At 42.4% G+C, this 72,089-nt stretch overlaps 1 protein-coding gene across 1 annotated transcript; it reads left to right on the forward strand.

Annotated features, from left to right (window-relative positions):
* Positions 1–10,612: 10,612 nt before the first annotated feature.
* On the forward strand, positions 10,613–29,256 carry RWDD3 (RWD domain containing 3). Its single transcript, XM_066625610.1, has 4 exons — positions 10,613–10,740; positions 25,158–25,645; positions 28,560–28,675; positions 28,778–29,256. Exons 1-4 carry the CDS (start codon positions 10,656–10,658, stop codon positions 28,890–28,892), a joined length of 804 nt encoding a protein of 267 aa, XP_066481707.1. The 5' UTR covers positions 10,613–10,655; the 3' UTR covers positions 28,893–29,256.
* Positions 29,257–72,089: the final 42,833 nt, after the last annotated feature.

Consider the following 72,089-nt stretch of genomic DNA (forward strand, 5'->3'; position numbering starts at 1 on the left):
CCACTTAATTTGCCTAATGAGACCCTGCATTGACTCACATCATTACAGCTCCTGTTTTTACCATAGTTGCTTAAAATGAATCAAAATTATCAAGACTTCCTCTTTCTTTAAGCGAGTGGCGCATGGCTTAGGACCTTTTGGCATGTTTGACAGAAACAGCAGCACAGAGACTTGTGCTGAAAGTCTGTTTCTCTACATGAATGCTTTGTTGGCATCCTTCAGTCTCGGAAGACTATGGTGTCGCACTCTGAATGGTGGTTCTGGAACAGAGTGTCCTCTCCAGTGCGCGAAGCCTGGGTAAAGTAGGTATGGAGGATAGGCTGTTACCCATGCAGCAAATCCCCCCTCTCCACGTCGCTGGAATGGTCCAATGGAAAGGCAGAGGCCAATACGGTTGGTTCCAGCGGCGTCGCAGGAGTTGCCAGAACGTGACTGTGTTCAGCCATGAACTGCCTCAGGGACTCCGGCTCCTGATTTTGCCTCGAGGTTGACCCCTGAAGCCTTTTCCTTAACTGGATGTAGCCACAAGGCAGTGGAGGTTTGGGGTCAGAGTTTTCCTTCTCTCAGATGAGCTGCCTTCCCAGGCTGACGAGTCCCATCGACCCGGTGGCTGTTTAGTCGCCTCTTACGACAAGTACAGCCAAACTGAGGGCCTATTCTTATCCCCAGCCCCCAGGGGAAGACATGAATGCTTAATAGTTCCTTAACATTACAACTGTTCTCTGAATAACGTATGCAGAAAAATCATTCAGGTGCTGGTCTGTGCCCTTACACTGTGGTATGTGTTTCCTTAAGACAGTGGTTCCCAAACTTACTGGGGTCACAGTGCCTCTGCAGCCTCTTTCTCCCAACTCAGCTGGGTGCTGCCATCTTGCAGCACACAAAATCTCATGTGATCCAAGATGGCGGTGCCCGGGAGAGCCGATAGGTGGGGCCACCAGGGATATCCTGCAGCACCCCTGTTGCATGTGCCATGGCACTCAATGTCCCACAATATACACTTTGATAATCCCTTCCTTAAGAGGAAAGTTATTTTAACGGATAGCCATATCAAAGCTACTCATGCAATTCAGCTATCTTCAGCGTATTTTTATTTCAGTTTTTAGAGCTGTGTTTGTGGGCAACCATTTTCTTTTCCAGAGATGATAACCTTGTACATAAATCAGCCTTTTAATTTCTGTTTGTCTGGTACAGGTAATTGTTCCCAGGTGAACACCTGAGTGGTGAATTACCTGTTCATCTTGCTGCAGTCCTGGCACTTAGCTCACAACCCAACTCTTGCCAGGAGCTATGCTGCTATTTGCATCCAGGGAAGTACAGCAGAATGCTATGGTTACTGCATGCTCACTCTGTCCTCCTTTTCCCCCCATTCCCCACTGACTTTAAAAGGACTGACAACCCAATCCTAACCAACTTTCTAGCACTGATGCAGCCTCAAGGCAAGGGGAAAAATTTCCCTTACCTGGAGAGGCCTCCATGACTGCCGACCCACTGCAGGATACTGTGCATGGCCCATTGGTATAGCTGCATCAGCTCTGGAAAGTTAATTAGAATTGAGCTCTTGGAGAATGAGCAAGAGCAACAAGAAAGACGAATGAAGAGGCCAGCGGAGGAGCACCTCTGAATTGCTGTGTATGTTGGTGAATGTGGACTATTGCCTTTCCCTCCCTTCATGATACAGTATCTTTTGGTTGGGGGTTGAGATGTGATTCTGAAGTAAAGAAGACTCAAATATCTAATATTAAAATTTGGAGAAAAACTAGCATAAGATTATACACCTGCAGATGAAAAGACCACTTGTACAACATTAATGATTAGGATATCAAGTAGATTCTTATGCTTGATGGCTCTCTATTCAATTTTATGGCAGTTGATTTCCAAATTTAAAACCTTGATCTTGAATTGCCTTGAGAACCAGAGAGTGTGGCTATAAAAACACCTCTTTTCATTATTAATACAGTGCAGTTACAATTATTACGCATAATAATAATACATTATTAATACAGATATTAATAATGATATCTGAGACATATTCCTACCTGTGTAAGATGCACCTGCTGCATTAGTTTCTAGTCTTCTAGTATATATTTTTATTGTGTGTAGAGGCATTCAGTTATGTGTTGACAGTGTTTCAGAGGTGTGACTGTTTTTGTGTTAATAAAGTCTTTTTTACCTTATGTCTGATTTAATGTTTTTATGATAATAGATTTGGTGATAGATCATTAATACTACAAAATAGAAGTTTCTTATTTTGGGTTAGGTTTTTTTTTTGCAAAGTAACTTTTCTGTTAGGAATGTTTCAGGGATATTTGCGTGAAAATGGATTGAAGCGGACTGAAGACTTTAACATGCAATCCTGGATGAGTGGGCCCTCTTTAGTGCTTCCCTGTTCATCTGCTACAGTGTACTGCTGTGAGTTGGTGGGCTGTCTTAGTGACAGCCTCTAGAAGCTTGTTTTTCCCTTGGGGATGCAGCAAAAAGGTGCTGGGGAGGAGTTGGAAATAGGATATGGTCAGAAAATGTAGGAGGTTGCAGTTGCAGAACTGGCAGCAGCAGCAGAAGTACAAGTATGAAGTTTTTTTTAATTTAAAAAAGTTTATCCTCCTTTCTCACTGAGCCAAACTTCTGTGTGGGTGGTCTACAATCTTATAGGTAGAGTTGGGATAAAATAGTTTTATTCTTTCATGGATTTGGGTGTTTTCAAAAAGTGGCAATGCAGAAAGCGGTGTTGTGTTTATTCAAAATCCACATTATAATTATAAATTGTAATCATTTTAAAAGTGTATTAGGTGGGTATAGTGTCAGTAGATGAAGCCACAGTCATTGGCCATTATTTATTAAATAATAAATAAAACTCAAAACTTTTGTTTTGCAGATTTTGGTTTTTTGGGTTTTGTTCTTACAAAAGTAAGAAGTGCAGAAAACGGTGTTATGTGTTTGTTTTTTTGTTAGCACTGTTTCCTCCCCCCTCCTACTGGTAGGAATGTCATCAATTGCTGTGGGACCAGCTTCTACGTTTAATGTTCTTGGGCTCTAGTGTTTTCATAAAGAAATCATTTGGCTAAACTGGACATATGGAATATGCATCTTGGTTGCCTGTTGTTCTAATAACCTAGTAGAGAAACATTAACAACTTAATCCTGTGTGTGTTCCCTTGAACGTAACACCCACCGTGCTCAGAGAGATTGATGTCCATGCACAGGATTGCGGCAGAAGAATTATCATCTGTTTAACTACAGTTTTTTGGCCCTGGTCTGTTTCTTGTCTCACACAACTGCTAGAGGCCCCGGCTAAGTTTTGGCACATTGCCATTGCATCACAAGGCTGGTGCAATGGGGCTTGGATAAGGAACATGATGCAGAGTTGTGTCTGTGCTGCTTGCGCATTTGAAAGCATTTTCCTGAGTGTGTCACTTCTTGTTGGATTGGGGAATATCACTTAGAACTGGATGAGTGAAGCCAAATCAGAGGTTGGTGCTATTGGATGGTGATTCTACTGAGTTGGATGAAGGTGCTGAAACCTGTTTTTTTTTGTGGGGGGCACACTTCCCTGAAAGGTAATAGTAATAGTTTTACCCTATTCTGCACTAGTCAGATTCTACTTGACATACTGCAACCAGTTCTGGGCACCGCATTTGAAGATAGCCTGGAGAGAGTTCAAAAGACAACAAATAAGATGGTGAGGGGTCTGGCAATTAAGGCTTATGAGGAAAGGTTTAAATGAGCTTGGTATATTTAGCTTGGAGAAGAGAGAACTAAGGGGAGGTATGGCAGTCTTCAAGTAGCTGAAGGGCTGTCATGTAGAAGAAAGGGAGGGCTTGTCGTCTATGGCTGTTGAGGGCAGGACTAGAACCAATGGGCTGAAACTACAGTGAATTAGATGAAGGCTACACTCTAAGAAGAATTTCCTAACTATAGGCAATAGCAAGCCCTGCAATAGTCTGGCTCATGCAGTTGTGGACTTTCCATCAATAGAAGTTTCTCAAGCAGTGGCTGGATGGCCATCTGTCAAGGATGCTGTAGCAGAGTGTTGGATAGATGATGTTCAAGGTCAGCTTTCCAACTCTAACAAGCTATGAGAATGGCCACACCATTGTGTTTATTTTCATTTTGATATATATGCACAGTGTATAGGACAAAAGCACAATGGCACTGGTGTTAAAAATACTCCATTCATACTAGTGGGCCATTATGTGAAACAATGTAGGACAAAACCTGAAATGCTTCCCCCCCCCCGCCACTTCTGGGCAATAGGCAGCCTCAGCAGCAGCTGCTCATCCTCACTGGCCAGTGTGGGGTTTCTAAGGATGTTCCCAATAATGCCAGGCCTGCAGGGAACAGTCTTGTTTGCAGCTGGGGGAGTACCCGGTACAGCAGTGGCATGAGTCTCATGGCTGATGCGTGTCACTGCTGAAACTAGTACCAGCTAGTGCAGGCTGGTCAGTCTAGCCTGGTGTGAACTCTGATCTGTGTGGGCCTTGGGCAATGTGTAAATGAGTTGATCTGTGTGGGCCTTGGGCAATGTGTAAATGAGTTCATCTCTGTTATAAATTTGGCAAGAAGTGCATAAGCAACAATAGAAGGCTTTTTTGGCACTATCTTTTAGCAACTTTAACATATAGCAGGAAATTGGGCAGAGGCTACTGCAATAAGCAGGGTTTAAATTTGTAAACTCTGTGAATTAAGTCACCTTACTGTTAGTACGTTCTTGTTCCTTCTCAACCTGTCCTACCTCCACCCCTCAGGTGAAACTTTTCAGGGAGCATGGGAGCTGCTGATGGGAGTAGGCGCAAGAAAGTTCCTTTGTTCACAGAACTCTGGATACAACCTAGAGACATTTGGACCTTACTCTGATTGCTTGTGTTGGCAGTAAAGGTGTACAGTTGTTGCATTTGATCTCTGAGTTGGTTTTTACCATTTTAAAGTTTTATCAGGGTTATGTTAGCACCTGTGTGCCATTTCCACAGACCTAAATGATTAACTCTACCTTGCCGAATGGAGGAACTTGTTTAATCTATGAAAATGACAGCTACGCTGCCTTCTGATGAAACAAAATCAGCAGTTAAGACTTTATGAAGATGCAGATGGGCTTGACTTAAATCTGACCTTTCTCATATCGCAGATATGAAGTAATTCCCAGGATTATGCTGTTGTGATTGCACTAACACCCCAAATGTCATGGTAGACTATTGGATACCCGTGATGTTCAGAAGTCATAAGAACAAGATTAGAATTGTATTTACAACCTTTAATCTGCTCTGACCTTTACAGACCGCAGTTTACTGTCCACAGAAATATACTTGTTGGTTGTGTAACAGCAATTAAAAATTTTGAACCCAACTTTGGTGATTGTCTGATATGGTTTTACAAAAATTGTAGTACCGTATTGGTGTTTTTGTTTAGGGTGTGTTCCTTCAAACTCTTTATGAAAGCAAAAAACAACCAAGGAGTTTATAGCTCTTTAAAGGCTAACCAATTTACAGTATTTTAGTATAAACTTTAGTGGACTGCTGACTTCTTGGTTTTGCTGCAACAGACTAACATGGCAAGACCTTTATGAAAAGACCTTCTGCAAGACCTTTATGAAAAGTATCTCAGGTCATAGGATTTCAAGATTCTGTAAAATATGAGCTACCATAATAACGGTGCAGTTCTATACATGTTGACTTGGAAGTAAAGACACTATGTCTTATGGGGCTTATTTCAAGGTAAGCAAGCATAAGATTACAGCCCAGATTTAAAGACAACAGCCTAATAAGCCATTTGCTTATTTTACGTGATGCAAATGTGAAAGTGTATGTGTTCAGAGACCATCACTGGGAACATGTTCTGGGTATACAAGGGAAAAGTACAGCGCCTCTGACAGGCGATTCCATTCTTCATAACTAGGGCCAATTTGTTTCATATAGATTTCCTCTGTTTGTAAAAGCCACCAGCTTCTCTTAAACATTTGATTTTCCAAGAAGTTGGGGTAGTACTAACCCACTTGGATAACTTTGATTTTCAAAATGTTGGCAGCCCCTTTTATGTTGCATCTTAATAGTGCTCATGTCCATCATGCAAGCCATTAGAGCTCAGAAGCTGGAAGCTATGAAAATTTCTGAGTGGAAGGAGACTGTAAGTGATATGCCCTAGGTGGGAAGGGTTACAAAGGTAACAAAGGGCTTCTCCTTTCAGATAAGGCTACCAGCTCTGCATATGTTTACCATGTGTTCTCTGGCATTGTCCCCAGCAGCAAGTGACGGAGTTCTCCATTAATATTTTATATTACATGGTGTCAAAAGGAGCCTTCTGTTAAAATTGTAGTCTAGGTACTACACCCCTCAGTCAGCCTGCCTTCTCCTAGTATGATCCCTGCTAATGCCTCGTAGGATAAAAGTACAATATTTGCCTATGTTCATTTGCAAATTCAGAACCAATCCCTCCCCCACTATGAGACTTTATATAGCGCCTTTCTTAGATCACCCTCAGCCCTTTTCAGCTTGCCAGCGCTACTGGGATACATGCGTACCCAGGAAGTCTGTTGATGATTTGCAGTCTAGAAGGAGGGACTACCACAGCTTTTGCCTTGAAGAAAGTTCTGGATTGCAGTGGATGTGTGGCTGCAAATTCCATGTGAGTTAAAACTCACAGATGTGTCTCATGGATGTGTTTTCCCATGGAACAGTTGCTTGGTTTGGTCTGGGTCAACTCTGCTTTCTCCTGCCCAACTTTTATTTCTTAACTACCAGAGCGCTCCAAGTCCTTCTCTTCCACAATGATTGACAGCTCTTCACATATTATAAAAAGAATAAGTACCGTATTTTTCGCTCTATAAGACACACCTGACCATAAGACGCACCTAGTTTTTAGAGGAGGAAAACAGGAAAAAAAATATTCTGAACCAAATAGTGTAATAAAATATGTCTCTCCGCTGCTCTGTTTCCATGCTCCTTAGCATATTTTACTACCTTTAGTTTAAAAGGAATTTTATATGCTAGCCTTTTCTGCTTTATCATCCTTGCACTGGTAGAATGAGGTACTGTAGTATTTTTCTGCAAGTGCATTGTCACTAAGCGCTGAACATTTGTATTACAATTTGCATTTGCATTACCATTGCATTTGCATTACCATTGAGCGCAGGCAGGACCCTGGTCAGGGGCAGAAGCACCTGCCAAGGAGGCTCTGCTGCCCTGAGAACACCTGCAGCTTTGCAGTATTCGCTCCATAAGATGCACACACTTCCCCCCCCCACTTTTTTGGGGGGGAAAAGTGCGTCTTATGGAGTGAAAAAAACGGTACCTTTTGCTTCCAAGCTAATGTTTTATTCATGTTTAAATGTAATAGCGGAATCGTTTTTTAAAACTTAGGCTTGTATCCCAAGAAAGTCAGTCATGACTAAGCACCATTGACATTGATGAGACAAGTTAGTTCAATTTCAGTGGAGCTTAAAAAGTCTACCTTTCTTCTGATATAACCCTCAAACTACTGACTATGTCTTGAATTAAGTAGTAGTCATATTGATTACTGGAAATCTGTAAAGTCTTACTCTGGTTTCTGGCTTCTGAATCCTGAATCCAGATCCTGCCAATGTGTTTTCAAAGCATAGCTAAACTTACTTAAAAGGGGGAAAAAAATTATTAGCATCCCTGGCCAGGAAAAACATGTATGGGGCAGTTATAGATAAGAACACCATTTCTTCTTTGATTGATTTAGAATGTAAACCACTTTATGAACTACACTTGTTGAAAAGCAGTATATAAATATTCTTAATAACAGTAACAACAACACATACAGCCTTCATCATTGGCCCTCTGTTATGAGTTTACAGATGGGACCTCAGTATCCATGGGGAATCTGTTCTTGGACCCCATGCAGATGTGGAAATCTATGGTTTTTGCTCCTTAAGCCCTCTGAAGGGGACTGGAGCTGTGCTGCCTTTGCAGGCTCCAGGAAAGCCCTCCAGAAAGCACAGCTCTGGTCCCCTTTGAAGGGTTCAGGTGGAGTCAAATCTGGTTCAGGTCCTCCAGACCCACACTGAGCCAGATCTGCAGCTGTAAACTCCATGGATAAACTGGCTCCACCTGTACAGCATTTTCTTATCATTAAACGGTGTGTGGAAAGAACATCATTTCTATTGAGGCTTCCCATTGGTTGCCCCTCCATTTTCTTTATGCTTGTGGACTGGAAACTTGTAAGAGTGAGGCACCAAGCTGGGCCTTGCAGGGCCTGTTCATTGAGATAGTGCTATAAAAACACATCCATATAGAACACATGCCTGAGAACAAAATGTCTTCTGTTAACTATGGCCTGATTTAAAAGCGACAAGTGTTGTAGAAAGCAACAAACAAACAAACACAAAGAAACTACCGGTGTGGTATTCTCTGCACCCAGTATCTCATTTAAGCTGGCTTCAGATTGCCTTAGCTAACAACATTTGCATTCCAGAGATCTGTAGGTCAGGCGGGCGCCACACTGGTATGCTAATAATAGCCGCTAATATTAGTTTTCAAATGCCACAATATTGGAGGAATTACTTTTTTTAAATGGAAAAGAGATCTCGACTTCTAACGTTGTAATAATACAATATGAAGGCCAAGAATAGACGTTCATCTCAAATTTAAATATTTAGCATTTTCACAAGTCTGTGCCTACATGAAAATTTATTACATTTAGATGGGATTTAGATCTTTGACATGAAGCTGATATTTGCATAGGGTGACAAATATCAAACTGACATTATATTGTCTCATTTGATGACTTCCAAATGTCAGAGTGCAGGAACGAACGTGAAGAGACCTCAGTGTCTTAAGATAGTGTCAGTTCAAAAGACATTTTACACCGATTTATTTTTAAAAATTATTTAAATGTATAAAATAAAGTAAAGCGCAGAAAAGAAAAAAATGTAAAAAGGCGAAGGGGGATAAGAATACAACAGAAGGAAGAATTTGTCAGGAGCCAATGAGCCACATTGGATGCTAATTTTCGTAGAGACTTCCCTGATAGTGGCAACCAAGACAATGGTGACTCCTGAGCTACTCTTGCGACAGCCTCTCTGACCATTTTTAGTATCTCATCCAACTCATTCCCAAATCAGCAAGCTGAACTTGCAGGTACAGTTCATGGGCAGGAGGGGGTGGATCTTGGCAGCAGCAGTGCATGATGCTGGAATCCTACTCCCATTTCCTGGCCTGAACCCTCCCCTGTCTATACAGGCAACAGAATGGAGGGGGGGGGGTTGGTTGGTTAAGTTCTGAGGCAATAGAATAGCATAAAATTGTGTAATGCTCCATGCATCTAGGAAGTGTGCTGTTCTAGACCAATGGTCCTTGGTGTGTGTGCACACATGTGCGCGTCCACACGTGCATGTATATTTTAAAAAGTATCATCATGTGCTACCTTCAGTTTCAAGTGGTACAGTCCAGCCTACTGCTTCAGGAGGTCTATCATCTCAGCCTCCTCTAGACCAGGCCAAAGAAAGAAATACAACGTCCTACACAGGAAAGACAGGCAACCCATTCAGCCACACATGCACTTGCACCTTTGTTCCTCTCACAGAATAACTGATAGACACAAGGCTTTAATGTTCAGCTGATGTTCCTTTGTAGTTCTCAGTTCTTCAAAACAGAGGTACAGATTCAAGATATACCAGCATTAGGTTCATTCCAAGGTTTCCATTTTGCACACCTCAAATATGATGCTCCCATGCCAATTATATTATTTCCTTCCAAATATATCTACAAGTAGGTGGTGGGTGGTTTTGCACCCCAAAAATCTTGGAGCCAACCCAGCTTCAACACAGTAACCACCAGAAGTCACAGACTTTCTACATGAAAAACACTGTTATGAAAGAATAAAACAAAATACTGCATGTGAATTTGATTGGCTGTTCAAGAAAAACTTGCTGCCTGCCTGGAGTGATGTAATCAAAGGAGGCCCACCATATCGGGCAAAATGCACAAATCCATGTTCTGGTGCTGTTTCTTGCCAGGTAGGCTGACCATGCAGACTGACAGCATGTCTTAGATTTGCCCTGACACACCTTGTCTAAAAATTGACACGGTGCTGTCCACATCTAAATCATCACAGAAATTTGAGAGCATCATCTTTCCCTCCCACATAATTATTAGTATCTTCAGCAGCAGTCTTGCTCAAGATGCCTCTCCCTTTTTGCATCTATGTGTCTCCACTTCACTGGTAAGTGTGCAGCGGAGAAAGAAGATTGGGTGGGCCGGGTGCAGAATACAGTACTAGAGAAAAAATTATGAATTTTTCCCAATCTGAGCCACATTTCCCAGTGTGAACCACATTTCCAGAAAAATAATGACTTTTTCCCAGTTTGAACTGCATTGATCGATGGGCTTGGACTCCCGATAAAATTAACTGTGCAATGCAGACTCCGTTTTTGTGACTTGTATGGGATGATTTTCATTACATGATGTGCTGCACATGGGATTGGTCCATCTTCTCCTGCACTGTCCAGGAGTTTTGACACCCCAATGAATGAACATCACCCCATCTGCATCTTTTTCTAGCTGTGGATGGCTGTGACAAAAGGAGGCAGAGCGCCCTCTTGTGGACACGAGAGTTCCCTTTCCATTCCCTTCTTGCTTTCAGTGCTGGCGGAAGAGGAAGAGACTCTGCAGGTTACAGTGGGCTGAATGTGATTTCCCTGCCATGTCGGAGTTGGCTTTGGAGGAGCTCTCTGCGATCACTGCTATTTACTGTGAGAAGGACGAATGCGAAGTGCTGCAAGTATCAGGTGATTGTTTTGCAGTGGCTTTAGTGCTGCTGGCTTGCTAAGCTTGCTTACTACCCCATGGAGTTTTACATAGACCTCCCTAATAGTGACAGATGTGCACTGAACAGCACAGCTACTTTGCTGCAAGGGAGAAGCCCATCTGAAAAGCAGGGGGATCCCATGCAGTCTTCATTGTTGGGAGGGGGGGGGGTTTCCTGTGGTTGTCAGATGGAAAAGGAAAAGCTGTGTGTGATTTGCCCAAGGCCACATCAGCAGCGCATCAGGCTTCTTGTTGAAGTCAGATTGGAATCCACAGGGCTGGATTTTATTTTGGCTGATGGCTTTACCCGTTAAATGATTTCTTCGTTTTCCCTTTTGAGTTGTTGCGCAGAGCTTTTATCGAGGGAGTCTGTGCTCTGTTTGTGATCTCTGAAAGCGCAAGGTGCTGTTGGAACTATCAGTGCCAGCTGGAGACTTTGGGTTCATAGGGCTTCAGTTTTCATGCCCCACACCAGAATTTGTACACTGCAGTTATAATGGAGTTCCTTTAACCCATTTCTGCCCAGCCCACAGGTGTACACATTTGATCCCTGTTGTGTATAAGCAACATCAGGCAAAAATGGTTTGAACATGTGCAGAGTATTGGGGTCTCTCCATTGGGTAATTCTGTACACTGTCATGGCTAGGAAGAGTGCCCCCCTCCACATGACAGGGCATAGGTGAATTTAGATAAATACAGGCAGCTACCTTCTGCTGAGTTAGATTATTGGTCCTTCTAGCTCAGTATTGTCTGACAGCAGCCCTCCAGGTTTCAGACTGGTCTTTCCTTGTCCAACCTAGAGGTGTCAGGAATTCTCAGGAACTTTGGCACGCAAAGCAGGAGCTATAGTCCTATCCCCTGAGGATGATCTTAAACATGACTCCCAATGGGCCCTGCCCAGACTCCCCAAGACCAAAATGTCTAGTGCCAGCCTATCCAAAGCACACAAAACACATTTTTTTTACTATCTGCCCCTTGTGGAATCACCCTGCCCATCTTTTCTACAATCTCACTGCTGTCACTCTTCCTTTTCTCCTCCTCTTGCTCTCATGATTCCTACCCCCTGCCATTTCCAAAATCAGGAAAAGGAAGGAACGAAAGGAGGAAATGGGGAGAAGTGTTGAGACTGGCATTGTAGAGTGCCTTCTCTCTCCCTTCCCCCATTCTTTCTACCTTTTGAAATGGCCGGTGGAGCAGGAAGTAGGAGGAAGAGGCTGGGTCCAGTTGACAACGGCTCCTCCTCCATCATTACTATCATGCTGTCCACTGCTGGATAATAGGCAGCCACTGTGAATCCACAGAGTGGGTTGGCCCTGATCACCAGCAAAGTTGAACCCCTTGACCAAGTTATTTATTTATTTATTTGTACCCTGCCTTTCTATCCCATGAGGACACTCAAGGCGGCTCACAATTAAAAACATTAAAAACATAATATACATATAAAAACATTAAAAACAATAAGACACAATAGAAGCCTGGATCCCAAATTAAAATACATTCAAAAAATGCCATGCCCCCTAGTGTCAGCATAAAAAGGCCTCCCTAAATAAAAAAGTCTTAAGCCCCCACCAAAAGGACTCTAAAGAAGGAGCTGTTCTCAATTCCAGGGAGAAAGAGTTCCACAAATGGGGAGCCACCACCGAGAAGGCCCTCTTTCTTACCGCCATCTCCCTCACCTCCGTTAGTGGCGGCACAGTCAAAAAGACCCCCTCTGATGACCTGAGAGGATGGGTCGGATTGTATGGAAGGAGGCCATCCCTCAAATACCGTGGACCCGAGCCGTATAGGGCTTTAAAAGTCAAAACTAGCAATTTGAATTCAGCCCGGAAACTGGCAGCCAGTGTAGCCGCCAAAGCAGTGGTCCGACTGAGTCGAACCGACGAGCCCCAGCAACCATACGGGCTGCCGCGTTCTGCACTAGTTGCAGTTCCCCACGTAGAGTGCGTTGCAGTAATCTAATCTGGATGTCACTAGGGCATGGGTCAGCATGGCCAGGTCTGAGCGACCCAGGTATGGTTGCAGCTGGCAAATCAGCCGAAGCTGAGCAAAGGCTCCCCTGGTCACCGCCGCTACCTGGGAATCCAGGAGCAGCTGCGGATCCAGGATCACCCCCAAGCTGCGGACCTGCTCCTTCAGAGGGAGTGCAACCCCATACAGAGCAAGTTATTGAATCCATGCATTTTTAGAGGAATACACATATGGGGGGGGGGAAGATTCAGGAATGGCAGTGGGCAGGAATGACATTCCTGTAAAATCGTGTGTATTTACATTTCTGTTCCTATATACCCCTTTGCTGGTGCAGAAGTGTCCTTAACAATAACTGTAGCATCATATAATTTGACCTTGATTGCACTGAAAAGCTAGCCAATGCCAAAGACAAAATATGCATCAAAATATGCACCTATTATGTGTACTCCCCTGTCCAAAGCAGTCCTGGATTGTCCCGGATCAATTAGGTAGTTCCGGTGTGTTATTTAAGGAGCAAGCACTTTCCGAGGCCATGAATCCAACCCAGAATGGCTCTGCTTTTATCTGAGGTGAGGCTAAAGTGTTTGAAAGCCTCCCCCCTCCCCACAATCCCTTTTTCCTTTCCCCCTCATCCTGTAGTAGCTTGTTCCTTTTATGTCAAGCAAAGCGAAATACCAGTTTCATACTGGATGATGTGTTTTCTCTCTGGCTTTTTTCTGTATTCCTACAGATAAATTAAACAATGTAAGTGTTCTATATATTTGTTTTCTACCTCCCAGCTCAAATGTCTCTAAACATGCAAAGTCTTCTCACTTAGCTCCCTCTCCTCTTGTAAGTGTTGCCCTTGTACCCTGCCTATCTGTCAACACCTGCTGGCAAGCGGAACCGAACATTCTCCTTTGCTGCCAGTAGCCTCTGAAGGTCCCATGGCTGCTTTGCGAGAGTTTGCCATTGGACTGCTAAACACCACTAATGCACATTAAATATGCATCCAGGATGTTGCCAAAAACACTTTAGCTGCTCCAGATTGCAGTGTGGATTTTTTTTTTTTAATCTGTCAGAACTTACTTTGTGTTGCGCAGTGGTTTTCAATTGCATTCCTGGGAACTCTGGGGTTTCTTAGAAGCCTGTCAGGCGTTCCTCAATGAGAAGATTGGTAAAGGCAGACGAGGTTCACTGAAACACAGTTTACGCATCATTACGGATCTCCCATTGTGATCTGCCGCCACAGGGGAGCGACCAGGGTGTTCTAAGGGCCAAACTAGATGATACATTTAGCCTGTCACGAGCGCTGAGGGGCTTAGCTTTCCTTTTACAAAAGGGGGCCATATCTGATTTTCTCCTCCACAGATTGGGACTGTATTGGGAATGTGGAAAGGGACTTTCACCCTACTCCCCTCAGCACACCCCAGTCTGAATCAGGCTCCTTCATGGCTGCTGTTTGACAAGGAAAAATGCTCCCATTGGTGGCAGTTGGAGCTTTCCCCACTGTTACATAGCAGCAAGGTTGGGAAATTCAGTTTGGGGTCAGGGCAGAAAGGTAGGGCTAAAGCCCCTCCCCCATACCTCTTACCGTGGTCCTGATATGGCTGCTATTTTTAAATGAAAAATCAAGCCCATCAGCATTAATGATAGCATAACTTACAGATGTATTATCTATTTTTGGTGGGCGAGAGTGAAGCCCAGCTGGACTGAGGAGCATCTGCATAAAATGAGGTTTGCTGGAGAGCATGGCCTTGAAACCTCTGCCAGATGCACAGGTTCCTTGTGAGAAAAATCAATGTGGAATGGGCTCCTTAAAATCAGGGTATTTGAAACTCACCTAACTAGATTAGTATGACAGTTTTATCCTGATATGCTTTCCCATACCAAAAAAAAAAGTTACCCTAAGTAACTAATTTCAATCTCTTATCGTTTGTCATTTTTCTCCTGTCAGTTTTCAAAAGTCCTGTATCTTTACTCTTTGCAGCTTTGACACAGAGCAGATTCTAATGGGTGTCACTTTCCTGTCACAAATTTTTTTTTTACCTTCTCTGATTGTAGGCAGCAAATTGTGATAGCTGAATGAATGACACTCATCAGAACCTGCTTGACTTGTGAACGGAAATTGCAAGGAATCTGAGATTTATGTTCTGTTTTTAAAGAATAAGTTTTCTAAGTTAGAAAGAAAAAGTGATAGTATGGTGTTTTTCTCCATGCTTTGGGGTATATGTACTTATTCCAATCAAATAGTTTTGATTTGTTCTGACACTGAATTTGGCCCTATTCTTGCAAATAGTTACATTTAAAAAACTTTTTAAAAATGCCCAGTGCGCTTTCTTTTCATTCCTGATCTGCTGTTCACACTGAAAGAAGAGATAAAGTGCCAAAGGAACAGAAATATGCTCACCTGTATTTGCTAACTTGTCTGCCATAGAAAGCCAAAATTAGAATTCTAGAACTTAACTATGAGCCTTTTGCAAAAAACAGCATTATGTACTCTTCTGTTCATAAAATAAACATGAAAAGTATAAAATCTGCCTCTTCCCAGTACTGAGGGTTGTCATCTTTTTTCTGCCAAGGTGTTTGGGTTTTTAACATGTATGTCTTTCTTAGCAGGGTGGTGCAGTGGATCAAATCAAATGTCTGTTCAGCAGGGTTGGAGCGGCAAGGCCCAATTGGAATCATTTTTTGTGGGGCCCTAACTTCACAGCCAGGGTTTGCAGAATCTTAACAATACAAATAAAATTTATTATATTGGGATTTATTTCCAAGTACATATGCATAGGCTTGAAGTACATAGTAAATATCTTTCATTCAGTGGAAATCAATGGGACTTGAAAGTACTTAATTTTAGCTAGATTGTACCCAAATAATATACCTGAGGTTGACAAGGTGTGCTCCCTAGGGGGAGAGGATGATTGTCCAGTAGCCCCTTGCTAGATAGATCTAGACCCTTGGCTAGATTGTAAATAACATTTATGCATTTTAAAACTAATCAAAACATAAACTGCTTTAATTATTAAAAGAGGAATTTACAAGATACAGTACATATAATTTAAAATTAGATTATTAGATCTAGAATTGTGTGTACAGTATAAATGAAGTTATACTTTAATTAGTAAGGCTTCCATGCACTTGACTGGGATTGCACTTTGAGAGTGCATGTAAGGCATTTTACCTCCAACACCAAGTGGAAATAGAACTGTGCCCCCTCATATTACAAATACAATTCACATTTTGGTCTTTTTCAGACCCTGACTTTGGGAGCATCTTTGTAGCATCTCAATTAGATGTGAATAATTTATGGGAGCACTTTCTGTTAAAATGCAAATGAGTGGAAGCAGTGCTCACCCACGTAGAGGGTGGGAAAAAGCCCAGGTGTCTTATCACCCAGGCACCCAAAACTGCATTTTTGGATTTGTGAAGGAGGTTGCCTGCTTGCTCCACTTCTAAAGAGAGAAACACTTTTTCATTTTAGGTCATTTCTCACTAGGACTTTGTGGCACCCCACAGAGTTGTGGTGTCCCACTGGAGTGAGAAAGCAATGACTTTATTCTGGGCTGGTGATAGCATTGCCAGAGAGCCAGGATGGTGTAGTGGTTTCGGAGGTTGACTCAGATGTGGAAGATCCAGGTTCAAAGCTTTCCTCAGCCACGAAGCTTCCTGGGTGACGTTGGGCCAGTCACTTTCTCTCAGCCTCACCTACCTCACAGGGTTGTTGTGAGGAAAAAAGGAGGGGAGCAGCCGTGTACAGTGCCCTGAGCTCTTTGGACAAAGGGCGGTATAAAAATGTGATAAATAAATAGCATTGCCAAGTGTCCTAGAAGGCAGAGCATGGGAAAGGACCTCAGGCGGCCTCCATATCAGGAGGGAGCTGGGCTTAAGAGAGGAGGAGATTTAAGGGAGAAAAGAGACAGGGAGGCAGAGAAAGAAGGACGTAAAGAGGAATGGGAAAAGGGGACAAGGAAAGTGACAGATGAAGAGCAAGCATGGACAAAAGAAAATCATTAGGGGGCAGCAAAGGAAAACCCAGAAGTGAGAGAAACTGACTGCAGAAGAAGGGCCACAGGATTGGACACTGAAGGAATACAAGAAGGAAAGGAGACAGAGGCAGACCAGGATGTGGGAGAGACAGAAGAAAGGGTGAGAGGCAAGGGAAGGAGAAGGAAACATCTCAGAGTTTGAGGGAAGGACAAAGGGCTCCTGTGCTATGTGGCTATGGATGTTCTTTGGAAAGGGGCTATTGGACAGCCAGCCTCTCGTGCTAGGGAGTTCACCCATTCAACCCTGGGGACCTTATACTTGGGTCCAAAAGATGCTGACCATGGCTAGCCCTACCCTAGGACAAAGAAACGCTCTGTGAAAGTCTCCAGTGAAGGAACTAGGAGAACTGCTAAGAACTGTGGGAAGGAGAATGAACTGTATTCAGTGTCCTAATCTGACTGCCAGCTAATTCCCCAATAAAAGGGATTGAGAACATCACCTTTTCTGCTTCTTAGTCTTTCATACCTCCTTTCCCCTTGAAATTCCAGCCCAACATGTCTTACCTAACACCTTATGAAATGGACTTGCTGTCTGCCCCCACCCCCCACCCCCACCCTGGGATAATGTGGAGCGGGCAGGGGTCTGAATAACTCAAAATGCTTTCTGCAACAGAACATACAATGTGTCTGGGATGTTATTTGTGTGTAAGGTTTGTTTCACCTCTCATTTATGGTTGTTTAGTAGCACTCTCTCCTTCTGTGCGTGTATACTTCTTTTGACATCTTTGGGCACCCGATTCACTGTTTTAGTAACAGTTTAGAGATGCTTAACCCTTGGTTCTCATTCAACAGAGAGCATGTGAAGCAACTGAGGAGGTGCATGTGTAGTTTTTGTAAAAGTTAAAATCCTGCTAATCAATTGCTTTGTACCATTGTCCATGCATTCTGCTACTGAATTAGGCTAGGGAATTCTGTTCACAGCACCTATTTGTACATATGATTCTCCAACCAGCTAAGGAAACCCCCATGGAAGGCTGCTGAGTCACGGATGGCTCTTAGGTAGATCATAGCAAATGAGTCTTGTGACCTGTTTAAACTGTGTGTGCTCTAGGACACATGTGAGATGCACACATGGGGGATTTGAACACATGTGTAGGGACCTAGGTGCATTGGCTCATGGCACATGTCAATGGGTTGGCATGGAATAAGCAAGAAAGAGACAAGGTAAGGGTGAAGAATACCTGATTAGCATAAGGCTCTTGGTTGAAGTTTCAGTGAAGTTGCTGAGGGCTTAAGGCACATTGCTTGTGACCGCAAATTGCCCTTTTTATTACCGAGTCAGGAAGCTTGAAGCATTTGATTAACTAATGTGTGTGTTCCTTATTCAGTAAATCACCACTGCATTGGGCCCTCTGTGGTCAGGACGGCAGTGTACTGGAAGGGGTTTAACTCTCTTCTCCTGCTAGGGTTCTGATCTGTACTGTTGAGCTCCATTGCTGCCATTTGCTCTGGGGGGGAAATAAAAGCTCCTATTGGTTAAATATTGCCTAGTAATTCAACCCTCCTGGAAAAGTAGCTCCTGAGAATAATGCTCAGGAGAGCATTTTCCAAGAGGTTGCTGTGTTGAACAGACTGACCTAAAGGGTCAGAGGAGTGGTCTTTACAGACCGAGGTTAAGAGAAGTGCTTCCATCTTCTGGCATGTAAGAATACAAGTTTTCCAAAGCGGAACAGTGACACGTTTAAAATGCAAAAGCTGTTTTATTGAAAAATGATGTGTGTGTGAATTTAAATAAGCTAATTAATGAAGGTCTGTTTTACTTTACCTGTCTGGTCCCAAAGATTAGTGTTGCCGATAGGATGACATAATTTACTTGTTAATCCACTTTCTCCCTTTCTCGTTTGCTCAGCGGTCTCCCCATAAAATATATATTTGTTCATCAAAACTTGGATTTCTTTCGGTAATTCTCAGAAATGCAGAGTGAGTGTGTGACATAGAACGTTCAGGTGGGAGAGGAGAAGGAGGAGGAGGAGGAGGAGGAGGAGACCTTTTGAGCTGATGTGGATCACAGGAGGCAATCTGAAGTGTGCCAATGCTAAATTTACCAATGAGAAGCTAGGGTGCAGCTGGGAGAAAGGGTGAGAAAGAGCTGGGTTCCAACTTATTAGCACAATAAATGTCAACAGAATGGTAATTGACTACATTCTATTTCAGATGGCACCTTTTGGGATAGTCAGGAAAATAGAAGGCCCCTTTATTGGCAATCAGGGTAGGAAGAGTTCTTGTAAGTCACCACCTTTAGCTGCAAGCACTCCTTCAGCGCTGGCCCATTATCATGTTCAACCAGAATTGTGAATATAACTTTGGAATGTAAAAGAAAAACTAAGATGCTGACGTGGTGTGCCAGTTTTGCATTGCAGATTAAGAAGCTCATGCTGTTATTAAACCCTTGCTGCAGAGATGTGGTGTTCTGCATGTTTGGTACCCTGCTAACTACCCTGCTAACTGGGTAAGAGGCACTTTTTCAAGTGGGTGCTCCTCTTTTATTTAGCAGGGGGAGAGTAACTGGCCCACCTCACCCCAGCACTGTCTGTTCTAGTGGCTGTCTGCTGGTATTCCTTTGCATCTTTTTAGATTGTGAGCCCTTTTGGGACAGGGAGCCATTAGATATTTGATTTTCTCTTTGTAAACCGCTTTGTGAACTTTTTGTTGAAAAGCGGTATATAAATACTGTTGTTGTTGTTGTTGTTGTTGTTGTTGTTTTTGTTTGTTTGTTAATGGTGTGGCCACCGCTTGGCAGGTTGCTTGAAAAGCTTCTGAATTCACACGCAACTCATTCTGCACTCTGCTGCAGCTGTACTGAATGTGGGTGTCGAAGAGAAAGAACAGTTGCGAAGTAATGGATAGATCTTCCTTGGTTTGCGTGCTGGCTGTATTACTGATGTACTTTGTGATCTAAATCTGTATTTATCTGTATTTGTTCCAGGACTTTTGTTTGTTTTTAATTACTACTACTACTACTACAGGTTGGGAGCCTGTGAAGAATCACAGGCAGTATGAACGATGAGGAAAATGTCCCCTCCACAATAAAGCACAATAGGGTTATAATACTCAAGATCAACACTGGAGCCATCATCCTTCAACCCTCCACTTATAGACCAATTAACCCATAATGGCCTTAATCATATGTCTTGCCATTGCAGCATATTGGGTTGGATCAAAAGCTACCTTTCTCTGATGGAAACAATCGTCCTGCATCAGAGAAGCTTTGGATCCGACATACTGCTTTGTGAAGATTGCCAAAGTGCCTTGAACCAGTTCTGATAAAGCTCAGAAGATGCTGGTGGTTTTCCGTATGGAGATCTTATTTGCAGTGCACAATGGGAAGACTGCAATGTTTGGTCTTCCATCCTGCTACTTGGCTCTCTGTTCTTTTCTTTTTGTCATTACCTTGCTTGCCTCTTAAGCTTTAATTTATTATGTCTTTATTTCTCAATATTTATCGGCCATCTTTCTACCACAATAAAGTTGTCAGCAGGGCAGCTTGCTGTTTCATTAAAGACAACTCAACCATTTTGAACAAAACAAACAATATAAAGCATAGCAACCAAACCTGACAAGCACAACCACACACCCAGAGCAACAAAAGTAAATTTAAATCTAAAACACAGCAGAGCAACTCATAGTCCAAGGGAGGCCAAATGAAATAGAAATGTCTTTACTGCTTACTTAAAGATGAATAGTGTAGGAACCAACCGGGCCTTATGGGGGAGCCATGCCGTTCACATAATTGGCACCAAATAAATGTTTTGCAGTCATTGGGCAAGTGGGACAGAGGGCTGCATGCAACAGCAGCTTTCTCTGGATCTGAAGAGGTCAGCCCACCTATTCAGTAACAATGCTGGCCCTATTATATGAATCTCTGGGCAAAAAATGGTCCAAGCAATTTTTCTAGAACAAGAAAAAGGATTGTATGTCATCTTTTCAGCGTAAATAGCCCACTGAATGCTCCATATTCTTTTTCATAAAGAACTCACCGTAGACAGTAATGCTGTAACGCTTTCTTCCAATTAGTCACAGCTTTCTTTTATAGCACAACGAAGAGTGCAGGATTATTGCTGCCTTGGTCATTAAAACTGAAATTCTTACCAGGGGAATAAGATGGTTTTATTCATCATGCTTGTGGCAGTACAAGGCATGGTGACCAGAACTGGTCATTCTGGTTTCCTGTGATTTTTATGAATGAGAAATATCATTCATAAAAATCACAGGAAACCAGAGTGACCAGTTATGGTCACCATGCCTTGTACTGGGCAATTATTCTGCAGTGATAGTTTATAGTTTTAGTTGAATGAACTTGAAATTAACTGGCAACATGAGATTAAGCAGGGAGCTAGAAAAAGCTTTGATCTTTATAGTCAAGGAAACACCCAAGAGAGTGCCTTGGAAAAGGCAGTCTGGGAAATGAATCCAGTGAATGGTCTGAGATTATCTGATGCTACAGCATTGCCAAAGCTCTGTAGGAGTAGACTTGATGGCAGACTTTTGCCAGCCTCATGTCAGCTGTTGTGTTATCTGGTGTGCTCCCTGGGGCATTTGGTGGGCCGCTGTGAGATACAGGAAGCTGGACTAGATGGGCCTATGGCCTGATCCAGTGGGGCTGTTCTTATGTTCTTAAGAGTGGGTACAAGTATCAAAAGTATAATGGAGCATGGAGACTTTGAATTATGTGGCTGAATATTTGAGAAGTGCCACATTCTGAGAGTTAGGCTGCAATCCTAACTGCGCCCTGGGCTGGCGCAAGTCCCTTGCAAACAAGTCCCTTGCAAACAGCCTGAGAGGACTGCAAACATGCCATATAGCATGTTTGCGCCTTCATGTGAGTTGGCTGGGCCAGTGCAGGAATGCGCTCTAGCCTGCAGGTGCCACATCCAGCCTCCGCCTAGACGGGGTGTGGTAGGTCTGCGCTTGGCTGGAGTGGAGGTGTGGGGAAAAAGGAGGCGGTCTGGGGCAGGGGTAGGGTGGGCAGCAGGCGTTCCCCTGGGCAGGCAGGGAGCGAGAGGTGGGGACAGGATCCAGCACTTATCCCGGGAGGTTCAGAGTGACTCCTGGCTGCTCTGTTTTGCTCGGATCTGTGCCACCTTGTTAGGTGGTAGACCCATTGAGGCCTCTGCGGCTCTCCCTGGGCTAAGGGGAATTTTTTCCCTTTGCCTCGGTCTGAGCCTTAGCCAGTCCCAAACTTTCACTGGCCTCCTGGCCTGCTTGTTCCAGTGCAAGTTAGGATTGCGCTACTGGTGTCATAGCTAACAGTGCAATCCTATGCATGTCTATTCAGATGTGAGACACAGTAAGTTTAATGGGACTTATAGCAAGGTAAGTGTTTATGAAATTTTAGCCACATGATAGAGTCTAAGCTGTAAATCTGGATTTCCCTGGGTTGAACCTCACCTTTTTCATGAACTCACCTTAGGTGGTCTGAGGCAAGCCACTCTCTTCCACACAAGGATGCAATATAGGGGATTATAATACTGACTTCCTTTACAGATTTGTTGTAAGATAATACATGTGGAGTGCTTTGCACAGTCAGAAAGTACTATACAAATGTTTATATATGTACTGAAAATGAAGCTAGACAAGATCTGTATTGAGGAAGAGTGTCTTTCAATGTGTTCCTTTCAATGTGTGTCAGTCAGGTGTGAATTTAGGGCTACATGTGTCGTGAAATCCTATATGTGTCTATTCAGAAGCGAGTCCCATTGAGACCAGTGAGATATACTCCCAGATAAAGGTGTATGTGCAATTGCAGTCCAATCCGGACAATAGTACTTAGACCCCAGTAGAATGGTAGACAGAACATAAGCACCTGTGTGTTTTATGAGGTTTCCATTGCCAAAAGTTTGGGCGCAACAAAACCTAACAAGAGATGAGGCAGGTCTAACAGAAATACTCAAGGCTGTCGGAACCATTTCAACTTGTGTCGCTCATTAAACAGGCTTTGTCTGCTGTTTCACAAAGGCCACTGAAGATTGCACAGCCGTGTCAGCTGTGGGGGGAGGGAATCAGACATAATTCTGTTACCTATCATGTGAAGAGAGGGTAAAACTTGGAAGATAGGGAAGAGACAAGGCACTTCAAAAGAACTCATCTGCAACTCAAGACTGCTCTGCTGCACTTTTCAAACCTGTCTCTCCCTCCCCTTGAATCAACTTGACATTTTAGCAACTTTTTGAAGAAATGGGGCGAAATGGTTGGAGCACATCAAAGAGATGATGCAACAAAGATCTGAAAAAGAGCGTGTTTCATCTTTGCACCCTAATTTTTCCCCCTCTTAGTGGAAGTGGATGAGATCTGTGTCCCTTTTTAATTCAGTGAGTAGATTCATTGTTTTATTGTAGCCATTCACCATCAGCAAACAGAGTGCAATGGAAATCATGTGCTGTAGGAAAATCTTCATTGCCTGCGATTATATGATTTGCAGATGAAAATAAATAAATTTCTATGTATAGAACATATTCCAGGTGTTCAAACCATTCCTTACACATTATCACAGTAATTCTTTAAGCAGTTTTGCAGAGTAGGGTTGACTTGCATAAGGTCATGTAAAGAGTTTGAGGCTGAGGTGATACCTCAGTTGGGGACTTCCAGGTTCTGTGTTCACCTACAATCCGTTTAGTTAAAATAGAAATAAACTTATGCGGAATACAGCAGCTTGGTCCTGCAGCATGTGATTTAAACTGGTTCATGTGCCACTTCCTTGAACATGTAACTGATAACAAAGAGCTGTTGGCTTTCAGTACATAACCTTGAAATTGTTGAACAGAACAAGTTCTGTCTAACTATTCGTAGCCACTCCATCTGGGAAGGGCTGAATTTAGTTTAAAATTCTGTTTTTACTTCTGATATGAAGTACATTACAGGTGGTGCCTTTCTATCTGCATTCCCAGACACCCCACAGATACAAAAAACGGATAACAAAACCTGCAGTTTTTAGAGCCCACCTGAGCTCTGAATCACAGAGTGGTTCAGAAGTCCACAGAGGCCACACATGTCCACCCATGGCCTCTGCAGGCTTCAAAATGCTTCCTAGAGGCAAAAAAGTCACTTCCTGTTTTTCATCAAAACTAGAAGTGACATTTTTATGTCCTTAAAAGACATTAGGAGGACCCTCTAGGGCTTCCCCAGCCCTTCTAATGCCTTTTAAAGACATGAAAATGTCACTTCCGGTTTTGAAAAAAAAAACCCAGAAGTGTCTTTTTTTGCCTTTAGGAGGCATTCCGAAGCCTGCAGAGGCCGCAGGCAGATGCATGTGGCCTCCACAGGCTTCAGAAAGCCCTTTGGAAGCAACCGGAATGCAGCTTTGGTTGCCTTCAGATGGGCCAGGTTAGGCCACGTCTGGTTCAACACGAGTCCAGCGGACCCATGTTGAGCCAGATCCACAGATGGAAAATCTGTGGATAAATATGAAGGGGGGGGGGCTGATTTTTTAATGTGCACCATAGTTAAGCGAACACTTGTGCATACATCAACACCATAATACCTTAGCACAGTGTTTCTAAAACAGTGGGTCGGGACCCACTAGGTGGGTTGTGAGCCAATTTCAGGTGGGTCCCCATTCATTTCAATATTTTTTTTTAGATGTTAGACCTGATGATGCTACCATGGTAAGTGACTGAGTTTGGGGAAATGTTACAGATCTGTATTTTTAACAAACTACTATATATATGCTTTTAACAATGTTAGCAAATGGGACTTACTCCTGGGTAAGTGTGTGCAGGATTGCAGCCTAGGATTGTTAAAAAATTTTCCTGCTTGATGATGGCCACAGTCCTGACCAACTTTCTAGCACTGAGGTAAGGGCAATGCAATTCTGAGATAAGGTAACAAACATAGCCTGACCTTGAGGAGGTCTCCATGACTGCCCCCCCCCCCAACTACAGGATGGAACATATGCCCCACTAGCATAGCTATGTCAGTGCTGGAAATTTGATTAGGATTGTGCCCAATGTCACTTCTGGTCATGACATCACTTCTGGTGGGTTCTGACAGATTCACATTCTAAAAAATGGATCCTGGTGCTAAATGTTTGAGAACCACTGCTTAGCATTTATATAATGGTCTCTTTTAGTGCAATGTGTTTCACATACGTTATCTCAGTCATCGTTTCAATAACCCTATCAGTATTATTGTCCCCCTATTGCAGATGGGAGGAGAATGCTGAAAGAGTGTGGCTTGCCTAATGAGGTCAAGTGATTTGGTGGCAGAGATGAGATTTTAACCAGGAATTCTTGCTTAACAAGGCTCACATCCCAGCCCAACATCATCTGTAAATTTTGTATTTGGGTATCATTTTTGAGTTAAAAATAAAAATTTGTACCAAGTGGCCACTAGTTGCATGAAAACTCACTGAAGCTGTTGTGACTATTTCAGCTGATGTTCAATTTTTTATACTTTTGGATGTTTTTCAGAGACGGAAGGAATCTCGTTTAGGATTCAGACCACAGTGAAAGGACCTTTAGGCAGAGATATATTGTTAAAACTGTTGTTTCATTTACCGATAAGTTACCCTTCAAGCCTGCCAAATATCTCTGTTAACTCTGAGCAGCTTACAAGGACACAGTGTATGACTGCAAGGGGGAGATTACTTGAGGAAGCAAAACGATATTGTTCACGGCCCATGGTACATGAGCTGATTCTCTGGATACAGCAGAATCTTCAGGATGTTGTTGAGCAAGCTGAAACTTCAGCCGGCAGTGGAAGCAGCAGCCTGTCAACCGAAGCGACTGGGGATGATGGTCTGTGGACTGTCCTTTTGCATTTAGATCACATGAGAGCGAAGGGAAAATATGTCAAAACTGTGAAAAAATGGTGTACGGATCTAAGGCTAACTGGAAGACTGATGTTCATGGGCAAGATGATTCTGATTCTTCTTCAAGGAGACCGAAGCAACATTAAGGTGCAAACATTATTCCACATTACCTGTTTTGGTGCTAGTTATGCAAAGAACCTGGATATGTACCTGAACCTGAATCTGAATATGTGTGTGTTCTCTCTCTCTCTCTCTCTCTTAACCCTTTGAAGCTGGCTGATAATTAGTTTTTTTTTAATTCTTTGACGCTTCTGTTTAGGAGTATGTAACATGGCTATGTAACATTGGATCAGCCACTAATTTTAGTGAGGGCCATATTTTGAATTGAGGAAGGGGCCAGTGAACTCCACCCACTGACTCATTCCCATGTGAACCCGGGGGCATAGGAAAGACCTCCTTTAATCCCCTCTTTTCTAGTTCTTATGCGCCTCAGCTGGTTTTTGCCATTTGTCTGTGTCGGTGGCATAGCTAAGACACCTGGCACCTGGGGGCACACCATTTTTTTAACACCCTTCATACCTTTGTTAACTCAAACACTCCCCAAGGTGTTAAACACACTCCCACCGTCTAGGCAGGAAGTGGTTTGAGGCACCGGGAGGTCACGTGTAGCCTCCCTGAGCCTCAGAATCCTGTTTTCCCCCATCTGGTCCACTGTCAGGGTATGGATTGGCATCCCCGCAAAGCATGGTACCTGGTGCAATATACTCCCTACCCCCTTAACTACGCCACTCATCTGTGTTTGTCTCTCACATGGGAGTGAACAACCGAGGTGCATTATGGCAGAAGTGTGTTAGAAACTCTGCTGCAATTCATACAGCAGGAATGCTTTTTCTTGCTTTCCGTTCAGGAGAAAGTAACTAAATTTGGGGCCTTCTGGATTAAGGATAAATGAGAGGTCAGCTGTAAAGTCCTGGGAGGGGAATTTGGCAACTGGTTGCCCTTCATCATTGTTGGAACAGAGGGAACAACATATGAAATGCTATCAAATGGAACAAAATATGTATATTCTCAATCCAGAGAGTTGTGGGAGCCACAGAAAGCAGAGACCTGCTGATAAACAATGTCTATTCATGTATAGGCTGTTACATGCCCTTTAAGGCAATGTGTGGGATTACTGATGCATAGAGGTGTTTGAAAATGGTGTTATTTACTCAGAAGTAAGCCCATCATGTTCAGTAAGACTTGGGCTGTAATCCTGTCTTACTCACCTGAAACAAACACCTCTATGCATTATTATAAATGTGTTGTTGTTTCCCCCCCCCCCCCGCAACAGCTTTCTCCACTGCCAGTGTAGCAAATTCATGTTTTCTCACAGGGATTAGTGCAGCGGTTCTCAAACTCTGAGGGAGAGCTTGAGCCGCTTTAAGTTCTTGCAGGGGTAGGGGGAAGGCAGCGGCGTGATCTGCAGGATCGCGCTGCTGCGGGTGCAGAGGGGGCTTTCCTTAGCAAGCCTTACCTCCTGCCAAGGTCCGGGCAATACAGGGAGCCCCATGGGGGGCTCTGCAGGGCTCCCTGCAGCATGGAAACATTGAAAAATGTGATCGCATAATAAGAATGTGAAGCCCAAGGGCCCATCTAGCACAGCTTCCTGTAACTCTCACAGTGACCCACCAGATGTTGCTGGGAGCACACAAGATACCAGTATCCTGTTGCCACTCCTTTGCATCTGGTATGCAGAGATAGCCTACCTCTAAAACTCAGAGGTTGCATACAGTCATAATGACTTGTAACCCACAATGGACTTTTCCTCCATAAATCGGTCTAATCTTGTTTTAAAGGCATCTAGGGCAGGTGCCATCACAACACCCTGTTGGAAGGCGTTTCACAGATTCATTACATGCTGGGTGAAGAAATTTCCTTTTGTCTGTTTTTACTCTCCCCCCCCCCCCCCAGCCAATTTTAGTAGATGTCCTCTGGATCTAATATTGTGTGAGAGGGAAAGAACTTCATTCTATCCATCCCGTGCATTATTTGATATGTATCAATAATGTCCCCCCTCAGGCACCTTCTTTCTGAACTGAAGGCCTCCCAAACATGGTCACCTTTCCTTGTAAGAGAGGTGCCCCAGCCCATTAATCATTCTGGTCACTCTCTACTGCACCTTTTTCAAGGTGAGATGTGGTGACCAGAACTGTATACAATACACCAGACATGGCCTCACCATTGATTTGTACAATGGCATAATAACATTGGCCATTTTATTCTCAGTCCCTTTTTATTAATGATCCTGTGATGGAATTGGCGTTCTTCATAGCAATTGCACACTGAGTCAGCATTTTCACTGAGCTGTCCACCACTTCCCCAAGATCTGAGCCTTCAGACAGCTCATTATGTATGTATGTAAAATGTTGGTTTCTTGTCCCAATGTGCATCACTTTACATTTCCTTAAATGGAAGTGCATCTGCCATTTCGCAGCCCATTCCCCCAATTTGAACAGATCATTCTGGACCTCTTCACAATCCTTTTTAGTCTTCACTACCCAGTGAAGGTGATGGGGGATATCTCATTGGATATGCTAATGTGTTTGCATGTAACCTGGTTTAACATTATGAAAATCAGATTAACTGGAGTGGAACTAATATAACAGAAGATGCAACCTTGCACTTCAGAGGATTGTGGACTGTGGCATTAATATATGAGCTGTTCCCAGTAGTGAGCATTGGAAGACTTGGGACAGCTTCACATTTTACGCAGCAAATATGATTGCGGCATGTATATTGTTGTTGCCTCTCCAGATGCATAACCCATGAACACCAATACATATACCTGGAAATGCAAACACAACACTAGTGTACATGCATTGATATTTCCCGCATGACATGAGGAACTGACATTAATAGAATAATTGAGAAGATCTGTTGATTTCAACAAATGATCAAGTGTTTAGGGGGAAAGGGTTGGAAGGTTTTGCCCTTTATTTACCGTTTTTCAGTGATAATCTTTAATCAGCTGGCTATTATGGATGATGCTCAATGTTCAGATGACTTCTTTGTAATTTAGGAATATCTGATTCTTCAGAAAACTAGCAAGGTGGACGTGGACTCAAGCGGAAAGAAGTGTAAGGAGAAAATGATTAGTGTGCTCTCTGAAACAAAAGCGCAGGCAGAACACAGAAGGTATAATTTGGTACTGTTTCAGCTAGAAAAAGCAGCTTTGAATTGATAATTACATTCTGACAGAAGTAGGCATATTCATGAAGTCTCTCTTGTACAACACAGGTTTCAGGCATTTGAAGTGAAAGAATATTCAACGCTGGATGAGCTACAAAACGAATTCAAGGCTGCAGGCCTCTCAGAACTATTCAGCGAGTTTGTGCTGGCTCGGTTAAAGTAATTTTGAAGCGAATGTTTGCGCCTGTGACAAAAACTGTCATTGAATGTATCGAATAGATACTGAGAGAGGGTAAAGTGAAAGGTTTGATGGGTGAACAGCTCTAAGACTTCTCTCTGGCAACATGTCAAAAAACAACAACCCATCTCTTTTGCAAGAAACAAAAGACAGTTCTCACATTCAGAACAAATGGTATTTTTGACTGCGTGCAGCGACAACTTCTGCCGGGAACTGCAGAGTTTTAACAGCTGATATTTAAGTCCCATAGGTCAGATGTGAAGGATGATGGAGAAGTCACCATTTTCTCTTGAGATCTGGATGGAACTGTTATCTCTAATTGTTCTGTAATTAAATTATATCTTAAAGAGATTCGTTCTCAGTGTGACATTTATGAGTCTGGCTATTTTGCTTGGAAAGCTTCATGAAACCATTTTCTTGTCCTGCTATATTTTTAAAAGGTAATATAGAGACGAAATATGTACTTTTTTTTCCTTTATAGCCTGCAATAAAGGCTATATGCCCCCTCAAATGCTCCCTTACCTTGAGGAGACCTCCATGACTGCTCCCTACCATAGGATGCAGCACATGCCGTATTGGCACAGCTGCATCAGCTGTGGAAAGTTGGATAGGATTGGGCCTTAATTTATTAATATCAAAGCTAGGAGATACAAATATCATTTAGCTTGCAATCCTATATACATTTACCTGGAGTAAGTCCCACTGAAATAAATGGGACTTAATTCTGTGCACACATGTATAAGATTGTGGTGTTTGATTTTAAGTGTTACTTGCAAGATATTTCAATTTGAGATTTAAAAAAAATGAAATCATGCTGCTGAGTTTGAACCCAGGCTGCTTTTCATCTGTGCTCATGTTTTCAGCTCCCACTATTATGGTTATGACTATTATTTTTTAATTTGTCTTTTCTTCTCCTGACAAACCTTCCGTTCTTGGTCTAGGATTATTTTTTTAATTTCATTTTTTATAATCTTACTTATAGGTCTAGAAAGATTAAAAAAAAACAACCAAAAAAACACAAAGCCTGGACCGAGAATCTTTGTGTCACACAAAACATCTAAGAGAATGCTCTGCAACCTTCTTAAAGTGAAAACAGATTTTTCCTGCTTTTGTCTCTTAGGTGGATTGCACCATAGAACTTCTCCATGTTATTGTGTATGTTGGTAAGGCAGTTATATGAGAAACAGTCACTGAGAATTGGGTGGTGTTCAACCTGGAAGTCCTCTCTGACTGGCTACACTGTTTCCAAGCAGCCATAATGATGGGATGGCTACTAGCTCATTGTATACACCACTAGGTTATAGCTACTACCACCCCTACCTGAAATCCTAGAGAACCACTGCCATTCAATGTAGATGGATCACTGGCCTGATTCAGTATTGGCCAGCTTCATATATAATCTTTTAAATATGAGTGTCTTTTAAAAAATATGTTTCACAATGTTCTCAGATTGCTGTCTGAATGAATAGATATAAAGCTACTGAATATGAGCCATGTAATTGATATAACTGGTCCAGAAATGTCCATTTTAACTAACAGGCTGAGATAATTCCTAGCCCTTCTGCCTAATATCCTTTAACTGGAAATGGTGGAGTTGAATTTGGGACCTTCTGTTTACAAGGCACGTACTCCATCACGGAGCTGTGCCCACACTTGCTTAATGAGATTCATTTGAACATGAAGTAGGTAGCAGCACGATTCCATGGTTGTGTTGGGAAGATAAACCCCAAATTATGAATATTCAGCAAATGCTTACATTTGCCATGCATCATTAGGAACGAGTTGTATGATCTCATCTCTGGTGCTGGTGCATATTCCTCCTGGTTTTAAACAAAGGGAAACTGATAACACTGTACCTATTGTTCACTAAGTAGGGATAGATTATAGTAGTATACATTGGATCAGGACTAGCATGAATGTAATGCTGCTGACAAAATCTGGGTTTTTAAAAGCTAAGTGGAAAGGCCGTTGGATCATAAACACATTTGGTGTGTTTTTTTGTGTGTCTGTGTAGGAAGTTCCGTACACTCCTGGAGTAAGCTAAATGAGTGTGGAGTATAAGAAGTGTAGGAAGCATTAAACAAGATATTTGAATAACAAACATTAATACTAGAGGCCATGATCCTGATCTAGAGCTGCTTGAAATTTTAAGTGCAAGGAACTTCTTGCCAATCAAGGGCCCAATCCTATCCAACTTTCCAGCACTGGTGCAACCTCAATGCAGCCCCGAGGTAAGGGAACAAATGTTCCCAGACCTTGAGGAAGCCTCTGTGACTGCAATCCCAACACAGGAAACAGTGCATACCCCATTGGCACAGCAGCACAGGCACTGGAAAATTGGATAGGATTGGGCCTCAAGTTCTCAAAGACGGATGATGTTTCCATCTTGGACAGAGATGACCACTCATTGAAATCCACCTTCTGTTCTGCAAGGAGCAACACAAGTGCTGGATGCAGGTCTCTTTTGCTTGCATAATGCTATTCTATATGCATAGGGTTCAATCTAGATGGTGGTTTTTGTCCGGAAACATCCATCTAGATGTGGATTGTGCTCAGGGAAGTACAGTGCATTCCCCCCCCCCCCCCACGGGATACAAAAACTCAACAGTTTGCAGTGTGGAAATACAGTGTGGTTGAATGGTTTTGGAGTTCATCAAGCTTTAATGAGTTAGTAATTTTTTTTAATGTTCTCAGTTTAGAAACATATGGTTGATGTCATTTTAATCCACACTTGCTCATTTAATGAGACAACAGTACAGTCTCTTTATAAACGTGTGTGGTAGACTTCCAGCTTTTCATCTACTGCGCTGTATTATTTTGAAACAGCTTTTCAACATCAAATTTCTATCTTGTGTTTTTCAGATGCGAACATCTGCATTTGTGACACATAAGAAACTGGAAAAAAAAACCCCAAAATGCATAAGAACATTTAAAGGAAAGGAGAACTTGTGCATGAAATGTTCAAGAGGACATGATCAGGGTTTATTGTAAAAATTACAGGGAACGTGAGGAAGCCTACCTTTGTTGCATGGGGGGAAGCTCTGAAGCACTTAGTGATTACATCATCACCAAGCTCTGAAGATGACATAATCTTTGACATAAAGGCAGCTGCATGGGGCTCTGAGTGGGGCTGCATGGCTACCCACCTTAGGGCCCAATCCTATCCAATTTTCCAGGGCTGGTGCAGCAGTGCCAATGGGGCATGCACTGCAACCTTTGGTGGGGAGGCAATCCCAGAGGCCTCCTCAAGGTAAGGAAACATTTGCTCCCTTACCTCCGGGCTGCATTGCGGCTGCACTAGCGCAGAAAAATTGGATAGGATTGGGCTGTTAAAGGGAATAGTGGGCATGATACTTCTGTTGCATCAGGCTAACAGCCCAGTGCTAACTAAGGGCCTAATCCTATCCAACTTTCCAGCACCAGTGCAGCCACAATGCAGCCCTGAGATAAGGGAACAAAGGTTTCTTTACCTTGAGGAGGCCTCTGTGGTGGTGACTGCCTCCCCACCACAGGATGCAGTGCATGCCTCATTGGCACTGTTGCACTGGCACTCTGGAAGGATTGGATTGGACCCTACACTGGAAGGGTAGGATTGGACCCTAAATCTCCCCCTACTGATGTAGGTGTGCCAATGGAATATGTACTGTATTCTGTAGGGGTGCAGTCTGGAGGTCTCCTCAAGGCAAAGTAAGGGGAGTTTCGTTCCCTTACCCCTCAGGGCAAGCGCCTGCTGCCTCAATGGATCTCTTTGGATCAGCACCAGTTATTTTGCTGTTGCCAGTCTGAGGAGAGGGAAGCAAAGGGGAGAGGGAATGGCATTAGGATCTGGCACAGGCCAGTCCTGTGGGATGCATTCCTGTTCCATCTCCTGCCTGCCTCCTCCCCACCCAGGAACTCCCCTGTTCCTCCCCTAGCCCACCCTGTTCTGCCCATCCCTTACTCTCACTGCTAGCTTATCTTCACCGCCAGAGGGAGCCAGCAGCTGCAGCAGACCTCTGGCACCACCATTGGTGATGGCAGCTCCAAAATGACAAGCAGCAGCCCATACAGTATCACACTTTATGACCATTTACAAGCATAGAACTGCATCCTGCCATCATAAATGGAAGTGCAGCCCTACATTGGACTGGCCTGCAGGGTAGTGCTTCTAAACTCTTTGCTATATGGGGCACATTTATTTTCCTGGCTTAAATGAGGGAGTGCACTTCATTTTTATACTAAATATTTATTTGGTCTCTTATCCCTCCATCTGTCTCGTGGTTTGAGAGAACCTAAAGAAGATGAACATGTCCAGAGGGGCTAAACTGGTGCTTTCAAAAGACATCACTTCCAAAGAGTATCATTAGGATGCTCTCCGTGAGGTTTACTGCGATAGTGGGTGAGCTGCTCTCTGTCACATCTGATTGTTCAGCTTGTCTAAAGAACTTGCCTTACCTTCTTGATGTTGCTGAATGATGCCTCTGTGCAAGTCAACCTGTGATAGAAATAAATATGCTGGATAGATTAGACTGAGGCTGCAATCCTATACACACTTCCCTGGAAGTAAGCCCCACTGAATACAATAGGGCTTACTTCTGAGTAAGCATAGAATTGTACTGTGAGACACACAGCCAGGCAGAACACAGAAAGGAAGTATTGCTTATCATGGCAGACTTTCACCACTTTTCTTGGCATACCCTTTTGAGAATCATGTGGTACAGGCCTACAGTTTATTTGCTTCAGTTAAATGCTGCATTAACTTCATAGTGATAGTGAGTGCCAACATGATGCCTGAATAGCCTTATCATTGTTTTTCTGAATCACTAGCCATGCGAAGCTAAGTCTGTTCAGAAGCTGTCAGCCCAATCTCTGGCTACTTGTGGTGGCTCCAACTAGTGAATTCAGCATTTGGTGGCAGCTGGACAGACTAAAGCAATAAGACTAGGCAACAAACCTCTGCAGTTCTTGCAACAAACATTCTTAAGAAGCTTGTACTGACTGGCCCTCATGGTAATTCCTATTAGAAGCATGTTGTCAGGGAGCAAGAGTGGAAGACCGTTTGTATTCTGGCCCGATAGGCTTTGGTGTGAGGTCCTGGTGAAAAGCTAATGTCAAAGTCAGGTTATTCACACTGCAAATCTTCCAGCAAAAAGCAACCATTACATATACCGTAGCTATACTAAATATATAGGTATAGGTATACCTATACATTCCATAGGTAAACTGCAGAAAAACATTTCAAAAGCTATTATACTCCCAGTCCTTTCTGAAGCCTCATTCATATTCAAACCATATTGCTATAAAGAGGCACAGGTTGAGCTGGATTGAAGTTCCTGCTGACTTGTCCCAGAAAAGCACCGGATGTGGCATTTGTGCATTTGTAAAATGAGCCCTAATGCAAAGAGGCTGAGACCACGTTGCGGCTCCCTTAAAGCATCTCTTCATTCTTGAGGCAAGATGGGTTGATTATTAGTTCTAAGGAGCTTGATTATCTGTCAGGTCCAGAGATAATAACGGATGTTTTGTGCATTGATCTTTCATCACCTGCTTAATTTGTTACTCACTGTTCTTAAATTGTCTAAATCAAGGTATCCATTCAACTTAAGAAATGACGAGTTTTTCTGCTTAATTTGATGCGCTTTAAAAGAGCATGATGCTGCTCAGCCATCTGGAGGAGATCATCAAAGTAGATGTCAACCTGATTCTACCAGAGCAAATGCTCTTGTCTCCTCATCAATCAGCCACTGGTATTAAAGAGTATGTAGGTATATACCTTGTCCTGTCACAAGGTCTAAAGCAAATCACAGTAACTGCATAGATGGGGAAGATTTAACCCCTCAAAGCTTTCAGTCCAATTCACAGGAGTTCAAAAGAGAAAAACAGAATTCCCAAATCCTTTATAAATGAAAGTGAGAAATTCTTGTAATGGTTGCCTATGATTGCTCTTCTTGCATCCACCCAGTGCCAGCTTGTTTGCCAAAATCCTGAAGTCATTCCTAAACCATCATTTCTGCACCTCCCTGCACCCCTTCCTCAGCTTAATTTGTCTGAGGTTATAGCCACAACTGTGAAAAACTTGTTTTGCTTCTTCCTGCTGCCAGCTCCTGTCTCTGCAGACAACATCTGCTATCCTCTAAGAAGAATTCCTGTCCAACCAGCCCTTTTGTTTCAAACTGCCTTCCTTTGTTCAGAATACAGAGAAGACAGGCAACATCATTGCCAAATTGTTGCATTATAGTAATTTCTGTGTGGGTCTCAATGTGTTTTTTCATACCTGGTTTGTGACAATTTTTACATTAAAATGCAACTGCAGTGTCAGCTTCTCCTTTGACAAAGCAAAACTGAGGCTTTCAGGGGCAACTGTGCCTTTAATTAAAAGCTTCCTACTCACAGCTTCTACCTTGTTAACTGCTTTTCATAAATGAAAAGATAGAATGATAGAAAGGTCTTCATAAATGACCTGGAGACAGGGTTGAGCAGTGAAGTGGCTAAGTTTGCAGATGACACCAAACTTTTCCGAGTGGTGAAGACCAGAAGTGATTGTGAGGAGCTCCAGAAGGATCTCTCCAAACTGGCAGAATGGGCAGCAAAATGGCAGATGCGCTTCAATGTCAGTAAGTGTAAAGTCATGCACATTGGGGCAAAAAATCAAAACTTTAGATATAGGCTGATGGGTTCTGAGCTGTCTGTGACAGATCAGGAGAGAGATCTTGGGGTGGTGGTGGACAGGTCGATGAAAGTGTCGACCCAATGTGCGGCAGCAGTGAAGAAGGCCAATTCTATGCTTGGGATCATTAGGAAGGGTATTGAGAAAAGAACGGCTAGTATTATAATGCCATTGTACAAATCTATGGTAAGGCCACACCTGGAGTATTGTGTCCAGTTCTGGTCGCCGCATCTCAAAAAAGACATAATGGAAATGGAACAGGTGCAAAAGAGAGCGACTAAGTTGATTACGGGGCCGGGGCACCTTCCTTATGAGGAAAGGCTACGGCATTTGGGCCTCTTCAACCTAGAAAAGAGACGCCTGAGGGGGGACATGATTGAGACATACAAAATTATGCAGGGGATGGACAGAGTAGATAGGGAGATGCTCTTTACACTCTCACATAATACCAAAACCAGGGGACATCTACTAAAATTGAGTGTTGGGTGGGTTAGGACAGACAAAAGAAAATATTTCTTTACTCAGCGTGTGGTCGGTCTGTGGAACTCCTTGCCACAGGATGTGGTGATGGTGTCTAGCCTAGACGCCTTTAAAAGGGGATTGGACACGTTTCTGGAGGAAAAATCCATTATGGGATACAAGCCATGATGTGTATGCGCAACCTCCTGATTTTAGAAATGGGTTATGTCAGAATGCCAAATGCAAGGGAGGGCACCAGGATGAGGTCTTTTGTTATCTGGTGTGCTCCCTGGGGCATTTGGTGGGCCGCTGTGAGATACAGGAAGCTGGACTAGATGGGCCTATGGCCTGATCCAGTGGGGCTGTTCTTATGTTCTTATGTTGTTGTTTTTTTCATGACTGAATTCTTGGTTAATTGCCCCTTAAATAAACCTATTGTCCAGTCTTAATGCCTCATCTCATTCTAGCATGCAGCTGCACCACCAGAAGCTGTGCTACATGCTGTAGTGGGGAAGAATGATCAGACAGCCTGTAGGAGGCCATTTTCTGGCATAAGTTCAAGAACAGGAAGGGGAAATTCCAGAGAGGAATTTCTGGGATAGGATTTGGGTGCATGTTGCTGCTGCTGCTGCTGTTGCATCCACCCTTTCCCTCCCCTGACAAGTCTCCTATTTCTTCCCCAAAATGTCTGCTTACTCCTGCTCCCCACTCATGGCCAACCCCCACGGCCAACTCACCAGTGTCAACCAAGCCACTCAGATCTGCTACTGTGCACACTGCATCCCCTGCCATTTGCATCTCTTCCATGAACATACTATATGGCCTTGGGCAAGCCACTGTTCCTCTGCCTTGGGTTCCCAGCTGCAACAGCAGGATAGTACTTACTTTACAGGTAAGGATTGCATCAAGTTAATACTGTACATGTGAAGCAATCTGCACACTTCAAAGTGCTGTACACATGCTAAGCATTGTTTTTTTGAATGACAGAAGGATCATGGCCACATAATATTGTGCTGGCTGGTTCTTTTATCTTTCTCGCCCTTCTCTGTCCCCATTCATCTCAGACTATGTCTATACTGTCTTTATTTTTCATTTAGCTTTTTCAGCATTTCCAACTCTTTCTTTTCCCACTCAATAGCATGCTGTATAATTCTCTGCTTTTTCACCTTGTCATTCTTTACTGTTTCCACAGCTTTTTGAATTTTTTCTTTTTGTTTTCACACCTCCATCAGTCCCTCTTTCCCACTGTTCTTTTTTCCACAGTACAGGTGGGACTTCGGTATCCCCTGAATTGATTCCCCACTGATTTGGGGGAACACCGGTGTTTGTTTCTGATGAGTAAGATAGGATTACAGCCCAAGTCTTACTGAACACTTTTGAGTGTTACATTTTACTTTGGAGTAAAATAAATAACACTGTTTTCAAACACCTCTACCTATCAGCTTTTTTTCTTTTCTCTCCAATAGTCTTTTCTGAAAGCAGATCTCAATTTAAGGCTGAGCTTGTCCAAGCATAGTTTCAGAACCTTTTTCCAGTGGCAAGATTCATCCTTGCAACTTATGTATGTAGTAATAGTAAGGATAGCTGTGAGTATATATAGAATGTATTTTACTCACCACTGTATAAACTCCTTCACTGAAGGGAGGACTCCTAGATCAAAGAGTGTGATTTTTATGAGCTCTGGCGTTCTCAGGTAAGCACTTCCTGGCAGTCAGAGAGGAACAGAGACCAGAACACACCTGTAACATAATGGGATCTCCAAGGCATTCATCTCTTCCTCTTTCCAACTTGCAAGCAAGGGTCTCAAAAATCAGGCCAGCTCCTAAATTTTTAAGAATGGTTGTACTCTCTACGCTCAATTGTTGCATGATCAGAACATCTCCTAGTAAGTAGCATTTTTGGTCCTTATGGCTTTTTTCAGTATTTTTTTTTTAATGTGACTGGTGCATTTGAAGATTTTGTTGTGTTTGTTGTCACCTGATTTATCTAGTTGATGTTTTGGATTTGGGGAGTTAACTTATGGATATGTGGAGGGAGGGAGGATGCTTGTCCAAGAAAACAAGGCATCTTGAGAAATAAGGAATAGTAAAAGAGTAGGTCAACCTTTCTGATAGGAAGGAGGTAGTTGTTTTTGAGCTGTTCTCTTTATGAATGACTGCAGTAAGATTCATGTGGTTCCCAAAGGCAGGAGATTCTGATCAGAGAAGGTTCGGGTTTGTCTTTTAGTTGACTGAGGCTGCAATTCTAACCACACTTGCCTGAGAGTAAGCCCCATTGAACAAAATAGGACTTACTTGTGAGTAGACCTGGTTAGGATTGTGCCGTTTGGTAAATTGCATTTTGCGAGGAGCTGAAAAATGCCAGTTGAAGAGGTGGTTGGGTGGTGATGTCCTCGGTTATTTGATCTTGAAGGGATTTCATGGGATGGGGAGAACACAATGGCAACTGGATGTTTTTTTAACGACTATGCTGAGGTAAAGCATTCTTGTGAAGTTCTTAATGGTGGTCTGTACTACATATAAACTAATAGTGCAATCCTATGCATGCTTACTCAGATGGAAGCCCCCTTTGTTCAGTGGATTTACTCGCAAGTGTGTGCATGGGATAGCAGCCTGAGAAATGGAGGAGCGTTACTGCTTTAAAATTATTCTTCATAGTGGAATTTAACAAAAATTATAGGATTGGCAAGGGGCAATGGCAGGGCTTTTCAAACTGGGGCATTGCGACGCCCCTGCCTGTGGGCCCTGGCCCCTGCCCCCTTAAGGGGTGGGGGCACCCTGGAGGCAGGGAGAAGGCGAGGCTTTAGCAGAGGCGGGGCGCGATCACTCCACATCTACGTTCACTGCTGCGGGGAGCCCTGCTGTAGGTTGCGCCAGGCTCCCCGCACCCCTGGGAGGCTGCAGTGACTTGGGTACATGTTCCCAAGCCCCTGCAGCCCCCCTGAGCGGCACGATCCTGGGGATCATGCCACTGCCTTCCTCCGCCCCTGCTGCCTCCCCCCTCCTGCCCATGCAAGAACTTAGTGGCTCTCAAACTCTCCCAGAGAGTTTGGGCTATGGGGTTTTCTAATGCTGAAAGAAGTCAGATTTTGATACTAATTCTATGTAGATTTGGGGGAAACAACTGATGATCGAACTACCAAATGCTAAAAAGGCAAAAAGCCAATACCCTCATTCCATCATATCCAGCAATACAATTTAAATTTGAAAAAGACAAAGTTATTATTAAAACCCTTTTCTTAGGGCTGTTTTGTAAATTAAAATAACATAATCATGTTGTTGTTCTTTAGATGGATAGATCATTTGTAGGTCTTATGTTTGTATCTGAACTTAAACTGGTAATTGCCTATATGACAATAAGCTGTAATTATTGAAATAGTCTCATATTTTGTAGTATTAGATTGTATTTTATGTCTTTTAAACGTTTTACATGAGTAGTGATTGCCAATTTGCAGTTTGTATATTTGTGCTTAATTTTATGTTATCTTATGCAGGAAATATGTATTGTGTAACTTAATTATAGGATTTAGGGACGTAAATGGAATCTGAAATGAAAATATGCTAATAGCATTTTAGAGTTATTGTTCTGAGCCGTTCAGAGATATGTGCTCTTGAATCAATATTAGTTTGGTTGTCTAGCCATGGCAATATCCTCCAGCAAAGAACTGCCTTTTTCAGAAAGAAAGAGGGGGTAGTAAAGGGGGGGGGGAGACAATTGCCTGTAAAATAAAGCAGTGTTGCATATTAATTTGTGGAATTCTTTGTACTTTAAGAATAAAATCCTTTAATACTTTGGGTGTGGAACAATTATGTATTCATTGGCTTTAACCTTATGCTAATAAGGGAACAAAGCTTTAATTTCTTTTCTCTTGTTTGTATTTCTTGTGCATAATTTAATGCAAACAATCAGTTAATGTATGGTGTTAGAATTCTGCAGATCTGTTCTGCCATCATGGTTTGTTCAATATTTCTGTTATAAAACTTGATTATCTACAGTGTACAATTTGAAGAATAAGACATTACTGTGGGACCTATGGAAGAATGTCTTGCAGCAGCATTAATTGCTGATTCTTCTTTTCTCTGTGGATGCTTATGAAAAGAAAACTAAGGCTGTGGTTTGCATGAATCTGCTCCCTCCCGCCCTGTTTCCTTCCCTGCCACGCCTTCCCCCACCCTCTGCCCATCTTGGAACACCTCCTCCCCGCCTCCCCACACGCATCAACTTACATCTCTGCCACCCAGCACTTTGCATGGAGGTCTACTGGCCTCTGTCTGGTGGTGGGCCGGCAGTAGGAGTCTCAGGCATGCCTTACAGCACATCTGTAACAGTGCACACCGGTGCTGAGCCAGTGCACACTCCGTAGGGTTCACCCCATGATTTCTCACAAAGTGCTTTTGAAATTCTTCTCAGTTTTCCAAAGTGGTTAATCATGCAGGAAGCTGGAGGGCAGGGGAGAAGCCTAGTATTCTGCTTTGGTAGATTCAACAAATCACATTTGCCCTTGGATCTTAACCCAGTAGCTAAAATGAAAATCAGTGTCACATGGGGTTCTACATATGTAAGTCCTGCAAACTAAGAATTAATTTTTTGTTGTTGTTGGCATCCTTCAGTCTCGGAAGACTCTGGTATCACGCTCTGAATGGTAGTTCTGGAACAGAGTGTCCTCTCCAGTGCGCGAAGCCTGGGTAAAGTAGATACGGAGGATAGGCTGTTACCCATGCAGCAAATCCCCCCTCTCCACGTCGCTGAAATGGTCCAAACAGAAAGGCAGAGGCCAATACGGTTGGTTCCAGTGGCGTCACAGGAGTTGCCAGAACATGACTGTGTTCAGCCATGAACTGCCTCAGGGACTCCGGCTCCGGATTTTGCCTCGAGGTTGACTCCTGAAGCCTTTTCCTTAACTGGATGAAGCCACAAGGCAGTGGAGGTTTGGGATCAAAGTTTTCCTTCTCTCAGATGAGCTGCCTTCCCAGGCTGGCGAGTCCCATCTACCTGGTGGCTGTTTAGTCACCTCTTAGGACAAGTACAGCCAAACTGAAGGCCTATTCTTATCCCCCAGCCCCCAGGGGTTACCCCAGGGGGTAAGAATTAATAGCATGGTGACATTCAGTGTTGGGATAGCCTTATTTAGAGCAGTGTTAAGTTAGGAATGCCATCTTTCAAAAGATCAAAATTGGCAAATTATTCATGTGTTTTTATTTATCTATGGATTTCTATCCCACCTCCTAACAAATCCAAAACAATGGTTTACAACAATTAAATATACATAAATGCAATAATAAGATGGTAAAAACTCTTTCATAAAATCATCCCAGCCTCAAATAACTGAAAGAAAGGTCAGGCATAAATTGCAAGAACATAAAAATGTTACAGCATGAACTGGATGCTTGTTCAGATAAAACTGTTTTCACTAAATGACAGATGCAGACCAATAAAAGGGTTGGCCTAGTTATCAGCGGAAGGGAATTTCAGAGCCTGGGGGCTGCAACAGAGAAAGCCCTGTCATGTGCCCTTTTACCCCAAATGAACCTCAGAAGGACAGGGAACATCAAGCAGGGTCTTAGATACTGAGCAAAGTGGGCAGGCAGACTCATAGGAAGAGACCATCCTTTAGGTAGACTGTTAAACCACAGAAAAATAAAAATAAATGGAAGTTGTATGATGATGGGATTTAATGTGATTATTTTGGAGTGAGGTGTGGGTATTTTTCAAAATATTTAGTAATGTCAGGAAGTGTTAATGTTTAATATATAGGGCACAATTCCATTAAATGTAAAGTGATTAATCTTGAATCCTTCTGTGATCATTGGCATTTGGTTATGTATAAAGTGCTTTCCCATTCATTTCAAAAGATAGTGAACATTTTCTTTTATTGAACTTTGTGCATATAATATAAACACAAACATTGTTAGTTTATGTTTATATATAAATTTGTAAATTTTTTATATATAATCATAGCAATAAACATGCTTCTTTGCAGACAGCTGCAGACAGCACTAGTCACCCCTGCTGCCACCGCCATCTTGGGGCAGTCTGTTGGGCACCCCCTTGAAGCCTGGCACCCGGCCATCTTCTTCATATGCCACTGTTAGGATATTTGGGGAGCAAGGGGCATTTCATGGTCTCTTCCTTTTTCCTACAAGAGTGCTTAATTGCCTGAGAAACCTGATATGAATTTAGCTTGATTAGGCATCTGTGGTCTTTTAGAAAGGGCTTTTTAGTTGTGATGTCAACCTGTTTTCAAAAAATGCTGGAAGGATGAGTCATTGGAAAGTGCACATTGGCTAGGAATAAACATCTCTGTTACAGACAGATCCAGCACCTATCAGAGACATCTGTGCCAACAGTCTTTCAGTGGGTGATATTTATCTACATGACAAATTCACAAAACAATAATGTAATGTAAAATTCACAATGTGCTAATAATGTCAACATGTTAAGGGTTTTTGTGGTGGTATGTGTGTGTGTGTGTTTTTTTTTTACTGCTTTGATATTTTAATAAAGTTAACTGTTTTGGATTTCTTGAGCAATATATTCCAACACTGATGTTGTGTTCAAGATTGCTTTTGTGTAAGAGGGTAAATACAGACAATCATTCACTACGTGGCAATTTATCATAGTGTGCATGGAGCCATTTGGTGAGGAGAATTTTACTACGCATCCTCACTCAGAATTTCAGGAAAGCAGAAGGCTAGTAAAATTCTCTTTGCTGCTTGTCAGGATGCTGTGGACAACTGGCTTTTCCAAAGTTCTGGAGTGTTCCCAAGTAAGTAATCAGAAACCTTAACTTCCTTCTCTTATAACTTCTATTCTCCAGGTGCTTTTGTAGGGCCATTTTGAGGCCCGTGGAGGCCAGTAGAGTGCTTGTGGGTCCAGCATAACCCAGAAGAGGCCTCTGGGGCCTTCTGGTCATCACATCAACTACCCCTTCCGGACTGGCTCTGATTTGGAGCCTACCAGGCACAAGCGCAAGTAGGGGGACCCAGCTTGCAACCCATCACACATGGGCTCACAGTCCACGCTTTGGGAAATATTGCACTAGATGATAACAGCCAAGCATGTTAGAATTGTTTCTGTAGAAGTCATGGTAGTGGTAGCTGGGAGGTTCCTTTCCCTAGGAGTACAAGTTCCATACAAGGAACTGGCAACTCAGTGACTCCAACGAGGAGGACTGTTGGGAAGAGACTTGGGCTACAATCCTAACACACTTCCTGAGAGTAAGCCCCTTTGAACAAACTAGGACTTACTTCTGAGTAGACCTGGTTAGGATTGTGCCTTTAATAACAGAACAGTGTGGTGTATATTCTGCACATTGATGATGCACCAGCTTCACAGCAACGACACATGGAAGTGCGTCATCGCTGTGACATTCATCAGGACACTGCTCTGTACATAACAGGCTGTGTTGGTGTTTCAGTGGACACGGGATGTTACTGGAAAGGGCTATCTATGTCAGCGTTACTTTGTCTGGACAGGCTTGGCATTTGGCCCTTGTCCTGCTGGTGTCAGTGTGCCATTGGTGTGGCGTTCAGATAGGATTGGGCTTTGTTAATCTGCTCTAAATCCATATTCACAGACAAAATCTTCATGCATGAAATGTGGTAGTATGCAACTGCAGTGAGGTTGGAACAGGACTGAGACACGGTTTGTCTCCCTTCTTTGTACCTTAGCACTGGTGTACAAACACTGACGACTGAAGGGACATGAGAAATACAGTAAGCAAAAGAATCACTAGTTGAGATAAAGTGAAGGAATGGATGAGAAATGTGCATCAGAAAAGCAAAGGAAGAATCTTTGGCTGTAGAAGAAAATAATATTTATGTATCGCAAAACTAGCCCGGAGAATTCCAGGGCCAGTTTAATGGCATATGAAAGCAATACACACGAGACAATCGCATCAGGTAGCCTCAGGGTGGACAACTTTGTTCTCTCCTGCTTTATTCTTCAGTTCTTTTATTTGTTGATGTTGTTTGTTCCTCGCCTCCCAATTGAACCTCCATTAATTTGGCTGTTTGTCTGATAAGGCCTGAATCCCCTGCTGTCTAGAAGACAACTTTTATGATAGGAAAGATCTATAGGAAGATGATATTCATTGTCTTTAATTAAACTGGGAATTTCCACTTGCTGCGAGTCCTCTGGTGATATATATTTGTGGCACGGTTTTCCCACAATGCTTTTGAATTTATAACAGCAAAATGGATAAATAACTTTTAGTGGGTTGCCATAAACATTGTGTTTCAAAACAGCAGGATGCGTCGGTTCCCTGCCTCCTTTCAGAGGAATGAAAACAGCAATAATTTTTAACTAGAGTTGGCAGATCTGAATTAAATCCACTAACGGTAGCTTTCTAAACAAGCATTATTAGTGCACACGAAATATGAAGCTTTGGCTTCATTAGCTTATTTGCAGAATATTACAAAACTATTGGCAAGGAGCATTATTAATCCGAATGGCCAATGTGTTCTTAAAGAGTATGGATCTGCAGTATTACCAAGAGGTGCCTTCTAATTTGTTTATTTGTTGAGCAAGTGTTATGAATCTGCTTGTACTTCTAATGATGGACAGCAGCAATTTTTTTGAAAGCCAGCTGGGTACTAAGCATTCTATAACATGGACAATGTTCAGGGTGAGCTGTTAGACTTTGGTACTTTATTTGACTTGTCAGAGAAAACCCGGTCCTCTAGATTCAGTGATGATGACCCTAGTCCAAATCCCTATTATTAAGAAAACAAGATCATACTCAACTAGGAGCAAGACTTTTACAGTAGCTCTGCGATGAAGGCTCTAAGGAGGCATATCAGTGCACTTTCCTTTTAAGCTTTCTTTTTTGGGGGGAGAAGGAGGGAAATGCAAGATGCATCATTTTATTGTTGCTATTGGAACTTAATATAGGTTGGGATTTTAAGTGTTTGCTAGCTTATCTTGGGCCCTTTCTATTTTTTTCAAGGTTTTTATTGTTGGGCTGTTTTATTGTAAGTTACCAGAGAGTAGGATGAGGCAGGATTTAAGTCAATGAAATCATTTTGGCTTTCACATGTTGGCATCCTTCAGTCTTGGAAGACAATGGTGTCACGCTCTGAATGGTGGTTCTGGAACAGTGTCCTCTCCAGTGCGCGAAGCCTGGGTAAAGTATGTATGGAGGATAGGCTGTTACCCATGTAGCAAATCCCCCCTCTCCACATCGCTGAAATGGTCCAATGGAAAGGCAGAGGCCAATACGGTTGGTTCCAGTGGCGTCGCAGGAGTTGCCAGAATGTGACTGTGTTCAGCCATGAACTGCCTCAGGGACTCCGGCTCCGGATTTTGCCTCGAGGTTGACTTCTGAAGCCTTTTCCTTAACTGGATGTAGCCACAAGGCAGTGGAGGTTTGGGATCAGAGTTTTCCTTCTCTCAGATGAGCTGCCTTCCCAGGCTGACAAGCCCCATCTACCCGGTGGCTGTTTAGTCGCCTCTTAGGACAAGTACAGCCAAACTGAAGGCCTATTCTTATCCCCAGCCCCCAGGGGAATGGCTTTCACATACTACTTTTCAAATGGCTTTCACATACTACTTTTCAAAGTTACTACAACTATAAGCACAATGCAGCCATGGAAAAGCACGTTAAAAACTCATCATTTTCAGTGGGAGAGTTAAGCAAATATCCTGAATTGTTGGCTTAACATTGTAGGTTTAAAAATCAATTTGAGAGCCGGGTTCTCCAGATTGCTGACACCATAATAATGTAATGAAAGCAAGGGGGAAACTTTATAATTTTGGTATGTAAAATAGATTTGAGACCACAAGAAAGCAAAGAAAGTGGAAAACAAGCCAGTAGGGAATAAAGGGAAGAAAAAATAGGAAACAAAGAGAAATAGTTGCTGCCTACCATGGCACCCACTGATCTCCCCTACTGTTTCCACCAAGTCCTGGTAAGGAGGAGGCAGGCCAGTAAAGAGAACTGACCCATCGTACACAGGATCCAATTATAGGCCCAGATTATATTGCTTAACATCTAGGGCATTTAGTAACACAACTTGTTGGTCTATTCGCTGCTAAACCTACCCCCAATGTTGTTGGTGTAAGGGAAGGGGGCATAAAAACAGCAACAGGAATTTCAATTACGGCGCCCCCTGCGTATTCAACAGGTTAGGGATCTAAGCACTGTGGAAACTGGAAATGGTCAAAAAGCAGAATCTTGTCTTTTTTTAGCTTGCAAATGCAAAACAGTCATGGAAAAATGTACGTATCGCTTTCAGTTTTCAACATTGCTCTGGTTCTTAATCTGTCGAATAAGCGGGGGATGTAGGCCTGGCCTGCAGCTTCAGTTTGACTGAATCAGGCCACGTGCTTTGGAGGGGTCCTGTGTTGCTGCCGCCGCCGCCGCCACCACCTTGCTCTGTAGCTGACACCTTGGCATGGAATCATCCATGCTGAGGTGTGGTGAGTGGAGTGTTGTGGGTGGCCCTCCTACCAGCTCCTGAGTCTGAAGGGTCTGAAATGGGCCTCCTGAAAGCAGTTGGCAGTCACCATCACCCAGTTCCAGGTGCTGCGCTTTGTGCATGGCACCGTTGGCCTTGGGTTCACCACAGTTGCTTGGTGAATGGTGGTGGTGGTTGGGGGAGCTACATAAATGCTTTATGTTGGGCCCTGCCACTCCTGGAGCCAGTCCTGTGGGGATGCTTGTAATTTGTTACTCAGCTTGACCTGCATTGTAATTGCGCCTTCAGCTAGGACTCAAAGTAAGTTGGCAATGCTTTTCTATTCCTTATTTGCAAACATATAAGCCAACTAACTATGGCAGCTGAAGAGTGTGTCTCCCCTCCCCCCCACCGGGTTTGCACTCTTGCTGGGTCACTGACAGGTTTAGAGAGTCCCATTTTCTGCATGCACTTTCACCTGGCAACAAGTTATGCTTCCTCCTCGTTGTTTGTAGCCCCCTCCCATCCTCTTTCCATCCACTGCCACTGGCAACTCACATCAAACCACCTACCCCTCTTTTGTGTGACTTGGAAGGGAACAAGTTCAGGCATCGAGCAGGAAGCTTTCCCATGGTGTGCGAATGTGACTTTCAATTACAGTTGAAATGCGTTGAAAGAGCGGGCTTTCGAAAAGCGGACCGTCAAAGCAAGGGATACCTGTATTTTCTCACAGATTTAAATCAGTTATGGATTTGATATTATTCTGCATGCACTGTATAAAAACCGGTTCCAAGTGTTTGAACTTATTCCCAAACAATATTTTTAAAGTTAGAGGCTCAACCAAAACCAAATTTGGAAGATAAAAACACTGATGAACCTTAACTGGAACAGAACCCACATTTTGAATGGCCCAATGCTTTTTTTTCAAAGTTAAAGTCCGTTTCCTACAGTACGTATTATGGACTCTGTTTTATTCTGCCTAGTGTGGATTTTAAACAAAAAAATAAAAAAAATTCAAAAACGTTTACCCACTATATAATTATGTAGAAATTAAAGTTCCTTTAGCGGCTATTAAATAGTATTTTAATTGGACTGACAAAATTGCTTTTGGCTCGCATTAAAAGTCATTAGTATCTTATTTCTAGTAACAAAATAGTAATCAATGTTAAATTCTAAAATGTAACCAAAGAAGGCTCTATTTTTATTAACTGCAGAAAGATAATGAATCTGCCCTATATAAAGATTTCGACTAAATCTTCTGAGATGTTGGGGATGGTGTTTTAATTAAGGTAATCCTTATTTGCATCTAACAAACACTATTGCTGCTTAGAAATTTAAGACCTTAGTAATGCATATTAGAGCATTACCTAAACAAATCTAATAGTGACTTAATATTTGTATTTGAAGTAGCAATCTGTCATAAATTAAGCGCATTTGCATAGTAAATTTACAGGTTGTTATTCCTTGTAGGCTTTTATATAATTAAGGGATACAGTAAGACTTAACAGTCATGATTTTTAATGGAGCAAGAGTGCTAGGTTTTGATGTTAAAGTGGTCCTCGCTATAATCAGAATCTTAAAATCTTATTCCTAGTTTTTGAGAATGATAGCAGTCTCTGGGTGTATTTCCCTGTGGTTGCTTCCTCCAGAACTGACAACATCAACAGGAAGTGGGGGGGGGGGAAGGATGAAAGCACTTCTGGGAAAGACAGTATACCATCAAATGTTTACAAATGCACAGGTGGAACAAGTACGATGGGGCTCACAGAAAAGGGAACACACAGCTAGTGCTAGATTAAGCGCATTTGGTTAGTCTTGCCAAGTAGTATAACTGCCCAGAAATCTCTTATTCAAAAAGCCAGGCAACTGTTATTCAAAGTAGTACTCACTCCCCCCCCCACCCCACTTTCAGAACATTACCTTGGGAAGTGGCTGTGATTTTCAGCTCTTCACCCAGTGATGACGTGCAGAGCACACCCAGCCGGGCCAGTCTGAGCTACTGCCTCAAAGTGATGGAAACATTGGGGCGCCACTGCTTACAGATCCCAGGCTGCGTCAGCCTCAGTAAGTTAGTGGTAGAGGCATATCGTGGCAGGAAGCAGGAGGGGCATTTCAGGGGCAGGAGTGGTTCCTGGAGGTAGCAATTTATGCCAGTATTGTATCCCTGATCCTTGTGCCAGGATCTTATCCCCTGCGGAGGCTGGTGTGGGGATTCCCGCATCTCCGGGAGGCTGCTGCAGGCTGTAGTGAGTCCAGGGAAGCCCCTGCGCCCCTTGACAGCAGCACAATTCTGGTGATCATGTTGCTGCCTCCCCCCTCCCACACAAGAACTTACAGCGGGACTCAAACTCCCTGCGAGTTTGAGAACCACTGGCCGAATGGGCTATCAGTGCCTGTTAAATACCATAGTTCACAAAGATATCACATTTTTGACTGTGCTTGACCCATTGAAGCATTTACCATGCTTTCAAGGTGGATTGCATTTCTACTGTTGTCTTGGAGGTGCTGATGAAATTTGTAGCAGGTGAATCTCTGTCTTAGCTTGAGTATAAATCCTGAATGTTGTGTCTCTTTTGGTCAACACACAAATATGAAATACTGCTGTGCTGAAGGGGTCGGTATGGGTCATGTTAGTCACATATTTTCTTGGATATGGATATATCATTTATGTAAAATCAAGCAGTTTGTCCTTTCAACGAACTTGGCATTAATTGGCAAATTGCAATATTCATTGTGTCAGCTACTTTCTGGGTTTTTTTTCCTTTCCTCTGTTAATTAAAAAAGGAAAATCTGAATGGCTGATGTAAATTAAAAGTTAGATGGGGAGGGGGCCCTGTAGGGAGAACTTGACTGTCAGGGTCAACAATGTGCAAACTTTCCTGGGTGACATGACAAATTCATCTCTTGATCCTTAGCAAGAGAACTTGAAATAAGAGTTGCAAGTCTAATAGCATGAGTCATAGGGTTAGGTCTTAGGGTCTGCAGAGGATTTGTTTGAACTCTTGGCTGAATGCATTGACGATTTTCCATTAGCAATGAATTACAGTTGTAATTTCATTAATTTCTTCACCTCCATAAGGATATGTTAGTATGAGTTGCTTAACCAAGCATCAAAGGAACCATTGCATTTAACCTTTAGTCCCTTACAGTGTAACCAGGACCAGTTAAGAAGTAAATTAGTGTAACATCCCTTTTTAAAAAATTACTTTAGATAAGCAGTGAACATAATTTTTGTGTGTCTTTTTTTAATGGGTGGATCTATAGTTTTATGCAAAATCATTCACATTACATTTGACCCTCCTGCTACTGGGCTTTTTTCCTCCTCAGTCTGTATAATTTGGTGTCTAATAATCTTCTGCCTGTTAAATCCAAGACAGTCTTGTTTAATGAATTGTGATGAACCAATGCATTCATTTACAGGTTTGGTCTAATACCCTGAAAGGCTATATCAGCGCTTGCCGTTATTAATGCAAATAAACTCCAGGGAGAAAGCTATGTGAGTAGGAATGGGGGGAAGCTACAGAAGCAGACAATATTCTGCCTTCGACTCAAGTTCTCATGAGCTGTGATCCAGCCAGGCTCAGTGTGCAAATGGGCAGGAAGCTTCTATGTAGAAAGCCATTAAAGCCTAAGCTACACATTACGCAAAGAGAGGCAACGGAGAACAGAGAACTGGTCTTCTCTCTGTCTGCCCTCAACTCTTAACTTGTCTAATTTGTATGTTTTTGAAACCCCATGCAGAGAAGGTTGTGTGGAGTATTTTGCATTCCTAGTTTAGCATATTTAAATATTTAGCATTTCCAGTTGTCACTAGGGTTTGTGAGGCCAGCGTGTCACCCCCATGATGGACCTCCTCCCGTGCAGTGGGTGGGGCAACACCCCAGGTGGTGGGCGTGGCAATGTCCCATTGCCCCACTCCCGCTGGTTTTTTGGCTGTACCATTTGATAGAACACAGATTTCAAAATGGTTTGTTTCGTTGCATTCTGCATGAAATTACTCATCAATTGATATATAACATGATGGTATTATTCCTACAAACTGTGATTTTGGTTATTTTGGTCACTAGTAGTGTCACCCCCCCAGGGTGTCACCTTACTAACACCTAATTGCAGCAGTTCTTAAACTTTTAGCACCAGGTTCCACTTTTTAGAATGACAATCTGTCCAGCACTCACCAGAAGTGATGTCATGACTGGAAGTGACATCATCAAGCAAATTAAAATATTTAATTATAAATAATTAAATTAAAGTAAAACAAAAAATTAAATAAGGGGAAGCCAGCTCTGTTCCACTAAGTGAATTTTCTCTTTAAGCTGCCTGCAATAACAGCCCCCCCCCCCGAAAAAATCAGTGAGATTTTCAATCCTACCCAGTGCCCAGTTCAATTTCTTATGTTTAAACCGTATCACTGTCGGGCTTTGCAAGTCTAAAAAAGGTAAAAAATTCACCTAACCAGCTGAAGCCTCTGTTTTATTCTTTTTATTTTGTGTGTGTGTGTGTGTGTGTGTGCGCGCGCGCGCTTTCTGGAGCATTTGTTGAGCTGTACTTCAATCAGATTGGGACCAGAATGGCCTCCCATTTGTCTTTGCCTGATCTGACCTCAAGACAAAGGCACTTTTGCTTACTCGCAAGAAAACTTGATCTTGTGGCTTTGTTTCATTTTTCATAGGGCTCAATACATCGTCAGCTTGGAAGGAGGAACTTCCTTTTTGGGTGTTTTTTGGGGTCTGAGTTCATCAGATTGGAACCATTCTGGTGTTGTTGGATTCTTCTCAGCCTGCCCTTTCCGATGGATTAAGGCAGGTGTGATGTGGCTCTGTTTCACTTTCTATAGAGTTCCATGCATTTTTGTTTTCTGGCTTTTTGGCCATAACTTTTGATAGAATGAAAACATTTCACTCTGGTTTTTTTTATTGCATTCTGCTGTAAATTGCACATTGATTGGTATATAACACAATGGTACTATTCCTAAAAACGAGGAGGTTTTTTTGTGTTTTTTAATGGTCCCCCCCACCATTCCATAGACCACTGCTATCTTATAGACACTTTTCTGGGAGTAAGCCTTATTGAACATAATGGGACTTACTTCTGAGTACATGCATAAGTCTTGTGCTGTTAATTGCCTTACTTTGCCCTTTAGAGGTGTTCTTAAACATTTTTATTTTTATTTTTTTTCCACAGATTTCGTTTTTTTCCCAAGGAAGAAACTGCAGAGAGTGCTGCTGTGTGTTTTTATTCCAAGGTTGCATTTTTTAATAAACTATAAATTATAATCACTTCAAAAGTGTACTAGGAGGGGGGTATATAGGTGGTATAGTGTCCGCAGATGCAGCCACAGTCATTACACATGCAACCCTCTCCCAGTCCAGCCCATTATTCTTTATTGTTTTGCAGATGACCCAGTTTATGTTTTTGCAGATTTTGGTTTTTTTTAAAACAAAAATGAGAAGTACAGAAAGTGATGTTATTTGTTTTATTTCATTATCACTCCAAAAACTCACGACTTGGGCATAGCAGACTACAATTTCAAGAAACACACATTCAAGTTCACCTTAGTTTGACAGAACTAGTTGTGTGAATCTTTGGCTCTGGCCATAAGCTGTAGGAATATGTCAATATTATTAATTGAAAATGAACATTTTGTATAAGAAGATTTATGTATTCATTTATTTGGAAAAAATTATATCCTGACTTTCCCATGCTGAAGCAAATGCTCCATTTTATGCTTTTGGTGTAAAATGCCCTTCGTTTTTGCCAGCTACTCCTAGACATCCACAGCTCTTCTTCTTTTTCCTTAAGAGAAATCATGCCAGGGCTCAGGCGAACTGATCAGGATAATTGATAGACAGATTTTGAGAACTGGAGTTCCCTGCTGGGAGTTTTATTGTATCAGTACCAGAGCAAGAGGTATTCAAATAGTAGAAGGGTGAAGGATAACATGAATGAATGGGGAGATCACAAATAATAGCTTTGCTTCAAAGCATCCATGATGGATGCTATGATGCCAAGTGAGACTTAACAATTTTATATTTTAGCTGGTTGAAGAAAAATGATGTTTGAAATTCTAACTATGGAACTTAACCTTTTTAGTCCAGTCTATTTAGCTTGCGTTCAGCAACTCCATTTTTCTCCTCATTCATCTGATCCCCAGGTAATACCTGCTGTTACCTGGATGCCATTATTAGGAATGCCACAATCTAGCTAGTGCCCCCTCCTCTTGTGTTGTTACAGCAGAACAGTCCCAGACATTTGTAACTTCAGATTGTGAATTCTGCTAAGTTCTCTTTCATATCTCTTTGCCTTTTTGTGTATTTCTTTTATGCTGAATGAATATGAAAATTAGGTTTTTCTGGAGCAGAGATCCCTAATAACTATGCCATTCTGTTGTATCTATATAGGGAAACGTGTAATGTTCACTTTCTCACAATGATACTGCTTTCATAGAACTGCCATTATTATTTCACTGTAATTTAACACCAGTGTGGTGAGCAAGCAGGCATCACAGAGATGTTGGGCTTCCTCGAAGGACTAGCAATGAAAAATATAGGCGAGAGAGTTCTTCATATACAGATAGTATATCAGTGTCTGGAGTGTACCACTTCTGACTACATGGGGCAGCTTACATGACTGAATGTGTCAGATCGTGTTTTGCCCAAGGAAAGGGGAAAAAAAGGAGAATATAAACATCCTTGTCAGGGAAGGTTTGGAATCCTTTCCCTCCATCACAGTGATTTTCAACCAGAGTGCTGTGGCACATTGGTTTGCTGTGGAAATTTGAGGGAAGGTCATTTATTAGTAGGGCCATTGGAGATGTGAGCCCCCCACCAACAGCATGGTGTGGCTTGTCAATTATCAAAAAACTGATGGTGCATCTTTACAATTTTAGCACTTTTTCAGTGTGCCCTGAGGTGTAAAAGATTGAAAATTGCTGCTCCATCAGGAAGAGTGCAGGGGTGACCTAAAGTGTGTGTGTTCCCCCTGCCCCGAATCGCGTCCTTCTCACCCTTCGCCTGCCCTTCAGACCCCTGCGCTGGCCAAGCTTGGCTGGTGCAAACCTACCATCTCCTGCTGCTGTGGAGGCTGGATTTGGCCTCCACGGGCTGGTGTACCTCTGTGAGCTGGCGCGGCTTACTTCCATGGAAGCGCAAATGTGCTTTGCGGCTCACTCTCTGACCTTGCTTACCTCAGGATGCGCACCCAACTGCCAACATCTACCTCCTTGGCCTTCACAACCCCTTCCTAAAGTGACAGAAGGGCAATGCAGCTCCGAGGTAAGCGAACAAAATTCCCTTACTTTGAGGAGGCCCCTGTGAGTGACACCCAACTGCAGGATGCAGCACACGTCCCACTGGCACTGCTATGCCAGTGTGGAAAGCCCTGGATTGTGCCCTGTGTCAATTAAGTTCCACCTATGAAATAACAAGGCTGTGCCCCTCAACCAGCAGGTATAATCCACTACCACCACAGGTGCCACTGCTATCTTCTGCCCCATGCTAATTGGATCTCCAGTGTTTTTGTTTTAAGGTAAGCACAGCCATGGTGGTGGGGGTGGTGGGGGGAGGAATGCTACTGGATCACAGCCAACACACTGGAGGAAGGTGGATTAACTTTTTCCTCATGTCATTTTCCTGATTAAACATTCCTCAAAGTTGCTGTGTGACTTATAGAGAGGCAGGAGGTCTGGTCTAGAGGGTAGAGCCTCCATTGCCTCCATTGCCTGAAGATTAACATCCACAAGGTCGCCAGTTCGAGGCCACCGGCACCGTGCAACCTTGAAGCAGCTGACAAGCTGCAGCTGAGCTGTTCCATCTGCTCGGAGCGTGGGAGGATGGAGGCCAGAATGTTAAACCAGATCGGAGTGTAACACCTTGAATGTAGTGGTTCTTGAAAGAAAGAACCTTCTTTCAATTTGTAAAAATCCCTGCGTGGATTTAATAAGCCTGCCTATGTAAACCGCCTTGAATAAAGTCTTGAATAAAGACCAAGAAAGGCGGTATATAAATACTGTATATTATTATTATTATTATTATTATTATTATTATTATTATTATTATTATTATTATTATTATTATAATAGAGGAAAGTATACAGGACCTGTTTATTTTTCCTGCATTAGACAAACAGCCGCTGGGGGGAGTGCAATTCTGACTGGGAAAATGGAATGGAGAAAAGTCTTATCCTTCCTGTCCCCAATGCCATAGCTCCAATACCACTCAAATGATACTTCCCAGCTCAGGTGAAGCTGGCTGGCAAGCCCTCTGGCTTGGATTTGAAAAGGCAACCTCAAGTGCTTTCTGGCCTAAGAGAGCCTGCACAGTCCAGCTGCCTTGACCCTTTGGGATTGACTGTGGGGTCTCTTGATGAATTGCAACTTCAAGTCTGGGTGGTCTTGCCTATGATTGATTGGGAGAATATATGGTTTTTATGGCAGGGAGTTTTTATAGTCTCTCCCTGCTTAGAAGCCTGCATGTGGGGTGGGAGTGAGTCTTTACATTTTTTCCTCTGCTGCATGTTCAGAAGCTGGGAAAACTGCTTTTTCCCCCTCTAAGATGCAAAAAAAATAAAAATAAAAATGAACAAGATAATAGTAACAAAGGGAACGTGATAACTTGTGCAGTGTCACGTATTGTATTCCTGTGTTTGGATGACACGACCTGGGGAGTGACTGCATGCAACTTTCCCCCTCTGCTCAAGTGTTGTCTTCTATTTCACATTTGTAGAAATGTAAAGTGGAACCCATCATAATAATAGCGGCTCAGTGAATCTTTGCAATAGCCTCATGCTTGTGCAGGCCGTTACTTTGACTTAAGCCACAGTGAACATTATTCAGAAGTGCATCCCCTCTGTATTATTTAGTGGGTAATTATTAGTCTTCATGCATAAAATGAATGTGACAGTCCAGACAGATGTATATTGTTGGCTGTGTATCTTTTCTCCCTCCCCACACCCAGAGTGACAGCGGCTGAAATTTGCAATGATTACCATGACAAAGGCCAGCATTTTCCATGTCCTGGAGGTCATATTCTGACTGGTGACACGTCAGTAGCAGCAGTTCACAGGGGCCACAAGCATGCAAGCAGAATTTGCCTTTTTAATACAGTCTCTCTAGGGTACTTGATTTCACAATTGCCAATGGTTTTGCAAAGGCAAGAATATATATGAGCATTTCTGCAGTACCCCGTGCATTCCACTCGGGGCTGCTGTTGAACTTCCAAAGGAAACGATCTTTTTAAAAAAAAACAACAACAACAAAGACCTAGAAGAACAAGCTGACAGATCATTCTGGTGTCGATCAAACCTTTCTGATGCAATACATGGGATCTTTTGGATGTACCAGCAATAAATACTTCTTTCAGAAACCTTTGTACCCTGTATAGCTGCATGTCATACCCCCCCCCCCCAAGGGAAAGCATTACAAAGATATTACTGGCAGTGTCTAATTTTTGCTTTAAAACTAAGAAAAAGGGGTGTGTACAAAGGGAAGGTTACCGTTATTTCTCCATGAGTAAAGTTTATCTTTCCTAAACAAATGAATACAGGTTTTAATTAATTTCAAAGTGCCCCCCATTACACCTTTTTGAAAACTCAAATGGACTAAGGCTGTGATCCTATACCTTGGAGTAAGTCTCAGGGTGGACCCATCAGACTCGGTGAGACATAGGTCTGACTAGAGTTGCATAGGATTGCATGGTAATACTGTGATTTAGACTTGCATGATAAAACCGGCAAGCAGTTTCGAAAGGCATAGCCGGTTGGTTGTATCTATAATCAGTACCTTATTGTGTCTACCGGAGAAAATAACATCAGCCCCATTTACAAGAACAAACAAAACAAAAAAACTACCAGGCAAAACCGTAACAGCCCTCCATGACTATGATTTAATCTTGAGTGTATATTAAAGAATTGCCTTCTGGCTTGTGAACGGTTTTCTGTCCTTATTGCTGCTTCCTTATCAAAAGAATGTAACCTGGGTGTTTTTTGTTTTTTTTAAGTTTAGGCTTTCAAAAAGCCACAGTGAAATTCATTAAAATGACATCATTGAAGAAGGCTTGAATTTTGTAAATTGAAGAGAACAGACTTAGCTGGCAGGCTGGTGAACACTATAATAATATTTAAGGCAATATGGCACCATTGTTTTTGACTGGGGTTTTTTTTTCTCTTGAACTCAACATCTTAGGTTTAACAGCGAATGAGAAGTATTAAAAAAAAATCTGAGAGATACAGCTGATTGGAATACGGCTAGCTGCCAGCAAGGCAAACATTGTACATATTTCAACTGAACGACTATAGAAAATCAACCAGTAAGCAACTCAAAATACCATTTCATGTTTCTGAGAATAAAGCCATACTCATTAGAGTGTTACTCAGATATGTTTAATACAGAGGTTTGACTGCAAAATGCCTCATAGTTAATATTGTTGCTACAGCTGCTATTTGAAGTGTACACAGAATATTTTCAGTAATTACAGTCTCTGCAAACACAGTTACTTTTTCTCTTCTTGGCTTTGTTGTTTTCATGAAGTGGCTATAAAGAGGTCAGTTAATGGCTAGGATCGGATAATGTCTGTGCTAGTGACATCGTTAGATAATCTATTAATTGTATACTCAACTATTAAAACAGTGGAAAAGAGTCTCATTAAATCATGTTTTAAAATAATAAGAGCTGCTTTAATTTACAGCAAGGTACTGTAGTGAAATAATAGCTTATTCTCAGATTTTTTGGAAGGATGTGGAATACATTTTCTTACTGTTGACTGAAATTGTATAAATGTTGGTGTTTCACCCCCAATTTTGTAAACGGGTTCTTTTATTTTATTTTTTTTTTGTATCTCGGAATGTTATTTTCAAAACATGAAATCCACTTTGAGGAATGAATCTGCAGAATTCCTTCATTGCAGGGCTTGATTAACCATTATGCATTAAATACCCTATAGAAGCCTCCTAGATTAAGCCTATATGTCTATGGAATAATGATCTAGGAGTGAAGAGCAGCTTATCTAGCTGCTGGGGCTTGGTATGTTTCATATTTGGTCCCGTTCAGAACCTTATCCATATGAGAAGACAGTAAAGAAACATTCCTGTATCAAGGTGGGAGAAAAAGTAAAACACAGTCTGTTCAACACTGCTCATGCCAAAGAACAGAAGCAGGAATGATGAAGACCATGCATTTTTTTACATTTCTAAGCCATTTTTCACTTTTTGCATATGATAGAAAATGAGACTCAAAATATGTTTGACCTACAGATACCCCTCTCTTTTCATCTGGCTCTGTGTTATGATGAAGTAACAGAATGTATGTCTCCTGCTTTGAACTTGTTAACAATATAAAATCGATTTAGAGCTGGTTCACCACTGAATGTCCATCACTTTGAGGCCTGCCAGCATCAAGTAATGGCTTGCATGTGTGAACATGCTGTAACAGATCCAACAGCACAGGTAGATGATTTACATCCCTTTTGGTCACATCAACACAAATGTTTTTTCAATGGAGTCAGTTCACAACCACAAGGCGTAAAGTGCTGAGCACTAAAGTGGTGTACATCATGCATGAACCAGCCATTATTGCCAGGCAAAGAAAATATTCGTAGTACTGTACTCTTGATACTAGGTAAGCTACCTTCAGTTATACTAGGAAAGTATTCAAGCAGCTATTTGATAGACAGGCCTGAATTTGCAATACTAAATTAGAGATAAATTTAAAGTAATTCTGATTCTGTTACTTATTGTCATTAAAACTTATTTTGCCTTTACTCAATCAGAACAAAAATTATGTTTTTTTAAAGCACTCTCATAGCTTGGAAATTGAAAATGTTGTGGAATTCCTACAGACACAGCCAACTCATGACACTTTTCATGTGCCTTGCAGAGCCTCAAATCCTAAATCCTTAGGTGGTAATCCTAAACACACTTACCTGGGTGTAAGTCCCACGGAATTCAGAGGTGCTTACTTCTGAGTAGAAATGCATAAACTTGTACTGTTACTGAGAAAACGAGGACAAGAATACCAAACAGCCCCTTATTAATTCTGATTGTTGTTGTTTTGATTGGCAGTACTTGAAATTTATTATATCTTTTGATTCTAAAAACCAGGAAGAATGTTGAAGAACATGTTTTTGAAAAAAGAATAAAATCTTATGTAACAACTTTGCAACAGAGTAAAAATCGTGCAGATTCAGAAGAAATGAGCATTGATCTTTTATTCCATACGCAACATTACAATGCAGAGGAGGAAGAGGGGGTAGGAAGAAGGGGGAGTAAACTAACAAGGTTGTGGATTTCAGGTTCAGTTTTCAGTTCTACCTAACTTGTAACTTTGCAATGAAAGACTCAGAAATTGGAGCCAATTACCATAATATGTGGTGGTTGGGTAGGAGCATGTTCTACATCAGACAGTTAAAAGGTTTTATTGCTATTAGGATCATGTTAATGCTCTTGATAATGTCTCCGGTTGCTTTGTAATGTCTCTTGTTGAAGTATAGAATTCTTTTATCTTATTACATTATGCAGAAACTTAAATTCAAAAGATATTTGCAGGAACATTTAAAGGAGTGCATCAATCAGTTTCAAAGAAGAGAAAAATGTTCTCAGAATAGCTTATGAAAGGATAACTGTCAGTTTCCTTTTGGATGAACAAAGGAAGCAACGTAAAAGGCACTTTATTGTAAAAGCACAGTGTGCAATTCAATAAATATTCCACATAAATATAAAAGAGAAGAAAGTTCATAATTATCCGATGACTTAAATGTAATTTATGTAATACCTGCAGAAAACAGCAAGCCAGGGAAAAGGCATCTTTTCCTACAGTATTCTTTGCCCTTGATAAAATTGGTAGTAAGCAAGAACTTAAATCCTCCTAATAATGACTGGAATAGATAATGCACAGTTATGATTTGAACAATATCAGTGACAAGCATAATATTCTCAATAAACCAGCTGTGATTGGGGGGGGGGACTGCTTTCATCACACTCTCTGCCTTTTCTCCCCTCACCATCAACTGACTCCCACCTCCCCCTCAAGCCTTAGCTCCTGACAGTGCAAATGTATTTAAACCTTGGAACTTCTGAACTCCTATGATAGAATTAGTTTGCTTGGGGGGGGGGAATATTTGTTCCCCTATAGTTATAGAATCCCCAGGGCTGGAATTCAAAGAACTATTTTCAGTGCACCGTTGCTTGGGCATGGTCAGTAGAATTTTTGATCTCCCACCCCCCACTTTGAACAGCATATGGGTGCACTTTATGAAAAAGTGCTTTTGAAATTCCTGGCTTTCAAAGGAGAGTTATCAGGTGGAAAGAAGGGCTTCTGTGAAAGAAAAACAAGTTGAGAACTTCCTTTGGCACATGGAACTTGTTTCCGAATTCTTTAGTGCCGGAAGAAGCTCCAATAACTTTTAGCTTTGCATCTTTTTAGATTGTGAGCCCTTTGGGACAGGAACTTTTATTAATTTATCTAGGTACGTAAACTCCGTTGTGAAGTTTTTTGTTGAAAAGCATTAAATAATAATATAGATAAATAAATAGGTATTGATAATATTATTTATTAATAATGTTTACTGCTTAATAATAATTCCAAACTACATGAAAGACAGTTGTTAATTGGTGTGGCACAACTGATGCATGTCTCAACCTGAGACCTAAGTATCAACTAGGTATCAGCGCGGTATGTACCATGTTCCTAAAAGTGCCATTTTTTGCAGTTCTGATGGTGTTATTTCAGTAAGCTGCAGTTGTTTAAAGTAATTTGCACAACTTTTCAAGATTGTTGCAAGTGTCCCAATGACAGTGGGGACCACTTTGGTATGTTTTGTTCATAGCTGTGTGATTTCAATGGCCAGGTCTTGGTATTTTATCATTTTTTCTAGTTCTTTTTCATCGACTCTGGTACCTCTAGGAATTGCAATATCTATTGGTATTGGTATTAGTATTATTTCTCATGTCACAGCTGCCTGTTCTTTAGCTGGACTTGGCGTTAATTACTAGTCAAGCCTCACCCAGGGGCCTAGGACGTCTTAATATATTTTTGAATGTCTGCTGAACCAAGCAGGGTGGTTTTTTGAATTTGAATTCTGTCAATGCCAATAGTAAGTCTGTCTGTCTGTCTGTCTGTCTGTCTGTCTGTCTGTCTGTCTATTATTATTATTATTATTATTATTAATTTCAGATTGTCTGACTCCAGCATGTGATTGATTCTGAATATAACAAATTCTGAATATGTTAAAGAAATCTAGCTTTAGATATGTTGATAGCAACATCTGTCTGGGTTGGGATCCAAACCACTGCCTATACATGAATGAAAAGCATTCATATATGCTGAGCGGGTAGTAATTTCTAGGTGAAACAGTGCTGACACCAGGCTACTGGGAATCCAGCACTGGGTTTCCCTTGTGTCTACCCACCCACCCCTTGATGGCACATTTGGTACTACTGTCACTGTCACCGTTACTGAGGGCTTAAGGGGCTGACTCTGTCAGGTGAGTCCATTAGGTGACAGGCATGGGTCTTCTGCCTGCTGATTCCTAATGTCAACCCTGAGTAGTAGTCTCTCATTCCTCATAAGGGCAATCCCTCAATCCCTTATGAGTAACAGAGCTCCGTGCATTTTGTTTTGGATAACACCCCATATATGGTACAACTTCAGTTAATAGTGCCTCTAGAATCCAGTCATGCAGTGACTAAAGTAGTGGTTCCCAAACTTGTGGGTTGTGACCCACCAGCCAAGGAAGCACTTAGGTCTGGCCGCTTAAAGGATGGGGGTATGGGGATTGCAGCAACATGATCGCCAGGATTGTGCTGCTGCTGGAGAAAGCGGGGGGTTCTGGCTTGCCTGAAGCCAATGACAGGGTCCGGAAGGTGTGGGAAACCTGGTGGACGCTTCCTCCTCAGGGCTCTCCAAGCCTGGAAAATAACGAAAACTGTGATCAGAAGTGACTTCCAGTTTCCTCCTAAGGAGGACTTTGGGAACCACTGGACTAAAGTATTTGTATGATGGGATAGAAACTGATTTATTTATCTGAATTCATTTATTATTTATTTAAAAATTTATCTCGCCTTTCCTATGCTGGAAGAAATTCCACATTACACCCTGAAGATCAAGGGAGAAAGTAGTACATGTTGATATCACGGGTCCCGCTGAAATGAGTGAAGATTGCCTGATTTGGGTCGCTGTGAGATACAGGAAGCTGGACTAGATGGGCTTATGGCCTGATTCAGTGGGGCTGTTCTTATGTTCTTATGCTCCTTGTGTTAGATAGATTAATCTCACAGTAGGTTTCAAATGCATTAATACACTCTGTATCAAAGTGGTTTGATACCTTGGGATGAAAACTTACGGACAGTCAAAGTTACGCACTTTTGAGTTCCATTGGTTTCAATGAGCAAAAATTAAGTATGTGATTAACACACTCATTTAGTTCAAAGGGGTTTAAAAAGCATTTTACTTTTTACATCATTTGGGTTGTTTTTGGCTGTATTGTGCCCATGATATAGTCTTTAAAAAGAAATTTTAAAGTCAGAAAACGTTTGGTACAGAATTTTTTACAGAACACATGATTTCAATGTTTTTAAAACAGTAACCTTAATAATTTACAACTATTAAAGATTTTTGTTAAATGAAAGTATTTATTGGAATATTTATTGAAATTCTTAGTCACATATGGATTTGACGTGTACAATATCAAAATGATTTTTATTCGTGTTTTGCTTACACGGAGACCTCTACTATATACACTTATTGGGAATAACCCCACAGACGTCAGTGGAATTTCATTCTAAGGAAACTTATATAGGATTGTGCTGAATAAGCATTTAAACATCAAGGGACTTATTTTATACATTTGTGTGTATTTTTTTTAGCATTTTTGCAAAACAAGTGGGACTTGGTTCAGCCAAAGAATTACTTTAAATGAGAGCATTGCCTGAAACCTCTCCCTTCAAAAGCAATGGAATTTTCAGGTGCTTAACTTGACTGGATTGTGTGTAACTGTGTGCAGCTTTCTGTGTACAGTTTTGGAATAGTAAAATTTTTCTTATAGGTTTTATATATTTAATTTTTAAAAAAAGAAAATTGCTAGTTCACAATTTACCAGAAATGACAGTTTAGGTCAGTGGTATTCAAACTGGGGCATTGCGACGCCCCAGCCTGTGGGTCCTGGCCTCTGCCCCCTTAAGGGGCGGGGGCAGCCAGGAGACAGGGGGAAGGCAGCACTTGTCCAAGCCTCCTGCAGCCTCCTGCGGGTGTGGGGAGCTCTGCGCAACCTTCGGCAGGGCTCCCCAGGTCAGGAAAAGTGAAAGCGGAGCGATCCACAAAACCGGAAGTGGAGCACGATTGCTCTGCTTTCCCTTCTGACAGGGCTGCAGGGACTGGGGTGCACCCTCCAGTCCCTGCAGCAGCCGTCCCTGTGTGCGGGGAGCCCTGCGCGAGCACCTGCAGGGCTCCCCAGGTCAGGGAAAGGGAGAGTGGGGCGATCGCGCTCTGTTTCTGCTTTTGTAGAGGTGGAGCAGATTGCTCCACTCTCCCTTTCCCTGACCTGGGGCGCCCTGCAGGCGCTCATGCAGGGCTCCCCACACACAGGGACAGCTGCTGCAGGGACTGGTGAGTACATCCCAGTCCCTGCAGCCCCCTGAGCGACGCGATCCTGGGGATCATGTCGCTGCCTTTCCCCTGCCCCTGCTGCCTCCCTCCCCCTGCCCCCGCAAAGACTTACTGCGGGTTTCAAACTCGCAGAGAATTTGAAAGCCACAAGTTTAGGTGAAACTTACCACGTGGTTTAGCTTTTCACATTAATTTGTGAACATTAGAGCACTGTTAAAACTGTATGTCTACCCCCAAATGTCATGTTGTTCTACTGCTCCATCAGGATATACATGAGTCCTATGTAATAAACAGTCAGCATAGTGATTTTACTTAAACATCTCCATTCTTCTGCTATCCATCTCTTCAGCCTGTAGGCACATAATAGACCTCTGTTCTCGTATAGGTACAATTTAGCATGCAGCCACATCCAGAACCCTTCAAGTGATTTCTGAAGGAGGAAGCTTCATAAGTTATTGATACCCCCTCCCCCTTAAGAAAGCAATAATTTACAGCCCGTAAGTTCATGAATTGTACACATCTGTACAGCTTCGGAAAATAAAGGTTGTTACCATAGCAACTGCCACATAGTATGGAACATGCTTGTGAAATTCAGAGCTTCATATTAAGGGCGCCCATCTGTTGCGCCCCCCCCCAGTGTTACATGAATTTGTGCCTTACTCGGTTTTTCTATGCAGTGTTTTTTAACATTTGTGTGTATCTTTAATTATAGCTTTTCCTCTTGCTCCTTTGTTCTAAATTACACTCTTATCACTTGAATTTTGTATTGTGTAATTTTAAAATCAAAAGCATATAATCACAGAGCTTTAATGATGATGAAAGAATGCAGACGCCCCTAGAAGAACCTTGTGCTCTGGTGACTGGAATCGGACTGAGCTGCCTCTGTGAAAAGCGTCCCTTTCTCTTTGCTACTCATATGATTAAAAGCTTTCATTTCTAGCTACTTTATGGCTTCCCCCAGCCCATCCTGCACTTTTGGCTGAAATATGACAAGGAGTGGGGGTAGTCATGAGGAGAATCAACCTAATAGTTCTCTGTAAATGCATGATCCGGGGTGGGGGGGGGGGGAGGTACCATCAACCAAGTAGTACAAACTGGTTATTGTTTCATGGTCCTTTTAGCTAATCTTTGCGGCATTCGCAACATTAATTGTTGGGTGTTTTTGGTGGTTTGTATTTTGTAAACCCTACAAAACAGAATTGTGTGTTTTGCTGTGTGATGTAGCAGGACTGGATTCAGAATTATTCAGTGTATGGTGTTTTTTCAAACTGGATTCCTACCAAGGATGCTGGGAAGTTTTTCAAGGGTTTTTGGGAAATTATCCAGTAATGGTGAACAAGCTTCCCTTTAAAACAGGAAATGTCCCTATAATGACCAGTCACAAGTCAGAACACACAAGTGAGTGTTGGGTGCACTGTATGTGACATCAGTCTGCACATAGCAAAAGTGAGGCCGAGTGGGACTGGGCTGTGGCTTGGTCATACTACAAATGCACCCTAGAATGTGCCCCAGAAACAGTTACAGTTTTTGCAGGATTTCTTCAGCAGACATACTGATGGTGAAAGTATCAAGGATCTCTGCGATATAAGGTAGCTGTGATCTAGGGCAGCAATTTTTAACCACTGTGCTGTGGTACATTGGTGTGCCACAAATGGTCTGCAGGTGCACTGTGGGAGTTTGGGAGGGGTCATATATTAGGAGGGCCTTTGGGGGATGTGAGCCCCAGGCTGGCATCATGGTGTGCCTTCTCAATTGTCAAAAAATTGATGATGTGCCTTGACAATTTTAGCACTTTCTCAGTGTGCAGTGAGATGAAAAAGGTTGAAAACCACTGATCTAGGGGTTACCTAGCATGGCAAGTAATGCAGACTTCTTTACTTTGTTCACAAGTAAAGAAGCTTTTACAGCTTAGACCAGCGATTTTCAACCTTTTTCATCTCATGGCACACCGACAAGGCACTAAAATTGTCAGGGCACACCTTTTGTTTTTTGACAATTGACAAGGCACACCATGCTGCCAGTAGAGGGCTCAGGTTCCCCAAGGGGCCTATTAAATGATTCTCCCTAAAGTCCCGTGGCACACCAATGTGCTGCAGCACTCTGATTGAAAAGTTGCCGTCTTAGACTATAAATATGGCTTGTTTATCACATGATAGAAAACTAATGGCCACATAGTTGAAGCATCCAAGAATAAGGAGTGGAACCTGGCCATTAGCACAGAGTTGCCGCTGACCAGAACAAAATGCCCTGGTTGGAATTTTGTGCGTTAGGTCCATTGCCAGAAAGCAAAATGCAAGGCTCATTCCTATTCCTCACTGTGTGTTAGTATTTCATCTTAAGTGAATAGATACATTTTGAGTTGGATGCTATCCCAAACCTCCACGGTCTTCACTTGCACCCTTCCAAAACTGTTGGCCTTTGATCCCAGACCTGCCCAGAACACTTCACTAGACCTACCACCTGTGGGTTCACCCTTTTGTTACACACTTTGGGCTCTATCCTCAAGTCCCACTCAGGCACCAGAGTTTTTTTATTTCAAGAAATGGCAATCCTCACAGGAGCAGGAAGGCCAATCACCTTGCAACCTCCTGTTCTTATGCTGTTCTTATGTGAAAAACGTATTGGGAGGTCATAGAGAATATAAATGATTATAAGATTCTTTGGGTTTTAAAAAACCCAGACTTGGCCTATAGATAGCCAAATCCTTCAAAATATATTTTGAAACATAGGAAACTAGCCAGTGTGCACAACAGCTGACCATAGTCATATAGTGCATTCCCAACTGAAGCCCTTTTCAGACAAGCAGCCAAGTCCAACCCCACACATATTGGAAATCTTTCTCCCTGTACTCTGGAATGCCAACTTCCCAGTATTCCAGGCCATGGGAAGAGAGGCTCTCTGGGTACATTGTTTGTCAGTGTAGATGGATGCTGTTCATGTGGCTTGTTCAAGCCTTGTTCATGTGCTGTTCAAACCTAAGGCTTATTGGGTGTGTCACTGTGGATGTGGGGCTTAATAAGTGTGCTCCCACCCCTTCCCCAGGCATGTTTCACTGAACGGAACTGGTGATTTTCCTTTTTTGAACCATAGTCTCACAGTCCTGAGCACTGTGTGAATTCCAGTACAGCTGATTAGGCTGGGGATGGGGGATGTCCCTGCTGACCGTTCTTTTTTCGACTCAGTTGTTAAAGGCCTGTTCTACCACTGATCAACCCAATCACATGTTCTCATGCCCTTTCCTGGACTGGACCATGTTTTGCTTAAAGGCAGATATGGCACTACAATGACCAGAGGGAAAGGACAACAGGAGTCCTGTCGCCTTAATTGTCATGCAGAAGGGGCCATTTTGGCAGGTACTGTCATGAAAACTACACTTGTCCAGTCTCTGAATTGTTTTCTAGCCAAGTTAACATTCTCTATAAAGGTTCCTACCTTCCTAAGTCAAGGTGTTAACTCTAAAATTAGTTCTAAAAGACAACCTGAGCTGTCAAAGATTAAAAAGGTCAAACAAGGAGTTCTAGAAAATAATGAAGTGTTTACATGGAGCCTCTTAGTTTTACGTGCAGCTGGCTGACACTGAAAAATAAGAGAGAATTCTAATTGGCAAAGAAGAAGGACTCTTCTGGTTCTTCTGACCTGTAACATCATCTTGTTGCCTCTCACACCACCAAATTAATATCTACCATGATAGACCTGTCCTTGGCTCTGTCTTCCTCTCGTTCAGTGCTTTGGTACACCAAAAGCTTTTCATGAAGAATTTATGAAAAGAAATGCAAACTTGGTGTGACACGTATTCCTACAAGGTACCAAAAAGTATTCTGCCCTCAGAGTTAGGGTGAAAGGTTTCATTGGACCCAAAGGCATAATTAACTTCTAGAGAGGTTTGAGCCTTGGCACAAATGAAGCCCTGCTAAAGGCAAAACAAAAAGTCCTGCAGGCAAGATTAGCTAGCCAAATCACAATGAAAGGATTCATGCCTATCGGCTCACTGTGGCTATCTGTTCAGGAACTATACAAAAGGAGCTTGGTACAAAGTCTGATTTCATTTTGCAGAAGCATATCTTGTGTAACTACAGTAGTCTACTGTTACTATTCAGAGCTAAGGGCAGCACCAGGGTAAATGGCATTTACTGATCTGTAATCACATGGTGCACGTCACCACTGATCTTTTGAAAGTGTCATTGTTAGTCCTTCAGGTTCCACAAGTTTCTGCAGTTCCTACAGTGTTTTCCTCTCCCACACTCCCTTCTCATTCTTCTCATTCTGTTGCTCCCTTTTCTGCCCCATAAGGCAATACTTGTACATGGCCTATTATGTTTCCCAGTAATAATGAAGCCTAACCTAGGGGATCGCTTTGTTTCTACAGTGCTCTGGTCTTTGTCATGTTATTCAGTGAAATTTATTGACAGGGCAGCACACAAGTGGACATCTCTTGGCACTAGTGGAAGGAGTTGGCGATCTCTCAGGTGCTGCAGTTTGTAAGTTGGCTTACCACAAAGGGATGGTTCACACATGCATGCTCGGCACATCATGACAACAAGACCGAGGGCCTTATTCCAGTGCCGATGCAGTTGTAATGCAACCTTATGGAAAGGGAACAAACATTCCCTTACCTGGAAGAAGTCTCCATGGCTGTCCCCCTACCACAGGATACAGTGTATGCACCATGGTCACGGCTGCACTGGCACAGGAGAGTTGGATAGGATTTGGCCCTAAGAGCCCACTCCTATTTCCTACCAGTCCAGATGTGCAGTGCAGCTGAAAGTGCATGCACTGTATGCTATGGGCTGGGGATGGCAGACAGCCCAGGAGAGGTAAGTAAAAACCTTTATTTAGTCACCTGACTATAAGCTGCTTGTAAGCCAACTGGTATGCCACTGGGTCTCCTTGGTCTTATGTTGGTTCTTTAGGTGGTGCTAGTCTGAGGTGACATTGGGGGTTGGGCAGATCATGAGATTTTTCACTTTAAGGCCTGCATAGGATTGGGCCGTAAGTGATTATGTTCTTGGGTGAATGAGCCAATCAAACCTCAGATACTATACACAGGGCTTTCCAGTGTTACCTCAACACGCAATATTTTAAAATTGAGTCAGCTCACATGTTTAGCAGCACTGAGTGATGAAGTGATTATTTAATACTCATGCTATGTGAACCACCTTTTACATAGACACACAAATATCCAGGCACAACACCAGGCCCATAAATGCCCCAAAATGTACCTTATCTTAGTTTGAACACTGAAGCAGTAGGATCTCCAATGAATTCTCCTGTATCTTAGCTGAAGTATGTTTACTTGATTCACCCTCATCCACGTGAGAACTGGTTCCAAGCATTGGTTCAGGATTTTGTTTGTTTTTTAACCCTGCCATTCTCCCTGAAGGGTATTAAATTGATGACATTTCAGCCAACCTCTCTGTCAGTGGTTTCATGTAGGCTTTGGAAAGTCTGGGTTACATCATAAATCCCTGAGGCACCCTATGGGGTGGGACAGTGGTGCCCCCTGCATTGTCTTATGGAACTGACCCCTGGAAGAACTAGAGCCCACCACAAAGCAGTGATCCACTCCAGCCAGGCCAGCCCTGAAGGATTGACTTAGTTGGTGGTATTGAAAGTTACTGAGGGATCCAGGAGAATCAATGGATTTGGATTCCCTCTGTCGGTCTCCTGGCCCAGGTAGTCCTTTGGATTACCCTTCAGTCCAGGGCACTAATGAAATTCTGACAGATGTTGGAGATCATATGAAAAAAGGGCTCAGGGCACATTCCCAGGGTTGCTGACCCACTCTCCTCTTGGAATACATATATGAATATACTCCTGACAGTTTTGCCCTCCTCACTTCTTGATATTGCATCATGCTGGGGAATTCTAACAAAGTGCCCTGTGTCTCTTGGGTGCTGGGTTGTTTTGTTAACTCTCCCCTGTTGGAGAGGCAAGACTTGAGAAGTCGGTGTCCTTGTTTAACTCTTGGAATATGAAGCTGCCTAGTGTTGAGTCAGACTGTCAATCCATATAGGCCAGGATTGTTTGTAATGAGTAGCAGTCGCTTTCCGAGATTTCAGAGAGGGGTCTTTCTCAGCTCTTCCCAGAGCTGTGAGGAATTGAACTTGAGATCAGCATGCAAACCAGCTTTTCTACCATTGAGCTACAGCCCTTTCCTAGTGCCATTGTGAAGACTGAAGAACATGCTGCAAGTCGCCTTTCTCTACAATGTCTATCTGCAGCCTTTGTATATCACTGCCTCACAGTCAAAACAGGATGTCCCTTAGACATCCGTCGCATTTCAAAAATGTGTCTTTGTCTCCCATTGTGAATGTTTCATGATTTTCTTACCTCTGTGCTTCACAGGAAGGTGTAAAGAGCAAAGCTTCTTTTTCCATGACCACTGGAGCTCAGAGAAGGACTCCCCGCATTGGCCTGAAGGCCTTTGGATCACCTTGTATTCTTGTTTTGACAATGCTCTGAAAAAAATTCACAGGAGAAAGGGGACCATTAATGCTCCACACACATGAAGATGTAGTACATGTGGGAGGGGAAAAAAGCGATGGGAGAAAGATGAATAGCAAGGAAGCCCACTGCTGTGGAGGACGGGCTCTATGAAAGAAGTGGTAGCATCGTATCATTAGCAAACAGGCTATCATTTATTTTTCTTTCAAGACTCCAGAGGCATATATAGAACCTAAAATTGCAGAGATTATTGCCTATAAAAATGAGATTCTCTTATGAGGTATTGCTGGGGAAAAAAAAATAAGAGAAAAAAAACCTTGACAATTTTACTTTTCAACCTTAAAAAAATTTTTTTTTTGTTAGGTGTCCTTTGATAGCATTAGCAAAATTTTAAGAGCTTATTTCAGCTTCTATTCATATCCAGCACATACTGGATTTTAAAAACGTAATTTGAACAAAAAAAAATTGTTGCTAAGCAACAGCCTCATTCAAGTTGGCATGTATCTCAGAATTTGGGAGCCATCTTGAGGAACTAGTCTAGGTATAAAAGTTGGGGAGGAGGAAGGGACTGTATTTCATCAAAATGGGAACATTTATGAAAAGTGAACAAGTTTGGATGAGCCAGAGGTGGTTTATGTGGTGTTTGATCTAGGCCTGATTGAAATATCAGGTTAAATGTGTAAATTCAGCATGGTCCAAGCTTTACTTTGTGCCTACACCAGTGCTTTTATGCAGAATGGGTATCTTTTTTTGTTCCTTATAAAGAAATGTAGACAATGTATCCAGCATAACTTTTCTTCAAAGCACAATAGCTTATTGCTAGAAAGCCTCACTCAGCAACAACAAGCTACTATGAAATATATGATGATCACACATTCTTTGCTGCTTCAGGCATGATCAACTTCCACTGGAATGGTGGAAGTCTCTTTCTTGACCTTTCTTTCTACTGTCGCCCTCTCCAAGCTCCATGATTGAGACATACAAAATTATGCATGGGAAGAATAGTGGATAGAGAGATGCTCTTTACACTCTAACATAACACCAGAACCAGGGGACATCCACTAAAATTGAGTGGTGGGAGAGTTAGGACAGACAAAAGAAAATATTTTTTTACTCAGCGTGTGGTTGGTCTGTGGAACTCCTTGCCACAGGATGTGGTAACAGCATCTGGCCTGGATGCCTTTAAAAGGGGATTGGACAAATTTCTGGAGGAAAAATTCATTACGGGTTACAAGCCATGATGTGTATGTGCAACCTCCTGATTTTAGAAATGGGCTATGTCAGATGCAAGGGAGGGCACCAGGATGCAGGTCTCTTGTTATCAGGTGTGCTCCCTGGGGCATTTGGCGGGGCTTCTGTGTGATACAGGAAGCTGGACTAGATGGGCCTATGGCCTGATTCAGTGGGGCTGTTCTTATGTTCTTATGTTCAAGCTAGGGTAATTTAAGTGTTATCCACCAAATTTGAGGTGTTTTATTTTTCAGTGAATGTGTACAGCACTTAGCAGATGAAGGGACAAAAAGAAAGGTAACTTGGCTGTGAAGAGAGAGCATGAGATTTTATACTGATTTCCAAGAAGGTTCTTTTTATGGTAACATGTTGATTGAATGGCAAATAGTGCATAATTTTTTGGAACCGTGCCCAAACCAAAATGAGGTTATTCCTTCATACTTGTGAAACACATATAAACTAGACCTCTGTACTTCCCCTCAGAAGGTCCTGAGAGTGTTGATGGCATTAGTGGAGTAGAGAGCTGTCACAAAATTAATATGTAATATGAACTTATGTACTGTGTTTTTCCACAGAAAGTGAACATGGTGTTCTAGAACTGGGACAGTCTCTCTCTTTGTCATGTACTTGTGAAGGCACAGAGTATTTAGAATGGGATCTAGTGACAGTGATCCACACATTCTGCTCCATTCTTCTCTAGCACTGTCCAATGAGTTAAGTGCGCACATGTAACAATTCATAAGGAGGCAGCTACCAGCTGATTCACTACAATAATGTCTGCTTTCCAATGAGAAATAGACAGAGTGCTTATGTCAGCAATCACTGGGGAGGCACTAGGCAGAGCTGCCTCAGTTTGGTTCAAAGAAAGCCATGAAAACAGCAAGGCACCTGCATGAAGGGTCCCAGCTCTCTAAAGCCTCAGCTATCGAGCTGCCTCAGGGGGTGTGTTGCTGAGCACTCCCTAGCTCTGAGTAGAGGAAGAAGAGATTATTTTTTTAAAAAAATTATTTCCAAAGGGAGAAGAGAAAGAGAATGTGTATTCATGTGGCTGTGCATTCCTGGCCCTGGACCTCACTGCACATCACTGTTTTAATTGGTTTCAATTGTTATATGTATATTTTATATGCTTTTGTAAGCCACTTTGGAGCTTGTCTGAGAAAAAAGCAGGATAAAATTTAATGAGTAAATAAATATATATGCGAGTGAGTGAGAGAGAGAGAGAGCGAGAGCACAAACACCATCAGGTCTAGTTTGCCCTGACAAATGATGGTGAAGGGAGTGACCCCTCTCTTCCTCATGAAAGGAAGGCTGTTAATACGAGGCATCCAATTTTATTGTCCACTTGCTCCAGAACTCTCTATGAACTCAGCCTCTTTAAACAATAACACATTACAGCACTGTACAACTGCATTACA

The sequence above is a fragment of the Tiliqua scincoides genome, chromosome 4 (assembly GCF_035046505.1).
Source record: "Tiliqua scincoides isolate rTilSci1 chromosome 4, rTilSci1.hap2, whole genome shotgun sequence".
Classification (NCBI taxonomy): domain Eukaryota; kingdom Metazoa; phylum Chordata; class Lepidosauria; order Squamata; family Scincidae; genus Tiliqua; species Tiliqua scincoides.

Excerpts from the sequence above, each read along its gene's own strand:
- RWDD3 (XM_066625610.1), top strand. The coding sequence starts at position 10,656 with ATGTCGGAGTTGGCTTTGGAGGAGCTCTCTGCGATCACTGCTATTTAC. Across the intron at positions 25,646-28,559 it reads GAGACCGAAGCAACATTAAG|GAATATCTGATTCTTCAGAA; the intron begins GTGCAAACATTA and ends TTTGTAATTTAG. Across the intron at positions 28,676-28,777 it reads GCGCAGGCAGAACACAGAAG|GTTTCAGGCATTTGAAGTGA; the intron begins GTATAATTTGGT and ends TGTACAACACAG.